This window comes from Prunus mume, linkage group LG5 (genome assembly GCF_029339155.1).
Source record: "Prunus mume cultivar Tortuosa linkage group LG5, ASM2933915v1, whole genome shotgun sequence".
Lineage (NCBI taxonomy): Eukaryota > Viridiplantae > Streptophyta > Magnoliopsida > Rosales > Rosaceae > Prunus > Prunus mume.
Genome location: NC_142702.1, coordinates 12,087,909 through 12,147,684, shown reverse-complemented (window position 1 = coordinate 12,147,684; position 59,776 = coordinate 12,087,909). Strand labels below are relative to the sequence as shown.

At 36.1% G+C, this 59,776-nt stretch overlaps 2 protein-coding genes and 1 pseudogene across 2 annotated transcripts; all 3 read left to right on the top strand.

Annotated features, from left to right (window-relative positions):
* Positions 1-6,335: 6,335 nt before the first annotated feature.
* LOC148916950 (26S proteasome non-ATPase regulatory subunit 11 homolog pseudogene) lies at positions 6,336-6,933 on the top strand (annotated as a pseudogene).
* Positions 6,934-20,668: 13,735 nt separating this feature from the next.
* On the top strand, positions 20,669-22,708 carry LOC103343292 (uncharacterized). The gene is made up of 3 exons (XM_089052334.1): positions 20,669-20,963; positions 21,989-22,474; positions 22,560-22,708. The coding sequence occupies exons 1-3, from the start codon at positions 20,669-20,671 to the stop codon at positions 22,706-22,708; spliced, it is 930 nt and encodes a 309-aa protein (XP_088908460.1).
* A 7,171-nt stretch (positions 22,709-29,879) lies between these two features.
* LOC103343050 (uncharacterized) lies at positions 29,880-31,897 on the top strand. The gene is made up of 3 exons (XM_089052051.1): positions 29,880-29,924; positions 30,034-30,455; positions 31,105-31,897. The coding sequence occupies exons 2-3, from the start codon at positions 30,096-30,098 to the stop codon at positions 31,711-31,713; spliced, it is 969 nt and encodes a 322-aa protein (XP_088908177.1). The 5' UTR covers positions 29,880-29,924; positions 30,034-30,095; the 3' UTR covers positions 31,714-31,897.
* Positions 31,898-59,776: the final 27,879 nt, after the last annotated feature.

Sequence of the window (59,776 nt, the reverse complement as noted above, 5' to 3'; positions counted from 1 at the left end):
GGAATACACAAGTGGATATGAGAGCTATGTAATGAGATTACATATATGGAGACTTATCATCATCCCTAAATCCCGAATATGTTTCTGGTCATAGGAATATTGATTGGGTGTTAATATTCCGTAAAGACTAGTACACATAGTATCATCTCTACATATAGGGAATAGCAAGGTCTCAAGTCATTAAGTGCGAATACACATCGATATGTGTGTAGGTGCTTGTAGAAGAACAAGTACACTGAACGTGATCCAACACATAAGTTACAGCATGGAAGTCTTTACTCACATGTCAAGCTAGAACTCATAAATTACAATGGTGCAAACTAATCCTTAGACCTGAGGCATAATAGATGTTTTGTGGCTATGTTGTTAATCTTTGAGGACACTATACAGTCATGCTGAACTAGGCATAGCTTAAAGGTGTTCATCAAGACTCTCAATAGAGTCATGGAAGCAAATGAATATACAATAAGGAATCTCTACTCTCAGTGAAGGAGAGAGAATACTCCAAGATATTATCGGTCAAATCTTTGCGGAGAGTAGTGGATAAGATTTGAAAGAAAAAGTCATCAAATCTTACAAAGATAATCATATAAAAGGAATGATTCACATTAGGATATTGACAATCGGATTTCATGATCTAATAATGTGAATAAGGAGTATAGACGTAATAGAAGGATTCAATTGCATAGTCATTCCAAATTGAATAGGTTCTTTCACAATGTCTCATTTATCTCGGATAACTGTGACTTGCTGCTAGGCGACAACTATGGTTTGTGGATGTCCTAAAACGTTTCAATTAACCTTTATTAATAGGAAGAATTAAATTGGGGAATTTAAATCGTATATCATTTCTGAGAAGTTGAGTCAATCTACTACCTTGCTAAAGGGTACCTACGAATCTGCACACCTAAAGAATGTGATTAGAGGTACAAATGACAAATGAGGAGAAATGTCAAAGTCAATGGTTGATAATTAAATGTCAAAGTCAACGGTCAAAAGTCAACATGTTGACTGGAGCAATTTACCAAAGTCAAATAGTTTGACCGGGTCAATTAAGTAAGATTATAATTATAATTTAATAGGAAATGGACAAAATATCCCAAAAGGCTATTGGGCCCAAGGATAAGTGGCATAAGATGACATGACCCATGGACCAAATGGAGCCTCAAAGACCCACCCAGTTGTCTTTTATGTTGTTTAATATAGGCTAAGTGTTGGAGAAAACCTAGCTAGGTTTTTCGGTTTCCTACTTTGCTTGATGAGTAATCATCTTTCATATCTCATCTTCCATAAACCAAAAATTAGTCCAATCAAGAAGTAAACTAGCATCCATACTTCTTGATTGTCTTCTCTTCATTTCTAGGCGCATTTGGTGTGGTGAGGTAGAGCACTCCAATCTTGGAGCCTTACGGTGAAGGAGTCAAAATCAAGAGAAAGAAAAGGTTTTTCCAACCAGGGCGTTCATTCTTGAGAAATCAAGAAAATGTCATCAATAGTAAAGATCTATTCCCTTTTTGCTTTTTCTATTTGTGTTGAAAGAGACTAGGCTAAGATACTTGGTTTAAAATAAAAAAGATTTAGCTCAACTAGTATAAACAAAATGAATTCGCCGTTTAGAATATTTTGTTGTATAGGTTGTGGATAAAGTTCATTTCCTAAGTATTAGATGTATATTTCCTTTATTTACAATTGCTTGTGAATCAGACTCAATCAGTATAGAAGAAAAGCCATCATCCCGAGCAAATTTCATCCCGAATTGAAGTGCCATGATCTCCGCATATTTAGGAGAGGTGGCGGTGACAAGAGGAAAGGCCATAGCTATGTTTCGGGAATATAAGCAGCATCTGCATTCAGTTTATATTTACCAGCAAGAGGACACTATTACAAAAAGTGATAAAGACGACTAGAAAAAAACGATAGTCTAAGGGAAAACCGTCGTTGTTTTTTAAAAGACAACGGTTCTATAAAACCGCCGTGTAATAACACCTTAAACACCTAAAAAATGGAAATTCCAATGGTTGTTTCTAAAAAACGACACACCTAATTAAAAAACCGACGTCTTATTGAAATAGGATTTCCGCAGAGTAAAATCTAAGCCAACAAAGAACGGCAGAAGGTATGAATAGACCGACGTAAAAAGTAAAGACGACGATGTCAAAAAAAGCCGCTGTTTTTACTCAGAAATTAACACGACCAAGTTTTCGTATAAGGCGCCGTATAATTACAAATAAATCCACGGCGGTATAATACAAAATACCGCCATATTAAATTAATGTACAACTACGACAAAGATAAATATATCGATGTCTTTCTAGTATAGTTCTACGACGGTATCTTTAACTCTCACCACGCTGGGGTTTTTCATTTAACGACGTATTTTAAAATTTCTGTCGTATTAATTCACTTTATATGACAGGACCCGACCCAAATTCCGCTTTGGAATCCGAGCGAACCCTGTTTGTGATCGACACCCGGTGGTTGCCGAACACAATTGACTTGGTTGCCCTTTTTGATTAAAATTTAATTCCCTTAAATCCGACTTCTACCGAAAATTCGGCAGTCTCCGTAAATTGAACGTTCCCAAAGTTTACACTGTCAACAAGTACCTAAATATATACACCAACTGCCAGTATACAAAAGTAAGTAAGTTCCAACAGTTAAAGATGTTCCAGGGCAATTTTCAGAGCATCTATACAGGTTTAATTACAAAGGAGGTAACCGTGGTGAACCAAGGAACCCTACGTCAAAAATGGGGAAGAACGGGAAGCGGGAATGCCCTGTGGTGGCTCTCGGATGCACGTCTACACTGGGGGCGCAAAACATTATAAAGGTGAGTGGACCCCAAAAACAAAGTTAAAAAAATAAGTAAGAACATACTAACCCCACAGTAAAAATACAATTATACAAAACTAACTCATTTTCTTTATCATACACATACTGAAATCAATGTATTCATGCATTATATACCAAACACAATCATGGTTAACATTAATCTTGTAAAGCATTAAAATCCATTTAAAACTACCACTTAGGTGTACCCCTCTATTTCCGTCAATTCTGGTTTGCCATCAATTCCGATATCCGTCAATTCCTGGCGGTCTCGGTGACACAGAGTCAACCCGAGCCGCAAAGCGAGGATTCGGGACCGTAGTCAACCCTGATCCGCATTCACGGCTCCGCACGAGTCCGGGTACCAAGGAACTCGTGGGGCAATCAAGCATGCCTTGACTAAATAGAAGGCAACGATAAAATCCAAAGGCAACCTGGATGTCCGTAGACATCATCATATCCGAAGGCAACATCTGTATATCTGGGTACCTAAGGTGGCTTAGAAAATAATAATAATAGTAGTAAGCAAAGTTTGTTGAAAAATTTGATAAATAACTGAATTTCTGTTAAGGCTGGACTCTGCTGCCATTTATCTGATGTTTAGCTAAAATTCTCTTTTTCTATATCTCTAAAGGATATTCCACTCGGCAGCATGCAAATCATAATATTTAAAAACATGTCTCACTTATAAAACACTTTTCTTTGAATAAAAATTATTCAAGATTAAATACTGAAAGTAAATTGCATAAATTCATTTATGAAAACAAAAAGTCCACTCACGGTTGGTCCGAGCTCGCTGGACCTTTGGAAGGTCCCTCTTGCGGGTCAACTGGTGCCCGAATGCCGATTCAAATACTGAATAAAATATATTAATAAAACTGCTCGGTATAAATGTTTAAATAAAACCCGACCCCCGCTTCTAGAAGTGCGTGCATCAATTAAAAGTTATTCCTGTGCCCACAATACGTTCCTTTAATCCTAGGACATTCGTCCCGTTAATCTAGTTTCGATCGGACGGTTAGATTCGTCACGATCACACGATCGACGATTCTAAAACCTTAACCCTAGAGTTCGCGATTCCGGAGTATCCGGGACTCCGATTCATGATCCGTCGAATCCAACACAATCCTGGCAAGGTCTAGATTAACATATCTTAAAGTGGTCACGATCCAATGGTTCGAAACTATTGAACCGGATAACGCATACTATGTAAAAGTCCGCTTAACACTCAAACGACGTCCGAATTGAGATCCGCGAATTTCTACACACTCGTGAGAACACTAGGATCATTCTGGAACTGAGGATTCTCCCCACCAGACTGCCCACGCGCCGCCACACGCGCCGGCAGTTTGGGTGGCTTGAGAAATTTCCGGCGGCCGGAAAAACTCCAAACCGCCTGCCCAAACTCCTGACTTAGATAAAGCACCCAATTTGGAACCACTTTTGTTCTTGGACCTACCCAAAAAAGTGGCCGGAAGTGGCCGGAATCTTACCCTCAAAACCGGCTGAAACTTAAGTTGTAAAACGAACGCTCTACACTTAAAATTTCTGAAATCTAACCCAACCAGCAGCTAACTTACGAAAAATGGCTGGAAAATCATACCTCACTCGTCCAATTTGGTGAAGAATCGAGGGAGAACGTAAGCTTGGAAAATTCTGTCAAAACCGGCAACTTCCTTCGAGTTTTCCGGTGGATTCGCTGCGGTTGGCGTCGGAGCTGAGCTGGGTTACGTAGAGGACAACGACACGAAACTTTTGCAACAAATTTCACTCAAAACGGACCTCGGATGGCGATGAAATCGTTGCTTGAAGGTGACTATGTGCGGAGAGAGAGAGAGAACCAGAAAATCTGGTCTCTCTCGCGAGGAAGAAGGAGAAATAGAACCGGGGTACTGTAGCAATACTGTAGCACCGACAATTTTAAAATTCCCATTACGTCCTTTTGGTTTATAGACCTTTCCTCCTTCGTTACATCTCGGAATCGAGCGTGCCGCATGTCTACGAACTCGTTTCGTCGTGCTCTACGTAACGGTGCAAACAAAATTTCCAAAATCCTCTCCGGTCAAAAAGTCAACTTCTCAATTACTAAAATAGTCTAAGGGCAAAAGTGTCATTTTTCCTTAATAAAGTAATAGCTAAATATTAATTAAAGTTTGGGTTATTACATTATACGTCATACCTTATATTTAAACCGTCGTCTTAATAAGAATTTTTTTTAACAATTTATTTCTTGAATTTTGTTATCCTACGTCGGTAGATCAACTTAATGACAAGAATTGAAATAACCACGACGGTTTATATAGAAAACCACAGACATAATCAAATTTTTCTGAGATCCCAAGGGTTACGAAATCTTACCAGATGGAACTCTGTTCCTCATCATTATCTTACCAGAAAGATAATATTTTAGAGGTTAATGATGTATGTGTATTTGTGTCTTTGAGATACACAAACGCACATACACATTAACATCCAAAAAATTGCCTATGAAATTTGACGACGGCTGCCTCAGATTTGCAATCAGAGAGACAATTTTTTGGAAGTTGATGATGTGTGTGCGTTTGTGTATCTACACAAACGCACACACACATCAACATCCAAACAATTGCCTCCTAAAATTTCACGACAACAGCCACAGATTTGCAATCAGAGAGAAATTTTTTTGAAAATTGGTGATGTGTGTATGTTTGTGAATCAGATAGACAAACATACACACGCACCAACATCCAAACAATTGCCTCCTAAGAGGTGAGGTGAGACAGAGAAAAGGACAAGAAGAAGTTGAAACCCTAATTGAAAACTAAAACTGAAAGAACTCGTGAAAAAAAACTCTACTTATAATTAAAAAATCAAATCCACGTCGGTTATATTACACCTAACGACGTTTAACAAAAAGAATCCACGTCGTGAAACAAAATGCGTCGTCTTAGTCTCAGAGCAAAAGACCAACGACAGAATGAATTAAGTAACTGACGTAGAAATTAAAGACGTCGAAAATTATAAACCTACCGCCATCTTACTTTAATATACTACGATGACATTTAAGACGACCAAAAAACACGACGGTAGAACAAAAAACCGTCGTTGTTTTTATATTCATATTTGATTTAAATCAGTCACCCAAACAAGAAACTTTACAAATTCTATAGCATTAATTTCCGTCATTTTAAATTCCGTCATTTATGAAATCCTTTGCACTTTTAAATTTCATCGGGAAAAAAAACTCTATTTATAACGCACTGTAATTGAAAACTAAAACTGAAAGAATTTGGGAAAAAAACTCTATTTATAATTAAAAAATAAAATTCACGTCGGTTATATTACACTTAACGACGTTTAACAACAATAATCTACGTCGGTAATTATAAACCTACCACCATCTTACTTTAATATACTACGACGACAAAAAAGATGACAAAAAAAAGACGACGGTAGAACAAAAAACCGTCGTTGTTTCAATTTTATTTGATTTTAATAGTTTGGTCTGTTCTATTTCTGCAGGACTTGGATAGTTCAAAGCATTGACAATGTCTTCATCATATCTCCCAGCAAGTACTGATTCGATTGCTCAGGCTTTAGAGACCATCTAAAGCCATTTCTATTCTTTATCGCATTCTTGAAAACCCATCTTCTTCTTCTGAAGCTCCACGGATAAAGGAACGAGCTATCACAAATCTGACGGATCTTCTTAGACAAGAAAATCGAGCAAAGGATCTTCGTAACCTTCTCACCCAGTTGAGGCCTTTCTTTAACTTGATTCCCAAGGCGAAAACTGCAAAAATTGTACGTAGTATTATTGATGCATAGCTAAAGTACAGCACATCCGATCTTGATTTCCCTTTGCAAAGAAATGGTGCAGTGGACCCGTCTGAGAAGCGAACTTTCCTTCGACAGCGAGTGGAGGCCAGGCTTGCATCTCTGTTGATGGAAAGCAAGGAGTATTCAGAACCACTAAGTCTCCTATCAAGCTTGATCACGGAAGTGAGAAGGCTAGATGACAAGCTTCTTCTTGTGGACATAGATTTGTTGGAGAGTAAGCTCCATTTCTCTTTGAGAAAGACATCCAAATTATTGTCTTTGAGATGTGAGAGAGAGTGTCTATGAGAGAGGAAGATGAGCCTCCAGAAGAACTTGGAACCCTAAATGAAAACCAAAACTGAAAGAAAGCGTCAAATTTATACAATAAATCTTTAAAACCCACGGCGGTCCTCACACACAAACTGCCGTTTAATTGTAAACATCAACGTCGGTTATTATTTAATATATGTCGTATATTATAACATAATCCACGTCGGTATATTACAAAAAAAACGACGTGTTAAATCCTTGTACCATGACGTGAGAGATTAATTTATCGACTTTTATTTTGGAGTTTACTACGACGGTACCTACAACACTACTATCGTATTTATTTACCACGTCCTAAGTTAAAATTACCGTCATAATTTTTTTATTTATACGTCGTCTTTCTCTGTAAACCGCCGTCTTATTTTTATGAAACGGTTTGTCTATATATTCAACTTTTCGTCTACCTGACTTACACTTGCACTGTTTCCAAACCCGAGAAAAAATTTCAATCTCCGAGAGAAAACTTTTCATCTTTTTTCCTTGTCAGTGTATCTCATCGTCTTCCTCTCGTCTTCGTCGTCGTCTCTGAACTTAAACACCAAACTCCGAGAGAAAGCTTTCATTGCACGCAAAAGGTAAGCATTTCTCAGTATTTTTGTTGCTGTTTTACATGCTCATACGGTTTTTGTTTTGAAAATATGTTTACCTTTTTTCTGGTCAAAATAATTTTAATTCTTTCCAAGTTTGATAAAATATACAGACAAAGAGGGAAAGTTTCCCAATTTGAACACAACTACTTCAACTAAATAAGACGACGGTAGCTTCTTATTTACGTGGTTAAATTTATAGACCACGACGGTTCGTCAGTCATCCTAGCGTCGTCTGAAAGTTGTTCTAAGTTGTTTTTAAAATGACCGTCATTTTTTTATTTGCTTGTTTGATTGCAGGTTTGATTTCTCTGAACCATGGTTTTTGTTTTTCCTAATTTGATAAAATACAAAGATAAAGAAAGAAGGGTTTGGAATCTTATATAGACGACGGTATCTTATTATTCACGTCGTGTGAATGTTAATACCACGACGTTATATCAAGATACCGTCGTCTATATAAGATTCCATACCCTTCTTTCTTTGTCTGTGAATGTTTGATTGCAGGTTTGATTTCTCTGAACCATGGTTTTTGTTTTTCCTAATTTGTTAAAATACAAAGACAAAGAAAGAAGGGTTTGGAATCTTATATAGACGACGGTATCTTATTATTCACGTCGTGTGAATGTTAATACCACGATGTTATATTAATATTAACGTCGTTTGAGTTTAAATATCACGACGGAATGTAAATATCGCCGTAATAAGTTCTTATTACGCCTTCTGTTATATTGTTTCGTCGTTGTTTAAGTACCATCATTTTAAACATTTATTACGTCTGATGTTATGTTATTGCGTCATGTAAAATCTTATCATACGTCATGTTTTATAAATAACCGTTGTTTGTGTTCTTAATTTTTTCTTGAAATATTTTCACTTGCAGGTTTGATTTGTCTGTAACCATGGTTTCTCAAGACCAAAGTAAGGACTCTGGCTCGAAAAAAAATGGAGGTAAGGTGTTGGTAATTTTTAACAACAATATTTAAAACCTTACAAGTGCACAAATCAAATGATAGTATAGTAAGCAAGCAAGGGTCATTCCCACAGAGATTGTAATCTAGAGAGATGTTTATCAATGTCATGCAACGAAAACACAAGGACTTCCACACACACGCCAACACCAAGGGGGGTTTTGATTTGATTTTGTGAATAAAACAAAATAAGGAAAACAAAACAAAACATAATTTAAATTAGAGTTTAAGAGAAATTGGTTTATAATCAATCAAGAACAATAGCTAGGACTCACTATCCACCTCTAACCAATCAATCAATTCATAAACAACAATAGATAATAAATTTCTAGTAAGCATATGATGACGACACTCACAACAAGATCATGGCATTTGACTCGAGTTGCATGATTCTCTCTTAAGTGCATGTAAAGTGTATGGCATTTACATGAATACGTGTATTCTTAATTGAAATCTAGTATGGCATTTACTCAAATTAACAATCAAGAATCTATTAAGATCAAAGAGAATATGAGTGTCACAAAAACCCTAAAACATTGCATTTGTTATTAGGAATTCAAGAATCGATTTCTCATAACTAGTTCTTAACCCAATTATTCGTTGCAAACAAGAACACATTCAATATGGCAATTGACCTATGTTCTACAACAATTTAATTCCAATACATGCTTCAAAGTTAGCTACTCAAAGAAACAAAATATCAGAATTCACATAACATAGAGAAACCGAAATCATCACACTTGTAGAAACTGAAAATCCATTCAAACTTGTTTATAGAATTGAAATCATGTTTAGGGCTTCAAGATTAAGCCCTAACTAACAAGAAATTAGTTACTCATGTCTTGGATGAACTCAAAAATAAATACATAAGAACTGAAACTTAAAAGGAGAAAGGAAAAGAAAGAACTCGTTGGCAGCTTTCTCCTCTTGCGCGGTTGATCCCTTTTGGACGTGAATCCTCTGTATCAGGGCCTTGGCTGGCCTTTTATATCACTTATATCAAAGTTATAAACCCTAAAATTGACTGAGAGTCGTCCAAGAAGTCTTGGTAAACAAGGAATCCAAATAGAAAAGTAAAAATCACAATTCCTAACTCCACAGGGAAATACAGCTCAGCCCAATTGTCACACGATTTAGGGATCTTCGGCCTTGTAGAAAAATCATTAAAAATATATTTTAGAAAGATAAATGTCTTATCTTTCCAACCATATATAACACGTAACTTGTAAAATTTGGGAAGGCTCCCGTTCTTCACATTCACGTAACATGTACGAAACTGTCTTGTCTGCACGTGGGCTAGCTTTACTTGTAATACTATACCAATTGGCTCGGTAGAATATTCTAGAAAAATCACAGATTGAACTTCAAGATGTTAGCTTTCATCTCCAATTGGCCTTGCGCTAAAATTCCTCCAAAAAGTTGATTTTTCCTTAAAAACCTTCTAAGAGCGCAGAAAAGCTGAAAATCAGAAAAGTAAAGTAATAAGCCCTTTTTAAATCTAATTCTCCTACAAAACCTAAGTAAAAAGAGTACATAAATGAGTATATTTATGGACTTATCATAAGGAGCTTGTAATGGTGACTCCTCAAGACAAGTCCTTGAAGAAGATGAAGTTTGTTTCATCTGCTGAGACAGAACCAGCCAGCACGACAACGATTTCTGAGGATTCAAAGTCAGGTCCATTGACATGGCTTTTGTGGTAGGTCAAGGGGGCAAGAACCTGGTGTTATCTTTTGCTGCCAAGAAATGGAAGGATTTCAAGTCTACACTAACGAGGCATTATATCCTTCCATTCATCAAGGAGAAGGAGAAATTAAGCCAACCCCCTGATCTATATAAATTCGTAGAGAAAGCAGAATAGGATGCCTTTGTAGCTTCAAGGTTATCCCAAGAATTTGTGTCTGTGCATTCTCAACATTCACAGATTAGGGAGAAACTTGAGTACAATCATCGATTGTCTCGAAAAGGATATGTTGGTTTGGAGGATCAATTGGAGGAAACCATGCCCGGGGTGGAAATTGATCGATCTACCTAATGGAAGAAAGCTAGACAAGACAAACATGGTAACATCCCGGATCCAAAGATGGCAGAGAAAGCAAAATTAATTGTACGCCTACTCACTCTGTTTTAAATTTTTATTAAAGTGTGTATTGCCCTGATAATTCTTATTACGTCTTATGTTATATTTTGCGTCGTGTGAATGATATTACTACGTCAGGATGTTTTAAAAAACGTCGTTACAGGTCTGAATTTGGAATCGCTACTCTGTTTTTTGTAATTATAGCATAAGACGTCGGTGGTTTATTTATTGCGTCGTTTGAAACGACTAACCACGTCGTTAGTTAAGTACCGTCGTGATAAATTTATGATAATGTCGATTTCTGTGTTATTGCGTCGTGTGAAATTATATAATACGTCGCTTGTTTATAAATAACCGTCGTGTGTTTTCTTGTTCTGACTTTTTTTATATCTTTGTTTTAGGATGAATTGCAAAAACAAGTCTCTGAAGGCAGTCTCAGTGTATCTGGCAGTAATGATGTGTTGACCATGACTTTGGGTCCCGAGCATCCAGGGAGAGTAAGAGGGGTAGGTGCTGGGATTTCCCCTAGGCAATACTTCAATTTACCTAGACAACAGAGGGTAAAGTTTGCCGATCAATTAAAGGAAAGTGTAAGAATTGTCCTTCAAGAAGAGACTAAGAAGATGGAAGCTAGATCAAGGGAAGAGACTTTAAGGATGGAGGCTAGAACCAAGCAATTGGTAGAGGCTGAGAGGGAACATTTACTGAGTCAGCTTTCCCAACTCATCCCCAATTTTGATCCAAGCATGCTTAAACCAAAAACTAGCCCTTGTCAAAACCAAGGTCTAGAGCAAAGTCCCAAAAAACCAATGTCTGACAAAGCAAGCTGCTCTGGAACTGATGGGAGATCCCTACATTTTGAGGATGATACTGCCAAAAATGGGGAAAAGCAGGAAGAAATGGTAACATATCTGAACTTTGAATTCTCTGTTTTTTTAAAAAGCTATTAGACGTCGTTATTATGAATCAAACCGTCGTTTGAAATACATACCACGACGATTTTATTAATAAACCGTCGTTTGGATTTCAATACCATGTCGTATTTAGTTTACTTGTTTTACACGCCAATAGACGTCGTTATTTTTGAAAACTTTTGTGGTGATTTAGACGCCGGTTTTAGTCCTTACCGACGTAATAGATAAATCCCCATGATGTTTATTATTTACCATCGTTTAATAATTTTAAGACGTCCATAATTCTTACATACTGTCTTATGTTATGCCTTACCACGATGTTTTGATTTAATTTTTTTTACTTTCTGTACAATCTGTCTTATATATATATATATATATTTCTTTATTACTGAAAACAAAAATCTAGGGATTTATAAAATCAAGATGAAGAGAAGAAAGAAGAAAAACAAGATGAAGAAAAGCAAGACGAAGAAAAGCATGATGAAAAGGTATATTCTCATAACTTTGCCTTTTTTTATTTGTTTTTCAAATTTCAGACGTCGATATTTTCTTTAAACCGTCGTTTGTTTTAAATTTCCACGGCAGTTTTGTTTTTAATTGAATTTTCACATTGTTGTACAAGCTTTCTTATATATCTCTATTTATTTATTAAAACAGAAAAGGAAATTGTGGTAAATTCATTATCTATGAATTTTTCATTTTAATTAGACGTCAGAATTTGTTTTCTATGACGTAATAAATTATTCACCATGACGGTGTTTTGTTACCGTCGTTTAAATTATTATCAGACGACGCTGTTTTCTTTAAATCGTCGTGTTTATTGAATTACCACGTTATTTTATTTTGCTTTATTTCTTTAAACAACGTATTGAAGTAGTTGATTATTCAAAGGTGGAGGTGCCATCTTCCTTACAATCCCTTTGTCATTATGTGGAAACGACACTAACACCTTAGGAGAAGATCATGACCTTTACAATTGAGAAGGAGGTGTTTGGTGCAGATAGCAGGCATGGAAGAAATTGGGGCTACTGTGCTTGCAGTATATATGAGGTTTGTCCTTATCAAATATTTATTTCACACACAAATTTGTGTTGAAAAAAAAAATCATTATAGCATAAGACGTCGGTGGTTTATTTATTGCGTCATTTGAAACTACTAACCACGTCATTAGTTAAGTACCGTCATGATAAATTTATGATAACGTCGATTGCTATGTCATTGCGTCGTGTGAAATTATATAATACTTCGTTTGTTTATAAATAACCATCGTGTGTTTTCTTGTGCTGACTTTTTTTATATATATCTTTGTTTTATATATTTAGGTGCTTATTTGATCATTTGAAAGCTGCAAATATGTTCAACATGGTTGGCTTTATCGACCCTGCACAAGTAAGTGCCAACGCTGGGTCATTAACTGAGAGATCACGATTGGTAGCCAATCGACTTCAGAAGATAGATAGTGAACAGATTTTCATGATGCCTTACAATCCAGGGTTAGTCTCCTTAATAGGATTTTGTTTGTATGATGCACTGCGTATAAACCTGTTTAACTAATTTTGTGCCGTTTGAAACTTCTAACCACTTCGGTGGTTTATTTATAGCGTCGTTTGAAATTTCTAACCACGTCGTTAGTTAATTACCGTCGTGATAAATTTATAATGACCTCGATTGCTATGTTATTTCGTCATGTGAAACTATATAATACGTCGTGTTTTTTTTATAAATAACCGTCGTGTGTTTTCTTGTGCTGACTTTTTTATATATCTTTGTTTTATATTAATTTTGTGTAGCCGTCATTGGGTTTTGCTCATTGTGAGAGCAAAGAAAGGAACCGTCTATTTTCTGGATCCTCTGCCCGGAAATCGAGTGGTTGATGAGGAGGCCAAAAACATGTTGAATAGTGCTATAAAAATGTATAATTCCCACATAGGCAGACAAGGCCGTAAAGCAACCATTTGGAAAACTCTGCCAGGCACACCAAAGCAACCAAGCAGTGTTGAATTCGGCTATTATGTCATGCGCTTCATGAGAGACATCATCATGGATCCTTACCTGGAGTTTGAGAAGACGGTAAGAAGAAAATTTTCAGGTACATTTTATGTGGTTTTTTGTATTATCAACGACGGTCCTTTAAAATTACCGTCGTTGAATCGATATACTACATCGGTTATGAAAAATAGCGTCGTCTGTGATTGAATTTCTGTTTATTTATAAAGCTTAATAATCATTGTTTATGGATTGCAATTTGCGAAGGGAAAAGATCAAGGGCCATACCCCCAAGCAGCCATTGACAAAGTCAGGAAAGAATGGGCAGAGTTTGTTTGCCTTCATATGGAGTAGAGGATTTTTAGAACACATGATATTTTTATATATAATGTACAAATTTTGTCTATAATATATAATGTACAAATTTTGTCTATAATATACATCCTTTTTTTCCCTAAAAAGTTGTTGAGGTTTTCTTAATTTAAAAAAAAAAAATTGCGTAACCGACGTGTAATAACTTTCCAACGACATAATTATGTCAAAAACCGTCGTCTTATTGGGTTGGAAACAACGTCATCGTTTGAAACAAATCCGACGTAAAAGGATATTTAGATGACAGAGATGACGTGGTAATTAAATTATACGGCGACACCTTTTTAGTTTAAGTCGTGATATACTGTTTGTACGTCGATGCGACGTCGTTTGAGTGAAAATTTCGCCATGGTTTCGCTTTTAAACGACGTCCTTTTTTCAAGTAAGTCGTTTGTTAAATTTACAATGTCGTTACTTTCTTAAAGTCGACGTGGTTTGTTGTGTTTGTAGGAATATTTTATTCTATTCCATTCAAAATATTCATAACAAATTTAAAATAGATAAAAAAAATGCAACGTCAACTCCTCTGAAGTCATTGATATATTTTCTTCCTCCTAAAGCTTAAAAAAAATTCATTTTGAGTAATACAAATTTAAAATGACCACCCAAAAAAAAATTATTTCGATGAGTCATAACATCACTTATAGTTTGACGTTTAGGGTTTAGGGTTGTTATTTATTAAGGTTTAGGGTTAAAGGATAATTTATTAAGGTTTATGGTTAAAGGATAATTATGTACATGCCCCCTGTGCTTTCCAACTTATCTCAGATTACCACCTGTGGTGGAAAACGTCTCAAAGTACCCCCAACGTGCAAAAACTCTCACGTTACCCTTTCCGTTTTTTGAAGTGCGTTCGAATATTCTGTTCATCTCCCCAAAATTCCGGAAGAGTAGCCCCTCCCCATTGTTACTGTTCATCACTTATTTACCCTCCAAAACTCAGAAATTTCTCCTAACCAACACAACTAGCAGCAAGAACAACTCGAGAGGTTGAAAAATCATACCTGGATCGAAGAAAATGGTGCTCGGAATCGCCCGAACGAGCAATGGAGATTTTGGGTAAAAACCGGCCAATTTCTTGCTTTTTTCGGTGATCCGACGACGGTTGGCAGCGGCTGAGATGTGAGGGTGGTAGAGGACAACGTGCTGGTTCTTTTGATTTCCATGTCGTTGCTTGGGGTGGCCGGAGGAGGCGATGGCAGCCCAAAAACTGGTGCGATGAACAGTAACAAATGGGAGGAGCTGCTGTTCGGAATTTTGGGAGATGAGCGATAACGTTCAGAACGGAACTTCAAAAAACTGACGGAAAGGGTAACGTGAGACCGTTTTTGCGTTGGGGTTACTGAGACGTTTTCCACCACAGTGGTAATCTGAGATAAGTTGGAAAGCACAGGGCATGTACATAATTAAGCCAAACCATAAACCCTTTTATAAAATTATATTTTAAAAATATATAATTTAGGGTTTAGGGTTTAGGGTGTTACTTTTTAACGACGGTGTTTAAGTCGTGGAATATTGAGTTTACGTCGGATGGTGAAACATCCGCCATGGTTTCTGTTTTAAACGACGTCCTTTTTACAAGTGAGTCGTTTATTACGATTTACAACGTCTTTAATTTCTTAATGCCGACGTGGTTTGTTGTTGTTTATAAAAATATTTTATTATTTTTAATTCAAAATAAATTCAAAATAAATCCAAAAAATGCAACGTCAACTCCTATGAAGTCATTGATATATTTTCTTCCCCCTAAAGCTTAAAAAAATGCAGTTTGAGTAATACAAATTTAAAATGACCACCCAAAACAAAATTGTTTTGATGAGTCATAACATCACTTATAGTTTGATGGTTTAGGGTTTAGGATAATTTTTGGGGTTTACGGTTTATGTTTGTTATATATTAGGTTGTAAAATCATAAACCCTTTTACAAAATAATATTTTAGAAATATATAATATAGGGTTTAGGGTATTATTTTTTAACGACGGTATTTATGTTTTTAGTCGATGTTTATTTTTTTGACGACGGTGTTTATGTTCCTTTAAAATGACATTGTACACGAATAACAACGTCATCGATTTAAAAAAAAACATAAAAGGTTATTCAAATGACGCTATTGGTTCAACAGACTACGTGGTTTCTTTAAAATAAATGGCGTTAAGTTCAGTGTTTGAGTCGTGGAATAATGAAATTACGTCGGTTTTGGTAAAACTTTTGCCATGGTTTCTCTTAGTTTTCACAATGGATGTTTGATTTTGCGTCATACATAGTTTTACCATGACGTCTTTAATGTAATAAGCGTCATGTTTAAAGTGAAATTTTAATGACGGTTTTTTTTTTCCATCGATGTTTTAAAGAGCGCGCTTTCTAAAAATATTCGCGCGACCTAAAATTTTCAGATTTCGCTCTAAGTCTTATACTTGTAACCCGGAACCCTAAAATTTTCAGATTTCGCGCAACATAACATTTCACTCTCTCACTTCAACTCTAATTCAAAGTTGGGCTCTCTAGGCTCCGTCGAATCCAAGTAGGCCATAATCTATGAGCTCTGCCTACCTGTAAGTACAAACCCTTATGTTCCCCTTGTAAATTCATTGAATGATATTAGGTTGTTTTGTTAAAGGGTTTTAGATATATGTTTTGCGATCTTTTAATAATGTTGTTGGAGGTATGGGTTCATGGATGTTCTGTTTAATGTTTTCATGATCACTCTTTGTTATGTTGAATCGGGAATGGATTTAATTTTGTCGGATCTTTTAATCACTCTCTGTTATGTTGAATCGAGAATGGATTTATTGTTTTCATGCTTAGTATATGTTGGTTTCATGCTTAGTATACGTGTTCTTAATACCCAACATAAAAATTAATGTATATGTTGTGTTCTTAATAGGGTTTTGGGTTCTTGAAAATAAACTGGGATCTTGATGCGTTTTTAGGCATACGACGACGGCGTCGTCTGTATTACTTATACATGACGGTGTTCTTTAACTACCGTCGTGGTTAGAATTAGACGACGTTTGTTGAAAATCCGTCGTCTATAAATGTCCAATACGTCTGTTTTTGTTTACAAATCGTCGTATGTATAGTATATTACTTGCTATTAAAACTTTATATAATCTGCTATAGTGATGGTCATTGCTTGTCTTTTCACTTTATTATAGATAATAGGGTATAGTGTCGGAGATGGATAAGTCATGAATGCACTCGGATAGAAGATCGAAGGCATATGAGTTAGGGGTGGAAGCATTTTTGAACTTTTCTGTAGAAAATCTTCTAACTACAACACATATCCGTTGTCCATGTGTTAAATGTGTGAATTTGAAATTGTTTGGGGTTGGAATTATAAGGGATCACTTATACTTTAATGGAGTTGACCAAAGCTATAAGAATTGGACATTTCACGGAGAACCTTGGGAAGCAACTACTAATGCTAGTAGAAATGTTGAAGAAGATGATGACCATAGTAGGTATAGTTGTGTGTCCGAAGAAATAGAGATGGATGATAATGATTTTGGTGATTTTGGATCCGATCCTTATGAGTTTGCCAATGTGATTGGGGATGGAGATCAACCATTGTACCTTGGTTGTAGAAAGTACACGAAGTTATCGGCATTAGTGAAGTGGTATAATTTGAAGGCAGAACATGGGATGAGTGATGTCTGTTTTACAGAATTATTGATACTTCAAGGCGATTTGCTTCCAGAAGGAAATACAATACCGGCCTCTATGTATGAGGCAAAAAAGACTTTGTGTACATTGGGGTTGAGTTATGAGAAAATGCACGCATGCCCCAATGATTGCATCTTGTATAGGAAGGAGTATGAAGATTCAACTAATTGTCCTACTTGTGGTATCTCAAGGTGGAAGGAAGGCAAAGATTCAATCTTGAAAAAGGGTGTGTCAGCGAAGGTGGTGTGGTATTTTCCTCCAATTCCAAGGTTTAAAAGGATGTTTCAATCACATGAGACAGCTAAGAGTTTGACTTGGCATGTTGCTAGAAAATCAATTGACGGTCAGATGTCTCATCCGGCGGATTCCCCGTCTTGGAAACTTCTTGATGATAAATGGCCCGAGTTTGGTAATGAGTCGAGAAACTTGAGATTGACTCTTTCATCTGATGGATTCAATCCACACAGTTCTCTAAGTAGCATATATAGTTGCTGGCCAGTTATCTTAGTTACATATAATCTCCCTCCATGGCTGTGCATGAAAAGAAAGTTCATGATGTTGACCTTATTGATTTCCGGTCCTAAACAACCTGGAAATGATATAGACGTCTACTTGGAGCTTTTGATTGATGATTTAAAATCTTTGTGGGATGGGATTAGAGGACTGTATGATGCACATAATGAAGAATACTTTACACTAAGAGCTGCATTAATGTGGACAATTAATGATTTCCCCGTCTATGGAAACTTATCTGGTTGTGTTGTTAAAGGATATAAAACTTGTCCAATATGCGGCGATGATACACCTAGTCACATGTTGAAAAATGGTCACAAAATTTGTTACATTGGGCATAGAAAATGGTTACCAATTAATCATCCATATAGGAGGCAATGTGCAGCTTTTAATGGGAAACCTGAATATGGCACGCCTCCCGAGCAATTACCCGGAGAAGAAGTGCTGCATATGGTTGAAGATGGTGATAAAGTTTGTTGGAAGAAGAAATCAATATTCTTTGATCTCGAGTATTGGAAATACCTTCCTGTGAGGCATGTCCTAGATGTTATTCACATTGAGAAGAATGTTTGCGATAGTATCATTGGTACATTGCTGGAGATTCTTGGAAAAAATAAAGATGGGATTGTTGTTCAATTAGATTTATTGAACATGGGGGTCAAAACTGATTTGCAACCCGAATATGGAGAAAGACGTACTCGTTTGCCTCCCGGACCTTGGAATTTTTCAAGAGCAGAGAAGAGAGAGGTTTGCAATTCTTTCTATGGTATGAAGGTCCCTGAAGGTTATTCTTCAAATATAAAAAATCTTGTATCTTTACAAGATTCAAGACTTCTTGGCCTTAAATCACATGATTGTCATACCTTAATGCAACAATTGCTCCCTGTGGCAATTCATTTCTTTAGAGGTTGACCCCTAAAAGGAAATTTCCTGGATCCGCCACTGATTCAATGGATGCAAATCCCCACCTCATAAGAAACTTATCTAATTGAAAGACAATGTTTTGTTTTTTATTTTCTCATTTCTTGGTATACTTCAACCACTTGATCGTTTTCTATGATTTTTGTCTTGTAAACGTGATATAGTTAACAGTCCACCCACGTTGCTGATCATATTCATTCATGCAGGGGATTTGGATTCCAAATTCTCTGGAAACTCCGTTTTTCTTAATGCATGTCCATGTCCTCTTTAGACATGAATATAGATATGTAGTCTGGAATTTATAAGCACAACTTTAGTTACTAACACATGATAATATCAGAGGTTTAGGGAGCAATAATCATTAGTCCTCCAAGTTTTCATGATTTCTTTCGTTATGCCGATTCCTTCGGACTTTTTTCGTTTTCTCTTTTAATTTCTTTGGGTATACGTAAGAGATGCAATATTAGTATACTCGTGATACTCTCCAGATATATAAAGAAGGAATGTAATAAGTGTACTTAAAGAAAGGTTGAAAAGAAAAAGGCTGATTCTTAATTCACCAATGCACTCCAACCACACTACTTTACGATGAAATCCTTTACTCTTATAACTGAGTTGTAAACATTTATCTGGTTATGAATAGCAGTAAGAATGGTTGAAAAGAAGAAGTTCGAGCTCTTTGAAGAAGCACAGGAAAAAAAAAATCAAATTTTAATTTAACAGTGAAGCACGTGCTTAAAATGTGACTTTTTCAATAGAGATTTGGATGAAAATTGTCAAAAACTAACGTACGGTGGGGAGTAAATTGGCAAGAAAATTTAGTATGAGGGGTAAATTGGTAGGAAAACAAGTTTAGGGTGGAGATTTCAACAAGCGTGATAGTTCATAGTGTTTTTCGGCATATAACCTTTTTTTTAGTACAAGCGATTGTCGAAACTTAAATGAGAATAAGATTTTTCACACACACACTACCAAAGATGTCAGGGGATTTTGAACTGCAGATTATTAGTCAACAAATTAAAATCATTTTCCACTAGGATAAGGTTTTTTTTTTTTTTTTTTTTTTTGGCAACTCACTTGGCTTGACCCGTTTGGCAATAATGTGTAAGAATTGAGATGGTATTCAACCGTATTCTAATACCAATGGTATATTACTATTTGCATAAGAGTGTTTTGGCTGTTCATGGAGTGTTGAAACCTTGAAAAGGTGTTTGTGTAATTATCATGATCTGAAGGAGTTATAAAAACCCTAAAAACGTCAAGGGTAAATTACTCTTTGTTGAATTTCTTTAATTACGTCAACGAATGGAAATGGTAAATTACATAATTCCTCACCCTTCGAGGACCCCATTGCTTAATAAGTGATTACTCAATTGGGTATGGTTAAATAATAATAATAATAATAATAATAATAAAAGAAAAAAAAAGAAAAAGAAAAAGAGGACACATGTCAAAGAGACGGAAAGAAGAGATAAAGAAAAAAAGAGAGAGAGGAAGTGTCCTATTAAGTGGAGTTAGCTTCAGAGGGGCTAAAGTGAAATTCTCCGTTTCTATTATCTTCAACAATAGAAAATAACATATTTCTCACCCTTCGCGGACCCCCATTGCTTTAACAAGTGATTGTTCACTCAATTGGGTATAGCAAATAAAACAGAAATCGCAAAGCATCTCCTAAGTAAGCCCTTGGTCAGATCCATCTAAGAATGGCCGTCTCCGCAGATGCAGCTGTTGTGGAACTTCTTGATAGCCGTAACTATGTGGATTGGAGTGTATTGGTTAAAAATTACTTGTTGGCCCAAGACCTTTGGGATGTAGTGGAAGAAGACGAAGAAGAAGAAAAAGCTGATGATAAGCTCAAAGCTTGGAGGAAGAAGAATGCCACGGCTTTACATAAAATCCAAATTTCGTGCGGGCGGGAAGCTTTTTCCCTCATTAGAAACGCCACTTCAGCCAAATGCGCTTGGGATACTTTGGCAGAAAAGTTCAAGCCAAAACCAAGTAAGTCCCCAGTTCAAATCTTGAACCTCAACAAATCTGTGAGAACTAAATATTCGACTTAAACCAGAAATATATATATATATACATATTATATATAACCAAATTATACTCTCAACATTTAATTGATTAACCACAAGACCACTATTTCTGTTTCTTATTATACTAGCACGGATGTAAGAACTGATCAGTTTACTTTTTGTTCTTTTACATTTTGGTCTCCCTGGACTTACTGTATCCGAAAAGAAATATACATCCTTATACAAATTACATGTGTAACAATATGGAAATTAAATTTAACGGTGTTAATTTATCCCTTTAGCTTTATTTATTTATTTATTTTAAAATAGTTAATTTCCCCATAAATGACGAAACTACTCAATTTATTTAGAGATATTTAGTGATATACCCATTCTTAGCACTAATATTATAAATAAACCCTATATCATTAAATTTCTATAAACAAACCCAAAAAAAACTCAAAAAATGACAGATGACCTTATTGAATTTAATATTAATTATTAAATTACTTTGATGCCCTATTGAGTGTTTTGGGTATTTTTATGAGATTTTGGGGTTGGACTTGTTTTAAGAAATTGATGGTAGTTTTGTAATTTATAAGAAGTTAAAAACCTATTTCTTATGTTGTAAATGGATTTTGGGTGTGTTTTTAAAGTCCATTTCATATAGGGTATTTTTATAATTTGGACCTCTATATTGGATATAATAGTGAATCTCCCATTTATTTATACCCCATGCTCATATTCCAAGCAATTCCATTCAAGATGTCAGGCAAAACAAATGCTCATCTCACACCATATTCTTTACAAAAAATGTTGCGAATGATAGCGAAAATGTTGGGAATGATAGCGAAAAATAAAAACTAATAAATAATTTGGCACTAGATATGATTTGTTTACACTTCTATTATATGCATGGGTACAATTCATTCAATTATTAACACGAAAAAATAAATGGATTATGTTATCTGAAATCATTAATAAATTAATTAACCAAATTTTGCGCAGTATATTACAATGACTACAATCAGTATAAGCCGTTGTTCGATGCTGTGTGGAGTGGGGATTGGAATGAAGCAAAGGAATTTCTTACCCTACATCCCAACGCAATAAGAGCAAGAATTCCATCTACGAACAGGACAGCTCTTCACATAGCAACACAACAAGAGCACGAGCATATTGTGGAAGAGTTGGTGCAGTTGATGTCAGAGGAAGACTTGGAAATAACAGATAATAATGGTTGGACAGCTCTTGCTTTTGCTGCACACAGAGGAAATATAAAAATGGTTGAATGCATGGTAAGAAAGAGCAAGAGAATAGTTAGTATTCCCACTGGGACGTACAATATGACTCCAATTCTCTTCGCTTCTACCATTCAACAATGGGATGTCGTTGATTATCTTTACTCCTTCACTCCCCTCCAAGATCTAATGCCAGAGAAAGGACCATACGGCGCTGGACTTCTTCGCAACTTTATTATTGGCATGAAATTTGGTAAGAGTTTTAATCTGTTAACAATGAAATTGATTACTCCCTTTTTTCCTTAATTATAAAACTTGTTTTTCTCTACTTCCATTAGGCATTGCTCGGGAATTAATTCAGCGTTGCCCACAATTGCTCTTTACTAAAGACCAATATGGGGCATTCCCAATGCAAGGATTTATGCCTTCTGCATTCCCGAGTGGAACACACCTCAAATTCTGGCAACGATGGATCTATAATTGTTAGTATATATCCACATTCTCTTGCCTCTCTTTTTTTTCGGTTGGAATCAAGTTTCATTAATAGAAAATCAATGCCAATTACATGATATTGCAATTCATAAAAATGGGTCCAAACAAATGCAACAGTAAAAGCCCACTAGAAATCAACCTAAACATGCATAAATTCTACAACTGGCATAAAGTCAGAGCCCGAAACTAACATAAAGTTGGAGTCCAAAACTTGCATAAAGCCAGAGCCAACCAAAAGTAAAAACACCACCAAATGCCAAAGTATCGCTGACATTGCTTCCATGAAGACTGAGACATCACCACCATGACTAATGATAAGTGCAAGAACTGCAAACACACCAAAACACATAAAACAAATACAAAAACTACAAATCTGAAAATCCTTCACAATACATAAACTGAACATCAAAGACTCATTAACTCATTGAAAAACGAAACCCCCAAAATCCCAAGAAGGAAACATCAGTCAATCCAAGAACAAACTCGGGAAAACACTTCCCAAAGCCAAAGAAACCAACGTCCTAATTAAGCAAGGAAGGAGGTGGTAACAACCTAAGAATGGAAGGAGGTAGTGCAAGCACCTGAGCAAGAGCTCTAAACATCTTCTCATCTCAAAGAATTGGAAGGGGTTGAGCGGTGGGTCTGTTGGCTGCGAGGTTTCGGAAGACAAAGGAAGAAGATGAAGGATCAGAACTGTTCTTTTCTTTTTAATATTCTATTTTTAATTAAGAGTTAAGTATTTTCACTCTGCTATCTAACATAGTAACATGAGGGGACATGGAAAAGGTTTAAAACACAAAACATATATATGACAAGAGATATCCATAATTGTAATAGAAATAGAAATTCAAAATATATTGATTGAGGTTAATTACTGTCATTTTTTGAAAGGTATACACATAGAGCATGCCATCAGTGATATTCGTGTACGTGTTCAAAATGAAGGAAATGAAAAATGTAATCGGACGAAGATCACTTGGTCAGGTATGTTGCGATTATGGTTTTATCTCGTAAAATTTAAATAATTTCTTCTTATGTTATTGAACTCTTCGCATTTGGTAATACTACGTCCAATTTGTTTGTTTGTTTTTGCATTAAGAATAGTGAAGAATAACTAATGTTCATGAGCAAATAAGAATCTATCATTGCATAGTTGTGAAGACAATGGAAGGAAACCAATTTGTACTAATATGTGTCGAGACTAGAGTTATGATATTTAGATATATGGTATCCAGCTCTCTACCAGATTCTCTTCAATGTTAGAGCAAGCTCAATGGACCCATAAACCATTATCTTTCTTCACCGGTTTCCATCAAGTTATTGCAAGGAGATCTTGAATAACATGCTCCGTATTTGTCAACTAACAAGATGCACTTTCATTCTCCTATCAGTTCATTCCCAAATAAAGTTCTTATTTAACCTATCCAACTTCCTACAAATTGTCATAGGCAGATTAACTGTTCGCATAGTATGGATAGTAGAAGTAACAGATTGAACCAAAGCTTCTCTGCCAGCCATGGAAAGGGATTTAGTCTTCTATGTCGCTAGTGTTCTTGGACCTTATCAACAGCACCCGAATAAGTATCCTTGTTGACTCTTCCATGAATTAGTGGAACACCCAAGTATCTTCTCAAGTCTAGAAAACAGAAAATAGGGAGTTTAGCGGAAGCGAAAACAACAGAAAATAGAAAATCAAACAAAAAGGACAGGTCTAAAATCACTCCAGGGGTTTTGGCTTCACACCAAGAAGTCTCCAATCTCTGGAAAATAAACTTTTCTCAATATCTCAATGAATTAGATGAGAGGGGTATTTATAGCAAACTAAAACCTAGAGACAATAAGATAAAAAAATCCTTGCTAAAAAAGAAATTCTAACCTAAATAAAATCTCAAACTTCTAACTTAGAAACCCTACTGAAACTTGAAAAACTTAAAAATCTTACTCAAATCTAGAAAGCTTAGAGAACAAGTTAGAAACTAATCACAGAAATAAAAAATTTCTAGATTTAAAGACCAAATTAAATGACTTCTTCTTCCATCTCTAACAGGACCTGCCCTGAATTCCTTGAAACCCGAGACTAATCCTGTGAAAGTTTCCGACATCACACTGATGCCGGGCCCACTTACTAAAGAACGAGACTTTCTGCCAAAATTTCCGCAGTCTCCCCTGAAAAATGAACATTTCCCAAATTTCTCAACCTGTTAGAACACAAATAATATATCCCAACAGGTAGCATACACAAGATAATCACATGCAATTTACGTGATGGGCCTCCAACCTTCATATAATTCAAAACAAAACCACCAGCAATACTCTTAAGTCAAAATAATACACTAAACAATGCAAATAATGAACTCAAGAAAATTTATGAATGCCCATTGTATTTAACATAAAATAACTTCCCAATTTTCATCATGCGATGTTTAACATCCAAACACAATCGCAAGTAGTTTAAGGCCTCAGCCCAAATCGTACAACAATCCAAAACGGGTTTCATACCTGTCTTGACCATAAACAAATTTTAACAACCCTCCCTTAGTCAAGCTCAAAAATGCACAATCACTTAATCATGCCTCGGTTTCAACCGAGCTTCAGGACCAATGACAAAGTCAAAACCAAACTCATTAAAAACAACAAAAGTAAGATTATTAAAACCAAATGACCAAATTAAAGTTCTAGAAATAAAATTTAGTCTGCGGCTGCACCTAGGTAAGACCCTAAGCTACCTACGTACCCTTTGGTGAGGGATCAAGCCACACATAGTTCTTTCCAAAAAAAAAAAAAAATCACATTTCCTTAAATATAATAAAATGTTGAAACAATCTTACGTTTGTAAACCGACTCTTAAATTCTTTAATTTAATATTACAACACAAACCACATCTAAAATTCATAACTCTCAAATCGAATCTTCTACCTAAAACCATACTTGTAACCATCTGTATAGTGCATATCCTGCTATCACCCACCAAGGTATATGGAACACATAGTTTTATCCGAAGGCAAACTTTATATTTTCCGAAGGCAACAATATAATCTTCTCTGAAGGCAACTGGGGAATGGGGAAACTAGCCAACCACCTGTGTAGACAAATCGGGCAGGTGGCAGAAGAAAATCTGGCGGACACCTGCAAAGTAATCTCAATGTAGGTATAGGAAAATCACTGGTCGGACACCTACAGAGTAATCTCCATGTAGGTACAGGCAATACACTGGCCGGACACCTGCAGAGTAATCTCTATGTAGGTACAGGCAATATCCACTGGCCGGACACCCACATAAGCGGGTACAGGCAATATCCACTGGCCAGACACCTACAGAGTAATCTCCATGTAGGTACAAGCAATTCAAATCATGTGCACACACTCTGCCAAAGGCAATCTACGCAGTTCCCAAATCCTTTGTCAAAATTGTCATAAAAATTTCACCATTTCCCTAAAACTATGTTCGCAATCCTTTCTTGACTTCCCAAAGATCCGCTTATTAGCAAATGAACAAATCCCTTTGTAAACCGAGACCAATACGTTAAAAAATTTCATAACCTCAATAATATTTATACGTACCGATCTCAACTCTCAAAAACATAAATTCCATATCCAGGCAGGTACATAAGGTAGTGTTAATAGCACTCAAACTAACATAAACCACAAACCAATCCACATTTCAGAAACCCTTTCCAACAACCCCATGTACATCAACACATATCCAAGTATAAATAACTATACTCAAAATAAGCTCAAATTCATTCGAAATAATCACATCCCGCAAACATACAAAAATAATTCCAATACTCTCATAATCATTTTATATTTCCACTTCAAAACATATAATAACTCAAAATCAAAGGACTCAATATGCATAATTTTCTATCCTTGAAAATAATGAATATTATTTGAAAATAAAGTCCACTCACTTCCTAATAATCATAACTGAGCCCAAGGCTCACTTTAATAACCCATCAGTCCAGTATCTCATACTCAACCATTCCATAACTTCAATTATCCAACTAATAATCCGAGATTTTCATACAATAATATAAAATAAATCTCAAAATCCAAAAAAAAAAAAATCAACTTAACTCAAATAACAGTCGAGACTCGTTAATAAGGTCGTTCTAGTACTCCTCAAAGGGTGTAACTACCTCAGAAGACTCACGGTCAACCGAGGGGTTAAACTACCCAAACTTGGTCAATCGGGCCCACGGGACCCACTACCTCCGTTTTATGATCCGGAAGTTCCTACGGGTTTAACAAGGTTTACTAAACATGTCCTGCAAGTTTGGTCCGAATCGAACGGTCGGATCGCTCACGATCGTACGATTATCATTTAACACAAACTTTAAGTTATTGAATCGGAACATATATTAAATTGGAGTCGATCCAAAGGTCCAAATATATCGAACCCGGATAATGCCTAATATGCGATATCTAATCGACAATCCAACGCTAACCAATTTCATATCCGAGCATACTGATGTGCTCGGGACAACATGAGGATCATTTTAGGACTCAATGACAGGCCACCAAGTGGCCCACGAGCCGCCCCACCCTCTGGCAGCGAGTGGGTGTCCATAGCAAATTCCAGCAATCTGGACAACTCCAAACCACCGGTCAAGGCCTATACCTACATGATCAGCACATTGAGTGGAGCAACTTTTGTTCTTGGAGCAACCTCAAAAAGTCGACAGAAGTGGCCGGAATCGGAGGCGAAACCGGGGTTTCAAGATTGTAACCAAAGTTGTTCTGACATACTACTGAATTTCTGGATTGGGTCGCCAAGAGGATGTAGGCAGAAGGCCAAACCTCTATAAATCTCTGTGTCCTTGTGTGTTTGTTTTACTCTCTTCAATATCTGTGTGTTTTATTCTCAAAGGGGTTTGTGTATATAGTGTCGCATAATCCATTAACGACAAGGTCTTGAAGGTTTAGAAGATTGGTGGGGAAATTAATCTACCTTACAATTACTAGACCAGAGATTACTTATGCAGTCAATATTCTGAGCTAGTTTATGCATCAACCGAGGAAACCCCATTTGGATGCAGCTTTACGTGTTCTTCATTATCTGAAAGGTAGTCCAGGCCAATGATTATTTTTCTCTTCAAAAAGTGAGTTGCACTTGATAGGTTATTGTTATTCTAATTGGACAAATTGCCCCATGACGAGAAGGTCAACTTCAGGCTATTGTGTTTTTCTTTGGAATTTACTCATATTCTAGAAGATGAAGAAACAAAAAAAGGTATCTCGTTCATCCGTTGAAGCAGAATATCATTCTATGGCTGTCGCTACTTGTGAGTTTACTTGGTTGCAATCCCTTTTAAAAGATTTACGAATTACCAATCTAGGTCCTGCAAAGTTGTTTTACGACAACCAAGCAGCCCTTCATATCGCCGCTAATCTCATTTACCACGAACGAGCGAAACACATTGAGATTGATTGTCACGTGGTTCGGGAGAAGATTCAAGTTGGCGGGATTGCTGCCTCATTTGTTCCACCTACGTCACATGTGGCACATTTGTTCACAAAAGCCCTTGGAAGTAATGCTTTTCATAATCTTGTTTGCAAGTTGGGCATTCTTGATATTCATGCTCTAACTTGAGGGGGAGTGTTGGAAATTAGAATATTATTTATTTCTTTTTCTATATGAGTGCTACTAAACGAACACTAAAATTAACTGAGAACACCAAACTACCAAAGTATTTATTGAATTACTAATTTACCCTAATATAAAATGACCCAAAATGATATATTAAATTATGAAACAAATATAATTTTAATAAGTACACGCTACTCACCATATTCAATCCTAATCAAACATAAAGAAGTTTTCGTATTGCTTAGAACCCACAGGCAATGAGCACTGGTAGAGGTGCAAGGAAAGGGATCTTAATGCGCTCTGTTACTTCCCTGTCTATGAAATCAAACCACTTTAATTTTTTTTTTTCTCTTTATGAGTGAGTATTGCTATAGAAAATAATTTGCAAATCTTCCTAGTCGATTGATTTTCCATGTTAATTTGCACCATAGGTTGCATGACTTGTGAATATGAACACTCTGGCATGAATTGTAAATTTTGTTAATAATCTGAACTTAGGCAGTTCTTGATCTGTAAAAGAAGTGTGGAACATTTTCATTTTACCGAGAAAAAAGAAAAGGAACCCCATAAAACTTTCATAAGATGGTAGAACATATTTGGAGGGCAACAAGTTCAATCCAAAAATAAGAAATAAATAAAGAAAATCACAAGGATTTACAAAAATCAAGCTTTGAATTGAAGGAGATAGCAAATCTACTCCCACATCAGCTTACGAAATTAAAGATTTTGATGCAAACATAAAATCTGAAGGGGGCACGAATTCATGTAAAAAGAGAAACCTGGTTTAGGATTGGTATTACGGTGTTATGTAATAGAGTGTATTAGGGAGTACCATGGGTAATTTTGGTACTTAAATAGGGTGTACTTAGTTAATTTTACATTTTGATTAAAATATTATGGTGTACTTAGATCATAGAGTGTACTCAATTAATTTTAGGGTTTGTTTAACAGCACTCTTTCTATATTGATTGTATTTGATTGTAATTGATTTAGGAGTAGCCTCCAAGTAACCTAGTATTTCTTGTAGGGTTTGTAAATATTTGTATAAATACTTAGTCTTTTGGCTCTATCTATACACGGAGAAATATGCTTCTCAAGCACAATACCAATTTGACACGGAGAAACGGGGAGAGTTGACAGGGATGAGGAAGAAGAAAAAAAGTTATGTTATAATAACTCTTTTTCTGTAAAATATTATATAACTTAAAAACTTTTTGTTATGAAAAATTGAAAAACTAGTCTCAGTCCAGCTCCCAATCCAACATTATACTGAACACAAGACAAGTTTTATTCACCTTGAAATTAAAGGGTATTTTAGGAATAATGGTGGGTGGGAAGATAGGATTATGTTATTTCAAATTTACAAGATTGGTAGGAAGACCAGGTACGTGGGGAAATAGGATAGGGGGGTGGATCCATTTTCGCATCCATATATGTATCTAAATATTCCTTGCACCCATTTTATGGAACTTTTCAAGTGAGCTAATACTTCTTCCCCTTTGCACATTTTGTCATGTCCATCATATAATCAGCTTTCACCATCTTATATTTAGATTTTGAATTTCCATTGCAGTGGTAGGTTTCTTGCAAGGTTCGAAATTAAATCTCCTTGAACTTTTGGGTATGCTACATTTTTTTTTTCATCTTTCCTTTGTTCTCCATTAATTGTTTTAGCAATAAATTTTTTCATCACTTAGTGGTATGACATGTTTTTTTCAATGCCAACCTAGGAATCAACCACATACGCCAAATAAAACAGGCCCACATTCAATCACTTGAACTCCTACATCACATGTGTGAAGTGATAAAACATTCAGGTAGCCAAGATTATGTACTTCCATCAATTTTTCGAGCTATTGAGCGAGGGATGTTTGAGTTTACTGACCATGTATTGCAAGCAAGACCAGATCTTGTGTGGAGCTCTAATCATATGGGAAGGAACCCCTTTCAGTTTGCCATTGAATGTCGCCAAGAAAAAATTTATAGCCTTATTTATAGACTTGATAAAAGAAAAAGAACATCGATTGGAACTCTTGCAGATATGTCTAACAATTGCGTGCCACATGTGGCCGGGATGCTATCCCCATTGGCAAAGCTCAATATTATCTCAGGTGCAGCTTTGCAAATGCAGAGAGAACTGCAATGGTTCAAGGTCAGAACATATTCTATATAATTCTAGAGTTTTTTTTTTCTCTCTCTCATGAATTAGCTTTCCTATATATATGCCCTTCTAAAGACCCTTTTTTGTTTGTTAATTGTGGGAATCGCACTCTATAGTAATTTATTAATCGGCATGGTCTGCTTTCAATCACAGCTCAAAGGTCATTCTGCTACAAACTAGCTAAAATAATAAATCACTAAGGCATCTAACATTACATGTCATATGTATATATACTGTGAACATTTTGTTTTTCTTTTCCATACTGAATATGACTTTTCATACATTATTTGTTGTAAAACAAATAGACCGATACTGTGTATTTGCATTACATTGCATCTGCAGATAGACGGATACTGTCTTAAAAAAATTAAAGAAAATCGGAGTTATTTTATGCTTTTTCAACTTGTACACATTGTAACATAGATGAAAATAAATTGTTTGGGCTGAAATGAGTCATTTCATGTATTGAGTGCAAGTTTTCGTTACAAAAAGGTGGTTATTCATTCCAATATTAAAAACTAATGCATCAAACGCAACGCATTTTCTAATAGAAAACTACAGCAAAATAACACGAGTAAAACAAAAATATAGAGTAATAATCTTTTACTCATATGAATCTTTTTGTTCAACAAAAATGTAGGAGGTCGAGACTATTGTATTACCCCGGATTAATGAATCTTATAATAACAACAATATGACGCCACGTGAGCTGTTTACAAGGAGCCACAAGGAATTGGTGAAGGAGGGAGAAAGATGGATGAAAGAAACTGCAACTTCTTGTACAGTTGTAGGTGCTCTCATTATTACCATCATGTTTGCTGCAGCATTCACAGTTCCTGGTGGAAACAACGGAGAAACAGGCTTCCCAATATTCTTGCATAAAAATTTATTTATGACTTTTATAGTTTCAGATGCTATATCTCTCTTTTCATCTACAACTTCGGTGTTGATGTTTTTGGGAATCCTTACATCACGTTATGCGGAAGATGATTTCCTCAAATCCTTACCAACAAAGATGATAATAGGCCTTTCCACCTTATTCATCTCTATTGCCAATATGATGGTTGCCTTTTCTTCCGCCCTTTTCATTATGATCCATGAACAGTCGTGGATTGTTATTCCAATGATTTTCCTTGCTAGTGTTCCAGTCACCTTATTTATTGGGATGCAATTTCCTCTTCTAGTTGAGATGTTCATTTCTACTTATGGACGAGGAATATTTGACAGGAAAGTGAAATCAAGGGCATAAATTCTTCTACTTGGGAGTGGAATATTTGATAGGAAAGTGAAATCATGGACTCAACTTCTTGATGGTACGTGTAAGTGGTAATGTATAACTTTCGTAATGTTGTAACTTCTAAGAAGCTTGTATGCATTGTCCATGCCATGTATGTGTTTGGCAACCTCTAATAAAACTGAAAGTTCAATATCTATTTTATTTGTTCTTGTGAAGATATAATTGTTGGATAAGATTTTGCTTCCCTCCCCATATCCCTCCCCATATCCCTGATAATATGTTGTGATTCTCGGTGAAGATAAGCGTGTGAGAAAAGAATTTGGGATAAGTCTTGAAGTTGTTTGACTTTGTTTTGGGCTCTGCCCGTTACATACAAAGATCGAGCAACGAACAGGTCAAGTCAAAGGCGCCACCATGGTAAAACCTCTGTACCGTAGCAATAGTAAAATATGTTTGACTGGATCTCAGAACTAGAAGATTATCTTAACTCAGGAATGCATGTGCTGGACTTAGTCTTGGTCTTGCAAAATGAGGCTCCGGAGATGGGGAATCTTTAATAATTGTGCAAGTTGCAACATGATCTTTCCATTCACATTCCCCACGTTTCCAGGAGGAACTGTGCCAAGCAAAGAGACTGTGGAGCGTGTATGGAACTTGCACAAATATATAAGTTGTAACCCCCGGTTGTCACCAATTTTCTAAATACCTTTTAAGTGAAGACGTGACTGACTGCACCACAGAAGAACTCAGCCATAACGAGCCAGCTGTAGCCAGTAAACTACTCTTTGTTGAATTGTGCGTGCACATGGCCAACTTCATTATAAATTGAATTATAATTACGATGGTTTGGTTTAATTTGTTAATTGCAATGCAAGTTAATGGTGATACAAGACAGAAGCAAGTGTGAATGATTTGAAACAAGACAGAAACGAACCAGCTGTAACTTCTCCAGTAATGACTCTTCTGATACCAAAAAAAAAAGACTCAGTAATGAGCGGGTGTATATATATAATCCTCACCACCCGTCCCGGACTCTTCACTGACTCTTCTGATAAATGCATTGGGATGTAGTGGAAGAAGAAGAAGAAGAAGCTGATGATAAGTTCAAAGCTTGGGGGAAGAAGAATGCCACGGCTTTACATAAAATCCAAATTTCGTGCCGGCGGGAAGCTTTTTCCCTCATTAGAAACGCCACTTCAGCCAAACGCGCAGCATTTCTTCCAAGTAAGTCCCCAGTTCAAATCTTGAACCTCAACAAACAACCCCCGGGTATACTTGGTTCTCTTTCTGTGAGAAGTAAATACTTGACCACAACCACAAATTAACAACATTCACTTAGTCCAACGGAATAATAAATATTTATTCAATCAAGCCTCGTTTTCGATCGAGCCTTAAAATCACCGACAAGGTCGACACCAAACTCATCCAAAGACCAAAATAACTTTAGTTCGCGACTGCACTCGGGTGGGACCCCAGGCAACCTACGTACCCTTACTGGGGGATCAAGCCACACGTAGTTCTTCCTACAAAAATTCCGGTTTCAATAACATACAATCCATTACAACAATATAAAATAATAAATTCTAGAATTATTTCTTTCCCTTTTAATTGAAATCACAGCACACCAAACACAATTCTTTTTAAGCATCACTCTTTCTCCGATATAGTAAAATAATCCCTTTTTCCCCTCTCTGTTACTTTACCATACGCTGGATAATCCCACGCCACGCGTAGTAAATGTAACGGTAACCCAAGTATACGGATCCTCTATAACACGCCGGATAATCCAACGTCATGTGTGATGAGCTAATAACATAATCATAATGTCTCACATGTCGGAATATTCCAACGCCATGTGTGAGATCCAATAATCGCATTTTCTTCCCATACGCCGGAAAACTTCCAATGCCAAGTATGGGAAGTGTCTCACACGCCGGAATATTCCAACGTCACGTGTGAGACCAAATAATCATATATTCTTCCCATGCGCCAGAAAATTTCCAACGCCACATATGAGAAGTGTCTTACACGCCGGAAAATTTCCAACGCCACGTATGAGAAATGTCTCACATGCTGGAATATTCCAACGCCACGTGTGAGACAAGATAATCACATATTCTTCCCATACGCCGGAAAATTTCCAACGCCACGTATGGGAAGTGTCTCACATGCCGGAATATTCTAACGCCACGTGTGAGACCAAATAATCACATATTCTTCCCATACGCCGAAAAATTTCCAACGCCACGTATGAGAAGTGTCTCACACGCTAGAATATTCCAACGCCACGTGTGAGACCAAATAATCATATATTCTTCCCATACGCCAGAAAATTTCCAGCACCACGTATAGGAAGTGTCTCACACGCCGGAATATTCCAACGCCATGTGTATGACAAGATAATCACATATTCTTCCCATACGCTGGAAAATTCCAACGCAATGTATGAGAAGTGTCTCACATGCCGTAATATTCCAACGCCACGTGTGAGACCAAATAATCACGTATTCTTCCCACGCGCTGAAAAATTTCCAACGCCACGTGTGAGAAGTCCAATAACTGAGGGATGGTACTTAATATAGTGTAATTATGTAGCTTCCCAAAATAATCCACATTATTATTTAATCCCAATCCACCAAATAATTTGACATAACACATAAATTCATTTCCAAAATAATTCAAACATTCAAATCTCAAATCAAACAATTTCCCAATTAAATATCGCTACTATAACTATATACGAATTTCTCAATCTTTTTCCAAGCTATATTTCATGCATAATCCTTTAATCATTTAAAATAGTGCATACTTACAATACATGTCCACTCACTTCTTATTAATCATATATTCTAAACTTCCAATATTGCATAAACTTCAAATAACAATATAACATCCGATAATCCCCCAGTTTGAAATAATAAATTAATCTCATAATCCCACATAATCAACATAACTCAAATAACGGTCAAGACTTGTCAATAAGGTCATTTTAATACTCCTAGATAGGTGAAACTACCTCGGAAGACTCACGGTCAACTAAGGGTCAAACTACCCAAACTTGGTCAACCGGGCCCACGTGGCCCCAACCTTCGTTTTACGATTTGAAAGTTCCTATGGGTTCCACAAGGTTTGGGATTCACGTCCTGCAAGTTTGGTCCGGATCGGACAGTCGGATCGCTCGTGATCGCACGTTCGGACGGTTATTGTAAAACGCAAACTTTAAGTTATTAAATCGAAACATCCGGGGCTCTGATCCACTATCCGTGACTTCCTACACAATCCTAGGAATGCCTAGATCAACATATGTTAAATTGGAGTCGATCCAAAGGCCCAAACATATCAAACCCGAATGACGCCGAATATGCAATATCTGATCGACAATGAAACGATGTCCAAATTCATATCCGAGCATACCTACGCGCTAGTGACAACACGATGATCACATCAAAATAAAATGTGGCCTCACCACCTTACCCACGCGCCGCCACACGTGCTGGCATTGTGTGGGTGTGTAGAGTAATTTCAGGAGACAGAAAAACTCCACTCCGCCACTCACCCTTCCTACCCTAGCTACTACTCGAGGCAGTGATCATTTTATTCTACTGTGAGGAGGTCCAATTTGGAAGGCAACCGGCCGGAATTTCAAATTGAAATCCGACCAAAACCTAGATTTCAAAATCGGATTCCTAGATGAAAAATTGATCCAATCCTATGCAACAGATAGCTAAAGCTCGAAAAATGGGTGAGGAACCATACCGATCTGCCGTGAATGGGCAGCGATCGAGCGGTGAGATGGCGGGAAAGTTTCTGTTGAACCGATCGAAACCGTGGCGAGTTCGGGGTCTCCGGTAGTGATTTTGGGTGCGGCGTGGCCGAGCGTCAAGCCGGTTCGAATGTGACCGGTCTCACGTCCTGCCGTGGCTGGGACGGTGTGAATCGAAGAGAGAGTGGGGCGGTATCGGGAGAGAAAGGGAGAGAGAGAGAGAGTGCTGAGTGTGCGCATGGAGAGAGAGAGAGAGAGATTTTCCTTAATTTTCTAAAACCAACTTCGAGTTATTTACGGTTATGCCACTGAGACATTTTTTTATCTTAACTTCTTTGTTACGACTCTAATTTAAGCCCGCTACGTGTCCATGGACTCATCTCGACGTGCTCTACGTAACAGTCCAATTAAAGTTTTCAAATTCCTTCCCGATCAAAAAGTCAACTAATAAAATATTCTTAGGGCAAAATAGTCTTTTTCCATATTAAATATTAATTTAGTATCGGGTTGTTACAATAGACATATAGTAATTCGAAATATATTGATTGAGGTTAATTACTATAATTTTTTTGAAAGGTATACACATAGAATGTGCCATCAGTGATATTCGTTGAAGTGTTCAAAATGAAGGAAATGAAGAATGTAATCAAACGAAGACCGCTTGGTTAGGTATGTTACGACTTAAATGTAAGACTCGGCTTTTATTTGGCAAAATTGAAATCATTTTTTCATATGTTATCAAACTCTTCTTAGTTTCTAATACTACCCAATTTGTTTGTTTGCTTGTTTTTTTTTCTTCTTGCATTATAAGTGTAGTGAAGAATAAGTAATGTTCATGAGCAAATAAGAATTTATCATTGCATAGGTTTGAAGACAATCGAAGGAAACCAATCTACACTAATATGGTTTGAATTTACATGAACTGTGTGAAAAAACATGACAAAAGAGACCATCCAGAAGGCCAATATTTAGTTTCTACGGGCCCTGCACCTCAACCAACTCCCAGGAAAATCCAACTCCGACCCACAAACTCATTTTGGGTGGTTCCGGATTTAATACTAGTGGGTTAGGGTTTATACATAGAGTTTGTCTATAGTGAGTGGAAAGTTATAAGGGGTGTTTTTGAGGGGTATGTAAGAGTCGTCGGATGAAATCCAACGGTGAGTTTTTAAAAGAGGGTGCATGTAGAACCGGGTTGAAATTTGACCCGTTGGAAACCCAACTTCAGTCGAAGATTTTTCCCTCTCTGTGAAAAACTCAAGAACACAATCCTCTCTTTTTGAATGTAATGCAAACCCACAATTAGAAAGATCCAAAGCTCCCAAACCCTATAGTCGCTCCATTGTCATTAGCTCATTGGGAGGCCTGCGATCTATGGTATCCTCGGTATGACGATTAATGGCTCTTACCTAACTATGGCCCTGTTTTGATTCTATGGCTCAAGTGAAAACCCCTTCTCTTTTTCGTTCAGTAGATGAGATTCTAGATTAAAGCAAAGTAGCATATCTCTTTCTGTAGCTAGACGCCGTAGCAACAGTTGTTCCGCGATTTTGGTAGAGATGGAGTCTCCACTACCAAAGAGTCTTCTCTGATGTCCACCACATTCTCTCAAGCTGACTGACTTCGGAGCTCCCGATTGACTTTGAGAGGTAAGTTCACTCTTGCTGGATTGATTTTATTGGGTTTGGTTTGTTTTTTGTGAGGGTGGAAAATTCGTCATTTGTGGCATCAATAATGCGTCATTTGTGGAATCAATAATGCGTCATTTCTGCCATCAATAATGCATCATTTCCTTATGAATATTCAATATACTTAGTTGATTGTTTTTGGTAGGGGTGGGAAATTATGAAATGTAGGTAAAAGATCCTAAACTTAAGCTTAATGGCATTAGGAGTAAGCATTTGGAGATGATATTGGGTGAAGTTCTGTAATTGCTGGTTTGAATTACATTTGTGTTCTTAGTTGAACATGTTGGTTCTAATGTTATTTTTTCCAGATTATTTCACAAGAGATGACGTAACTATTATTAAATTTTGCTTCCGTTTTGTGTAATTGGAATCCAACAAGCTAGGCTATGCGTGTCTTGTGTCATTTGGGCAATGTTTTGTGTAAGTGGAATGCATTGATATGTTATAATGTAGTAATGATTGATTAATGAATTAATATTTGCTATGCAGTAATATAGAAGTAATTCAATAATATACGTGGGTAAAATGTCTGGGGGCTCAGAGAGTGATGTATGTAACACTAATGGGAGGGTTTACATTCCTGAAGTAAGAAATGAGGAAACACCAGTAGTTGGGATGAAGTTCGACTTGCTTGACCTCGTTTATAATTTCTATAATAGATATGAATTCTTGGCTGGCTTTGGTATTCAACTTCATTCTAGCTTTTGGGGGAAAATAAGAAAGAGATTTTGAGGAAAGAATTTGTATGTTGCAAACAAGGTGCACACAGGAAAGATGAAACTCGGGAGAGAAAAAGACAGTGGGGAATAAGTAGATGCAATTTCAAAGCTAAGATTGTGGTTGTGAAGACAAATGGGAGCAAGAAATATATCATCTCTCTTTTTGCAGAGGGACACAATCATACGATGACACCCTCAGAAAGAGTGCATTTATTGAGATCACACCGTCGTATTTCAAATTCTACAAAAGTACTCACAAAATAGTTGGGTTCGGTTAATATTCCCATTCATCAGAAAGTAAATATTTTCGAGGTGCAATCCAGAGGAATAAATAAAATCGGTTTTATCAAAAAGGATATTTACAATCTTGAATGTAGTGTGAATGGGAAGCTGAGGAACCACGATGTTGAACTAGTGACCGAGTATTTTATGGCTAAACAGAAAAAAAATGAGGCTTTTTATTTCAAGATTGAGGGAGATGGCGATGACAGGTTTAGTCGATGTTTTTGGGCAGATGCAACTTCTAGACGAGCATACAGGTTTTATGGAGATGTTTTTGTATTCGATACCACATTCAACACGAATCGATACGACTTGACATTTGCACCAATGTTGGGAGTTAATAACCATGGTTAGGCAATTGTCTTAGCATGCACATTTTTGAGCAAGGAAACGACTGAGTCGTTTATTTGGATGTTTGAGGAGTTTAAGAAAGCCATGCCAGGTGGCGAACCTAAAACGATCGTTACAGATCAAGATGCTGCAATAACCAGAGCGATTTCAATAGCCTTCCAAACTACATTTCATCGACTTTGCATATGGCAAATCATATCAAAGTTCTTTGTTAAGTTACCACATTCTGCTTATAAGGAGTATTGGCGTGAATTTCAGAAAGCCATATGGGATACTAACAATAAGGATAAGTTTGATGCAAAGTGGAATATTATGGTTATAAAGGTTGGTTTGACTGACCATCCATGGCTAAGTTCAATGTTTGATTTAAGTGAATCTTGGGTTCCAGCTTACGCATGACACTTTTTTGCCGCTGGAATGTCAAGTAACCAAAGAGTGGAAGGTTCTCATGCTTTCTTCAAACAATACATATCAAGGAAAAATTCGTTGATGGATTTCATAAGACGATTTGAGAGGGCACTTTTTCATCAACGTCAAAAAGAGTTAGTTGCTGATCACGTAGATGCATTTGAAGTGGCTCAATGTATTCTACCGATGCCAATGAACAAACAAATGGCTACCTTGTACTAGGGGTGGGCATATAAACCGGAAAACCGGAAAACCGAATCGAACCGGACAAAAAAAAATGGAAAAAACTGAGTTGACTAAAAAGTCAACAAAATCGGACCGGACCGGTTCAAACTAGGGGTAGGCACGGTTCAATTTGGACCTATTTTTGCCTCAAATTAAAACCGATCCAGTACTATTCATTCAGTTTGGTTTGGTTCGGTTCGGTTTAGTTTCCATAAAAAAATTTCAAAAACTGTTCGGTTCGGTTTGAATGGGTTCCGGTGCAATTTCGGTTCCGGTTTGGTTTTGAACCGGATTATAAAAATTATTTTTTTAAATTATTTTTTAATACAATTCTCAACTGAAATATTATTTTTTTTACTTGAAAATTAACAAATTATTCAATTTCATATAAAAATAAATATTAAAGTTAGAAAAGAGAGATATTTTGAAATTGAACTTGGACAAGTATTAGTTTTTTTTTCAGTGAAATTAAAAATATAGCATTAAATATAAATATATATTGAAATTATATATTTTTTTAATTTGACCGGTTTGGTTCGGCCCGGTCCGATTTTTGAAGATATGTAATCGGATCCAAAACCGGTCCAAACCGGTCCGATTCGATTTTTGACCGGTTGTTGACTTTTTGGTCAACTTCGGTTTTTCGATTTGGTTCGGTGCGGTTCACTCGAATTTCATGGTCGCCGGTTTGAGTACCCACCCGTAGTTCAAACCGGTTCTAGTTCCGATTTTACACAAGAGTGGCAGAAGTCGTATATGTTAAAGATTCTGACCACGCATCGTGTAGCTGCAAAAGATTTGAATTTGTTGGAATTATTTGCAAGCACATCCTAGCATTGTTCAGAAGGGACCAGATTGAATATATGTCCACTAAATATATTTTGAAGAGGTGGAAGAAAACTGCGAAATCTGGATTGGTGTCAGATGGAAATGGCAACGAAATTAAAGATTGTGCAGATCCTGGTCTTTTAATAAAGTGGAGTACAATGTCCCGACTTGCTTCAGATGTGGTTGAGGATGCATTAATTATATAGAAGGATGTGAGCTACTGTCAAAGACTCTAAAAAGTTTGCGGGTTAAGTTGAAGTTATTGAAGGATGGACCAAGTAATAATGAAGTTGGAGAGTCTAGCTTTTAAACACAATATATGAAAGACCCTAAGAGAGTAAGGTGCAAAGGAAGGTCGAAACGAGTAATGGGAGCAAAGGAAAAGGCAATGAAGTGAGGGATTAGACACTGTCGGGAGTGTGGACACATTAGTCATGATAGAAGACAATGCCCACGAAATTTGAATACACCGTAAGATGTTAAAACTATTTATAATAACACCTAAAAAATTTGAATAGGTAAATTTTTTATGTGCTTGTGTTTGATGTTTATGTAGGACATCACCTTCGAACAATGACGAATCAACTCCAATAGATCTTAGTGACTAATTATTCCACGAATTTGATAGGATGCACGGACCAACTGAATTATTTATGTTTCTATTATACAAAGCCCGGTGGTTATGAAGACTAATGATCAGGTGAAGTTTTCTAGATGCAGTTTTATTATTATTATTTTTTTGTTCATGTGCACCGATGAGGTCTTACTATGTCCACTGATAATTGAAATGAAAATTTGCTTGGTTTCATTCTTGCATGAAATTTGGACACACGTTAATTTTACGTCTTCTCCCTATTTAGAAATTTTCATAGACATTTGATAAAGTATCAAATTTTGAGTTATGTGAAGAAGCAATGACTTTTACCATGTAAAATGGGTAGTTTATGGTGAATTATGTTTTAACAGAGATTCATTGATTATATCACAGGCTAATGCAGCATTTCTAGCAACCAGCTGTTGTTTCCATTACTAGTAATGATTTCCAGCAGCACTCATCATTTCTAGCAACACCCACTTTTTCCGAATGTTATGTTCTAGTGTTTTACTGGTTATTAAGATCTGAGCTCGACTGGTTATTAGGTGAACAATTTTGTAAACATTCGTAACTGAAGGATACTAGAAGCACTTTGTTGGAATAGAATGATTAGAAAGCAGCATGTAAAAAAGTACATTGCAGCTAATCACATTTTGAACAATTGGAGAATATTAAAGGGTACACTAATATTTGAACTACTCATAATTCCACACACAAAAGAAAATTTGATTGCAAAGCATTTTATGTGCTCCCTCTTAGCAATACCACGATCTCCCCAACCAACTGAATAACAGTAGCCTTAATCACTCAGTCGTATTGGTTAGTTTCTTCTTAGCAGGTCTCACATGCTTATGGTCACTCATGTCCCCAGTGATATAGACGAAATAAATATTCAGCAATATTTGGAATTTTATTATATATAAATAAACCATAAACCATTCACTAAACAATGTATAGCACATGGTATGTTACTTATGACTCACGTGTCAGTTTTTTGAGAAAAAGTACGCCAGCTCATTAATGTAAACGGACATGAAAATGGGGCTTTACTGATTCCTAATGTGCTATGATATTGACTGCTTATTGAATAATATTTTGGTATTTGCAAAATATAATGTTAGACAGAAGGAACACATGATGACTTGCAATACATAGTCCCAATAATTATATATGAAGCAAATGAAACTGATATTTGTGTTATTTTAAATTAGATAATGGCATTAAGGGAATATACTTCTAATTTGTGCAATACCACGATCACCCTTAACCAACTGAATAGCGGTAGCCGCAATCACTTAGTCGTATCGGTCGGCTTCTTTTGAGCAGCTTTGACGTTCTTATACTCACTCATGTCACCACCATCGTCTAGTATCTCTCTCATAGCATCAGGGGACACATAGTCCCAATTATAACTTGTATGCGTAGTTGCCGCAAATGCTCGGAATTTTTCGAATCCTTCATTGAATGCCAACTCCAGTTCACTGTGGTGCTCTTCGCATCGCATATGGTTCATCAAACAACCTTTAATTTCAACATTCATTAATGTATCCAACTCCTCAGCTTCAAGTACTTGTTCTTTTGGGAGAATGCTTTGTTCACTCTAATGTTAAGATTAGCTAAAATGGCCTCGTCTTCAACACATTTCTCGTTCCATGAATTGATCAGTCTGGAAGTATAATCTAGCTTGCTACTGACTGCATGTATTGCCTCTAATGGATCACCGGAGTCCCCCTCACTCCCAAATGATGTTGAAAATGGAAGGGGTCGGCGAGTACAACGTGGAAATGGAACCTACGACTCCAATTTGTTATCTTCGACTGTGTTGTTGGCGCCTAAAGAGGTTGACATGCTTGAATAATCCTAATTGCATATGCAATTTCGTTTGAGAAAAGGGACATAGCTTTATAGACCAACATACCAAAGCTTGAGTGTACTCAACATATGTACTTTATTTCAATTTTTAAAGAAGAGGTGTCAGGTTTTGCTTTTCTAGCATGTCAACCTCACACTCTTCTTACACCACTGTTAGTGGTTGAAAGAAACTCAATGGAAGTGACATCTAGTTAGTGAACCCAACCAAACTAACCTAACTAGTTAGGATTAAACTTAGATTGTATCAAACCAAAAATTAATTTATACATTGTCAACCAAATATTTTTTGGCGAGAGCCCTTTTATTGGTATTACTATCACCCCTTCATAGAAACTCTCCCTCCACAAAAAACTCACTCCTCCACCGAATCTGTCTCCATATACTGAAACTCTCTCCCCCCATAGAATGGATTTACTAACCTAGTTTGATGTGAGCATAATAAATACCCCTCCAAACAAAGACTGCCTTTGAAACGCAAGTGAGTCACCAAACAAGCAGTGTCACATTCCTAGGCAGAATGACCATTTTGTTGGAAGTTTTGAGCCTGAAAGAGTTCTTGCTTTCTGGAAGGAGAGGCATCTTCAACTTGGTGATGAAATCCAAAAGGCAAGGGCACGTTTGGAATTCGTTGAAGGCCAAATTGAAGATGACAAAAGGCAGGCCAATCTGGATAGGGCGAAGTTGTAGCGCATGAAGCGTAGACACAAACGACTTCAGAGTGTAGCTGTTCAAAAATACAAGAACTCATCTAATACAGTGGAGTCAAAGAAGCGTGTGATGCAAGCTAGATTCGACTACTTCCGGTCCTATGGAAAACTCGTCGTACTCGGGTTTGATTGGTCATCTATTACTGTTTCCGACGTTAACAAATATACTCAGCAAGGGAAGTAACCATTTTGGTTCTCGTGTTTGAGGAGAGGCAAATCAGTGGAATTGGAATTTTCGTTAAACTTTGCTTCAAACCTATTTTGATGCTTACTACTATGGAAGATTTCAACCTTAATATTTTGATGTCTTTAATTACGATAACACGAGATGCAAAGTGCCCATCTACTTCAGTCATATGTTGCTGCCATGTCCTTTTTTATTTATCACGTATCAGATTTGGACATGGTTGCATCATATGCAATGTTGCTTTATTTATTATATGTTAGGGCAAGGTTTATGGAAAAGCATTTGTGAGTGCGTTTGTGACAAGGTTATGACACTATTTTGTACCAGTTATATATTATTTTTTGTACTGGTTCATCTCCTACTATTGCTTTATGTCTTTATATTATATGTTTGTGGAATCCCTCAAAATTAACATATACTGTGAAAAAAATGCAAAGTGAATATATAATCACTCATATAGACTAGGACAAATATTCACTAATATTTTAAAATTGCTTGACTGGTGTGAGGTTTTTCAAAAAAAGTATGGCATTATTTTATGTGATTGGACATGATAGAAATATATTACTAATTCCCAATGCGGCGTCATATGGACAACTTATTGAATACCTCTGACGTGTTCAAAGCTCTAGGCGCAGTTGCAATGATGGCTTCAAAGCAGTGTGCAATTATTATATATGTACATTATTATAACAAAACAGATAATTTTACATCCTTATATATGAAAGGAAACTAATTCTTGTATTATTACAAATTATACAACGAATATTAAGAAAATATACTTGTTAAAGTGAACAAACATATATACTTAGGGTTAAGAGGAAAGTGAGTTATGTAAAACAATTTGGATTTTTTCATTGCAAAACGGATGATTTATAGGTTTCCCTAGTTTTACAACATCACAAGGAGGCCGGAGTAATTTTCGGTGTATTTTTAGGATTTTCCTACTATTTATTACCTTCTTTCAAAGATTTTGGCACTAAAAAAGCCAAAATAATTGCAAGAGGACCCTGGCGTGATCTCAACCCGTCACATTTCACCACTTGCACAAGTGTACGTCAGTCAACATGGCCACATCCTTGCCTTTTACCATAAATTATTATTTTATTACTTTTTCTTAGAAAATTCATAACTAAATACACAAAAATTAGAAAAATGATCCGAAAATTGCTACGAACTCATTGAGACTCCATCTCCCTTGCTGAATTCCCCGATTCATGATTACTCATTTTAAAAAATAATTCCGAACATTAACGGGAGATGCTTGTTGAAGTAGGTTATTGAAGTTAAAGTTAACAAATATATATACTTAGAGTTAAGAGGAAAGTGAGTTATCTAAAACAATTTGGAATTTTTCATTGCTAAAACGGATGATTTATAGGTTCCCCTAGTTTTATAACGTCACAAGGAGGCCGGAGTAATTTTCGGGGTAGTTTTAGGATTTTCCTACTATTTATTACCTTTTTTCAAAGATTTTTGTACTAAAAAAGCCAAAATGATTGCAAGAGGACACCTAGCATGATCTCAGCCCGTCACCACATGGCCACATCCTTGCCTTTTACCATAAATTATTATTTTATTACTTTTTCTTAGAAAATTCATAACTAAATACACAAAAATTAGAAAAATGATCCGAAAATTGCTACGAACTCATTGAGACTCCATCTCCCTTGCTTCATTCATGGTTACGCATTTTACAAAATAATTCGAAACATTAACGGGAGATGCTTGTTGAAGTAGGTTATTGAAGTTAAAGTTAACAAATATATATACTTAGGGTTAAGAGGAAATGAGTTATCTAAAACAATTCGGATTTTTCATTGCGAAACGGATGATTTATAGGTTCCCCTAGTTTCATAACGTCACAAGAAGGTCGGAGTAATTTTCGAGGCATTTTTAGGATTTTTCTACTATTTATTACCTTTTTTCAAAGATTTTTGTACTAAAAAAAACCAAAATAATTGCAAGCAGACACCTGACGTGATCTCAGCCTATCACCTTTCACCACTTGCACAAGTGTACGTCAGTTAACATGGCCACATCCTTGCCTTTTACCATAAATTATTATTTTATTACATTTTCTTAGAAAATTCATAACTAAATACACAAAAATCACAATAACGTTCCGAAAATTGCTACGAACTCATTGAGACTTCATCTTCCTACTGAATTCCCTATTTCATGGTTACACTACATTAGTATTTTATTATTATTTACCCTAAATTATTATTATTATGTTACTTTTTAGCCTGTACATTTGTTAATTATATTTACTCAGAAATTTTATTTTTATTTTTATTTTGCGTGCGAATAGACCATTTCTGGTACTAATCAGTTTCTCTCTTCTTCAATTTGTTATTTATTTATTTCTTTTTAGGGTTAAAAGGGATGTTTTTTCTACAACATTAGGAAAAAATTATTCAAAGTCATTCACTGTTCAAGTTTTGCTTAAGAAACATGTAACCAAATCGTTTGGGATGTGATAAGTGGGAAAATGTCATTCCGAAGCACCGATGAAAAGACACCTACCCACTCCATGCATGCCTTTTCGTTTACCAAATATTAAGATTGCAGTTGTGCAAAATGTCTGTGTCAGTAAAATGTCATTCGTACGCGTCTATGATGTCAGTAATCATTCCACTATATAATATATCTATTATACATTTATATATAAAACGGTTTATGACAAGACAAACACTAAACAAAATAGATTAAAACCCAACATTTAAACAACATTTGTACAACGTAGCCAGCCAACCTAGAATTGAAGAGAAGCAAGTCCACAATGCATAAAAATCGTAAAAACATACTACAACTAATTATAAGGGTATGGATTCCCTGGCACAACATACACAAGCATCACCTTGAACCAAAAAACACTCTCAAGGTGCCATTTGCATCGATTGCAACAAGTCCAGAAGGCAGGATTTATCTTTGCTTGATAGGCCAGCCTTGAATAACAAAACACCATTCATTGTTGTTACAAGCGCTGCAGTGATTGAACTTAATCTTCCCATAGTAAAACATATCTACGATATGTCTTGCAACAGAGAAAACTCGGTTTAATCTTCGTCTCAAAGCATCCCTGGTTCCTTTCATAGGCATCCTCTTTTGACTGACCAAATCCGGACATGTCAAGTGGTCCAACTAGATATGTAGCTTCCATATTGCCTGCCGTGGCTGCAATGCGCATCCCATACAACACTTCCACGTTACCCTGCATGAAAAATACTTCAAACGCTTCTCTAAATAACAACTCAGGGTTCTCGTAAGCCCTGCATTGTTGCAAGAAAAGCTGGATCGCAGGATTGCCATGGTACCAACTAGGATGGCCATTGAAATGGTGTTCCACAGTTGTGGAGTGTTTGCCAACGTATGGAATAATGGGCACACAGATGCCATATGGAAGAGATCTTCTGATGATTGGGTTGCCACGTATAACATCACTTTAAACCAAGCTAACTCTGGGATGAAGGCTTGGGGCATATCCAAATGGATATGCTTCCTTCTCTTTCCTCTGAGTGTAGTGAAATGTTTTGAATTCATTGAAATATTTTTGGAATGGAACGATTTGAGGAATGGAAGAGGGGAGAAATGAGAATATATGGGGTTTTGGTTTTGTTTTAGCCTCTGTTTGTAGTGTTTTGAAAAGGTGTTTCCACTTTAGGTTTTTCCAAGTTGACCATTTTCAAAGAAATTGAACCCAACACCTTAAAACTCAAGATAAGTGAAGGGAAAACGTCATCGAAATGCAAAGAGAGTCAAACAGTCAAAAAGTCAATTAATAACCTATTTGCATAGCCATTTTTAGGATTTTCCCGCCATCACCACTACTACAAAAAAGGAAAAGCAAGACGGGAATTCACCGTCGTGTATTCTGTTTTCAAATGGTCGTGGAATCCACCGACATCTTTTCATAACAAAACCACGACGGTGAATAACCGTCATTGTTAAAACAAAAAACGTCATCAAAAAATAAAAACCGACGTCTTTGTGCTGCAAAAAGACATAAAAAAACAATCGAGGATGAGAATAGACGACCAACTCCAACAAAAAAACGTCGTTAAAAAGGAAACATATGACATATATTAACAGAACAAGGCCGTGACAAATATAAATATGACGTCTTTACAATCATAATAGACGACGTTATTGACACCTACTACGTCACAACATTTCCAACAACCGTCGTAAAATAAATTTTCCACTTCGATTTTTCTATGAATTATGACGTGGAAATAGATGTCAGGGTCATTACTTACGACACATGTATTTACAGAGACGACGTTGAAATGAATAAACAACGTTGGTTCCAAATAAATGGGAGTCGTATTACAGAATTTATACGTCATATTTTGAAAATAAACGACGTGGAAAAAATGATGGGGTCATTAATTACGACACAATAATATATAAGGACGACGTTGTCGTCTATATACAACGTCGGTACCATGAAAAATATCGTCGTCTTTAATAATTTATACGTCTTCATTAATAAAACTGACGTCGTCTAATTCATATATCTTAACGTCGACAAATTTAATGAACTTCAAATACCGTCGTAAAATAAATTTTCCACTTCGATTTTTCTAGGAATTCTGACGTGGAAATAGATGTCAGGGTCATTACTTACGACACATGTATTTACAGAGACGACGTTGAAATGAGTAAACAACGTCGGTTCCAAATAAATGAGAGCTGTATTACAGAATTTATACGTCATATTTTGAAAATAAACGACGTGGAAAAAATGATGGGGTCATTAATTACGACACTGTAATTTATAAGGACGACGTTGTCGTCTATATACAACGTCGTTACCATAAAAAGACCGTCGTGTTTAATAATTTATACGTCTTCATTAAAAAAATTAACGTCGTTTAATTCATATATCTTAACGTCGACAAATTTAATGGACTTCAAATACCGTCGTGAATTCATCCTTTTCCACTTCGTTTATGAAAGAACATACGACGTGGTAAATTCATGACGACGTCGTCTTTTGTAACGTTCAGGTTAAAATTATCGTCTTTTAGACGTCGGTATTATGGGATTGGAGTTGTGTTATTTTGAATTACATGGCGGTTCTTTATGCTTGTCCGACGTGTTATCCTGAATAACTGTTTCACAATAGCGTCGTGGTTCTTCATTGTTATGTTGCTTTATGTTGCTTTAAGACGTCGGTAAATATATTGCGGTCGTTGAATGCTCCAAAACATCGTTATTTATTAGAACAAACGTTTGTTTTTCCCATTTTTATCAAAACCGTCGTGTTTGTAATCTACAACCAGTAATTTTTGTACTGATTGTTTTGTGGCCAAAATCACATTACAATATATTACAAAATTAATGTCATACACTGCCAATTACATAAAACATCATTCAACCCATATATCTTCACACCCATCTCGAATATTTTGACTCCCTAACTCAACCACCACTTCATTAAATGTGTCAACATTTGGCATCCCTCTAGTAAATGGCTCACACTCAATTCTCACATCACCTAAGACATCATCACCAATAACATCATTATATTCTCTATTAGGCATTGATAACACTACCGACCAACCACGATGCATCGGGTCGTCAACAAAAAATACTTGTTTGACTTGAGAAGCCAAAACAAATTGGTCATTCCTATGTCCAATTTTACTCAAATCTACAAGGGTAAATCTAAGTTCGTCCACTACAAGACCAGAAGTATTATCAATCCAATCACACCTAAAGACTGGGATTGTAAACTTTTGGTAGTCAAGGTCCCAAATTTCTTGAATGACACCATAGAAACCCATATTTGAGAGAATTGGGTTTTTATCCTTGGCACTAGCAACTTGCATAGTATGTGCAAGTAAATAAACTCCACTATTTTGAGTTGTCCGCACATCATCTTGTGCCTTGATGTTAAATTTAATACCTTTAATGAGATAGCTCCTATATAATGGCACTACCATGTTTGGACCAGCTGCTAGCCACCTTAAATTTTCTGATACACCATGATTGTCTTCCTCATTAAGTTCACTTTGAACCTTCAAATTAATCATAACTTAATTCAATCTAACATAGAAAGAAGAAAATTAAAAGTCCAATATGTTATGCAATAACATATACCTTGAAGCGTAGCCATTGAATGAAAGTGCTATTGTGCTTATCCTGCAGCCACTTTGTTCTCTTTCTAAATTTTGGATAAGCGGTCTTAATGTGGATCATATGTTGCATACATGACACACAAAATTCAAGTATTTCGGTCCCAAACATATAAGATAAACATAAGAAATAATTTAAAATGGAAACTTAAAGAATAACTCATATGTACTCGATATAAGGTAGGACTTCCTCCGTATTCTCCAAGACATATAGATATGCTTGGTTCAACAGGTCCCGATCAACTACGCTCACTGTGCGACCTGATAATGGCTTTGAAACTCCCATCGTTTGGCTTGAAGGCACTCCAACTGTACTAACATCAGATAAATGCTCGGTACAAAACTCTACAGCTTCTTCACTATATACCGCTCAGCAATGCAACATTCGGGACGAGTACGATTCTGAACATCCCCTTTAGCACTTTCATATATCTTTCAAACAGATACATCCATCTAAAATATACTGGCCCACATAGACGAACTTCTCTGACAAGATGTACTACTAGATGAACCATGATATCAAAGAATAAAGGGGGAAAGTACTTCTCAAGCAAACACAAAGTAACTACTACATATTCTTCCAACTTATCTAGCATGGAAACATCAACAGTCTTTGCACATATAGCATTGAAGAAGAAGCACAAACGAGTTATTGCATACCTTGTAGGCTTCTCCAAAACAGAATGAATTGCCACAGGGAGCAATTGTTGCATTAAGGTATGACAATCATGTGATTTAAGGCCAAGAAGTCTTGAATCTTGTAAAGATACAAGATTTTTTATATTTGAAGAATAACCTTCAGGGACCTTCATACCATAGAAAGAATTGCAAACCTCTCTCTTCTCTGCTTTTGACAAATTGCAAGGCCCGGGAGGCAAACGAGTACGTCTTTCTCCATACTCGGGTTGCAAATCAGTTTTGACCCCATATTCAATAAATCTAATCGAGCAGCAATCCCATCTTTATTTTTTCCAGGGATCTCCAGCAATGTACCAATGATACTATCGCAAACATTCTTCTCAATGTGCATAACATCTAGGACATGCCTCACAGGAAGGTATTTCCAATACTCGAGATCAAAGAATATTGATTTCTTCTTCCAACAAACTCTGTCACCATCTTCAACCATATGCAGCACTTCTTCTCCGGTTAATGGCTCAGGGAGGCGTGCCATATTCAGGTTTCCTATTAAAAGCTGCACGTTGCCTCCTATATGGATGATTGATTGGTAACCATTTTCTATGCCCAATGTAACAAATTTTATGGCCATTTTTCAACCTGTGACTAGGTGTATCATCGCCGCATATTGGACAAGCTTTATATCATTTAACAACACAACCAGATAAGTTTCCATAGGCGGGGAAATCATTAATTGTCCACATTAATGCAGCTCTAAGTGTAAAGTATTCTCCATTATGTGCATCATACACTCCTCCAATCCCATCCCACAAAGATGTTAAATCATCAATCAAAGGCTCCAAGTAGACATCTATATCATTTCCGGGCTGTTTAGGACCGGAAATCAATAAGGTCAACATCATGAACTTTCGTTTCATGCACAGCCATGGAGGGAGATTATATGTAACTAAGATAACGGCCAGCAACTATATCTGCTACTTAGAGAACTGTGGGGATTGAATCCATCAGATGAAAGAGCCAATCTCAAGTTTCTCGGCTCATTACCAAACTCGGGCCATTTATCATCAAGAAGTTTCCAAGAGGGAATTCGCGGATGAGACATATAACCGTCAATTGATTTTCTAGCAGCATGCCAAGTCAAACTCTTAGCGGTCTCATGTGATCGAAACATCCTTTTAAACCTTGGAATTGGAGGAAAATACCACACCACCTTCAGCACACCCTCTTTCAAGATTGAATCTTTGCCTTCCTTCCACCTTGAGATACCACAAGTAGGACAATGAGTTAAATCCTCATACTCCTTCCTATACAAGATGCAATCATTGGGGCATGCGTGCATTTTCTCATAACTCAGCCCCAATGCACACAAAGTCTTTTTTGCCTCATACATAGAGGCCGGTATTGTATTTCCTTCTGAAAGCAAATCGCCTTGAAGTATCAATAATTCTGTAAAACAGACATCACTCATCCCATGTTTTGCCTTCAAATTATACAACTTCACTAATGCCGATAACTTCGTGTACTTTCTACAACCAGGGTACAATGGTTGATCTCTATCCCCAATCACATTGGCAAACTCATAAGGATCAGATCCAAAATCACCAAAATCATTATCATCCATCTCTATTTCTTCGGACACAAAACTGTACCTACTATGGTCATCATCTTCTTCAATTCTACTAGCATTAGTAGTTGCTTCCCAAGGTTCTCCGTGAAATGTCAAATTCTTATAGCTTTGGTCAACTCCATTAAAGTATAAGTGATCCCTTATAATTCCAATCCCAAACAATTTCAAATTAACACATTTAACACATGGACAACGGATATGTGTTGTAGTTAGAAGATTTTCTATAGAAAAGTTCAAAAATGCTTCCACCCCTAACTCATATGCCTTCGATCTTCTATCCGAGTGCATCCATGACTTATCCATCTTCGACACTATACCCTATTATATATAATAAAGTGAAAAGACAATCAATGACCATCACTATAGCAGACGTATTTGACATATATAGACGACGGATTTTCAAAAAACGTCGTCTAATTATAGCCACGACGGTAGTTAAATAACACCATCGTGTATAAGTAATAACAACGACGGTTTAAAGTAAAAACCGTCGTCGTATGCCTGAAAACGCGTCGATATCCAGTTTATTTTCAAGATCTCAAAACCCTATTAAGAACACAACATATACATGAAACCAAGTATGAAACCAACATATACATGAAACCAACATATACTAAGCATGAAAAGAATAAATCCATTCCCAATTCAACATAACAGAGAGTGATTAGAAGATCCGACAAAATGAAATCCATTCCCTATTCAACATAACAGAGAGTGATCAAGAAAACATTAAACAGAAAATTCATGAACCCATACCTCCAACAACATTATTAACAGATCGCAAAACATATACATAAAACCCCTTAACAAAACAACGTAATATCATTCAATGAATTTACAAGGGGAAGAGAGGGTTTGTACTTACAGGTTGGCAGAGCTCATAGATTATGACCAAATTGGATTTGACACAGCCTGGAGGGCCCAACTTTGAGTTAGAGATGAAGTGAGAGAGCGAAATGTTATGTTGCGCGAAATCTGAAAATTTTAGGGTTCAGGGTTAGAAGTATAAAACTAAGAGCCAAATCTGAAAATTTTAGGTCCCGCGAATATTTTAAGAAAGCGTGCTCTTTAAAACATCGACCGAAAAAACAAACGTCGTTAAAATTTCACATTAAACATGACGCTTATTACATTAAGGACGTCGTGGTAAAACAATAAACGACACACGTGTAAACAGAACGTCGTTCAAAAGAGAAACCATGGTGGATTTTTCACCATACGACGTAAAGTCAATATTCCACGACTCAATCACCGTCGTTAAAAGTAATACCCTAAACTTTAAAACCATAAATTATATATTTGTAAAATTTAATTTTATAAAATTGTTTATGGTTTTACAGCCTAATATATAACAAACATAAACCCTAAACCCCAAAAATTATACTTTAACCCCAAACCCTAATAAATAACAACCCTAAACCCCAAACCCTAAACCCTAAACCATCAAACTATATAAGTGATGTTATGACTCATCAAAACTATTTTATTTTGGTTGGTCATTTTAAACTTTTATTACTCAAACTGCATTTTTTTGGGGTTTAGGGGAAAGAAAATATATCAATGACTTCATAGGAGTTGAAGTTGAATTTTTTGGATTTATTTTAAATTTATTTTTAAAATTTTGAATTAAAAATAATAAAATATTCTTATATCAACAACAAACCACGGCGGGGTTAAGTAACTAATGACGTTGTAAACGATAATAAACGACTCACGTGTAAAAAAACGTCATTTAAAAGAGAAACCATGTCGGATTTTTCACTATCGACGTAAACTCAATATTCCACGACTCAATCACCGTCGTTAAAAGTAATACCCTAAACTTTAAAACCATAAATTATATATTTGTAAAATCTAATTTTATAAAATTATTTATGGTTTTACAGCCTAATATATATAAAACATAAACCCTAAACCCCAAAAATTATACTTTAACCCTAAACCCTAATAAATAACAACCCTAAATCCCAAATCCTAAACCCTAAACCATCAAACTATATAAGTGATGTTATGACTCATCAAAACTATTTTATTTTGGTTGGTCATTTTAAACTTTTATTACTCAAACTGCATTTTTTTGGGGTTTAGGGGAAAGAAAATATATCAATGACTTCATAGGAGTTGATGTTGAATTTTTTGGATTTATTTTAAATTTATTTTTAAAATTTTGAATTAAAAATAATAAAATATTCTTATATCAACAACAAACCACGGCGAGGTTAAGTAACTAACGATGTTGTAAACGATAATAAACGACTCACGTGTAAAAAAACGTCGTTTAAAAGAGAAACCATGTCGGATTTTTCACTAGACGTAAACTCAATATTCCACAACTCAATCACCGTCGTTAAAAGTAATACCCTAAACTTTAAAACCATAAATTATATATTTGTAAAATTTAATTTTATAAAATTATTTATGGTTTTACAACCTAATATATAACAAACATAAACCCTAAACCCCAAAAATTATGCTTTAACCCTAAACCCTAATAAATAACAACCCTAAACCCCAAACCCTAAACCCTAAACCATCAAACTATATAAGTGATGTTATGACTCATCAAAACTATTTTATTTTGGTTGGTCATTTTAAACTTTTATTACTCAAACTGCATTTTTTTGGGGTTTAGGGGAAAGAAAATATATCAATGACTTCATAGGAGTTGAAGTTGAATTTTTTGGATTTATTTTAAATTTATTTTTAAAATTTTGAATTAAAAATAATAAAATATTCTTATATCAACAACAAACCACGGCGGGTGTTTCACTATCCAACGTAAAATACATATTCCACGACTGAATCACCGTCGTTAAAAAGTATTAACCTAAACCCTAAACTCTAAATTATATAATAAACGACTTACTTGTTCAAAGGACGTCGTTTAAAAGCGAAACCATGGCGAAATTTTCACTAAAACGACGTCCCATGTACTTACAAACGGTATAACACGTCTAAATATCATTTTACGTCGGTTTTTTACATAATTATGTCGTTGGAAAGTTATTACACGTCGGTTACACAAGTTGATTTTTCTTTTATATTATGAAAACCTCAACAAATTTTCAGGGAAAAAAGGATGTATATTATAGACAAAATTTGTACATTATATATTATAGACAAAATTAGTACATATAAAAATATCATGTGTTCCAAAAATCCTCTATTCCATATGAAGGCAAACAAACTCTGCTCATTCTTTCCTGACTTCATCAATGGCTGCTTGGGGGTATGGCGCTTGATCTTTTCCCTTGGCAAACTGCAATCCATAAACAATGAGTATTAAGCTTTAAAAATAAAAAGAAATTCAGTCACAGACGACGCTTTTTTTCATAACCGACGTAGTCTATCGATTCAACGACGGTAATTTTAAAGGACCGTCGTTGATAATACAAAAAACCACATAAAATGTTTCTGAAACTTTTCTTCTTACCTTCTTCTCAAACTCCAATGAAGGATCCATGATGATGTCCCTCATGAAGCGCATCACATAATACCCGCATTCGACACTGCTGGGTTGCTTTGGTGTGTGGCGAGTTTTTCAAATTGGTGCTTTACGGCCGGGTCTGCCTATGTGGGAATTATAAATTTTTAAAGCACTATTCACGATGTTTTTGCCCTCCTCATCAACCACACGATTTCCAGGCAGAGTATCCAGAAAATAGACGGTTTCCCTCTTTGCTCTCACAATCAGCAAGACCCAATGACGGCTGCACAAAATTAAAATAAAAAACGACGGTTAATATAAAAAGTCAGCACAAGAAAATAAACGACGGTTATTTATAAAAACCGACGTATTATATAGTTTCACACGACGTAATAACGTAATCATCGACGTCATTATAAATTTATCACGACGGTAATTAACTACCGACGTGGTTAGTTGTTTCAAACGACTCAATAAATAAATAACCGACGTGGTTAGATGTTTCAAACGACACAAAATTAGTTAAACAGTTTTATAAGTGATCAGTTAGTGAAAATCATACAAACAAAATCCTTTTAAGGAGACTAACCCTGGATTGTAAGGCATCATGAAAATTTGTTCACCATCTGTTTTCTGAAGTCTCGGCTACAATTCGTGATCCGCCGATTAGTGACCCAGCGTTGGCACTAACTTGAGTAAGGTCGATAAAGCCAACCATGCTGCACATATTTGCTTCTCTCAAACGATCATATAAGCCCCTGAATATATAAAACAAACGACGGTTATTTATAAACAAACGACGTATTATACAATTTCACACGACGAACTGAAATAGAAACAGACGTTATAACTAATTTATCACGACGGTAAAAAAAGAACGACATGGTTAGTGGTTTAAAACGACGCAATAATTAAACCACCGACGTCTTATGCTATAATGTTTGATATTTGATAAGGACAAACCTCATATATACTGCAACCACAGTAGCCCTAATTTCTTCCATGCCTGCAAACTGTGTAATATCTTCATGCAAGACAAAGGTACTGCGCTCTGCACCAAACACCTCCTTCTCAATTGTGAAGGTCATGATCTTCTCCTGAGGCTTTAGTGTCGTTTCCACATAACGACAAAAGGACTGTAAGGAAGATGGCACCTCCACATTTGAATAATCAACTACTTCATTACCCTGTTTAAAGAAATAAAGCAAAATAAAATGACGTGGTAATTCAATAAAAACGACGGTTTAAATTAAAAAACGTCGTCTGATAATAATTTAAACGACGGTAATAAAAAACCGTCGTTTTAAATAATTTATTACGTCATAGGAAATAAATTCCGACGTCTAATTTGAAAACAAACGATGGTTTAAAGAAAAATATCAACGTCTGAAATGTGAAAAACAAATAAAAAAGGGAAAGTTATGAGAATATACCTCTTCGTCATGCTTTTCTTCATCTTGTTTTTCTTCTTTCTTCTCTTCATCATTTTTGTCTTCCTTTTTGCCTTCATCTTTTTTCTCTCTTTTTTTCTTCCTTCTTCCCTTCATCTTTTTCTTCTCCCTTCTTCTCTTCATCTTTTTTTTCTTCTTTCTTCTCTTCATCTTGATTTTCTAAAGCCCCAGATTTCTGTTTTAAGTAATAAAGAAATATATATATATATAAGACAGATTGTACAGAAAGTAAAAAAATTAAATCAAAACGTCGTGGTAAGGCATAACATAAGACGGTATGTAAGAATTATGGACGTCTTAAAATTATTAAACGATGGTAAATAATAAACGTCGTGGTAATTGTCTATTACGTCGGTAAGGACTAAAACCGTCGTCTAAAAACCACAAAGTACGACGTCTAATGGTGTGTAAAACAAGTAAACTAATTACGACGTGGTATTTAAATAAAAACGACAGTTTATTTATAAAATCGTCGTGGTATGATTTTAAAACGACGGGTTTCTTCATAATAACGACGTCTAATGTTTTAAAAAAACAGAGAATTCAAAGTTCAGATATGTTACCGTTTCTTCCTGATGTTCCCCATTTTTGGCAGTATCATCCTCTAAATGTAGGGATCTCACATCAGCCCCAGAACAGCTTGCTTTATCAGACATTGGATTTTTGGGACTTTGCTCTAGACCTTGGTTTTGACAGGGGCTAGTTTTCGGTTTAAGCATGCTTGGATCAAAATTGGGGATGAGTTGGGAAAGCTGACTTAGTATATGTTCCCTCTCAGCCTCTACCAATTGTTTGGTTCTAGCCTCCATCCTTAAAGCCTCTTCCCTTGATCTAGCTTCCATCTTCTTAGTCTCTTCTTGAAGGACAATTCTTATACTTTCCTTCAATTGATCGGCAAACTTTACCCTCTGTTATCTAGGTAAATTGAAGAATTGCCTAGGGGAAATCCCAGCACCTACCCCTCTTACTCTCCCTGGATGCTAGGGACCCAAAGCCAAGGTCAACACATCATTACTGCCAGTTACACTAAGACTGCCTTCAGCCACTTGTTTTTGCAATTCATCCTAAAACAAAGACATATAAAACAAGTCAGCACAAGAAAACACACGACGGTTATTTATAAACAAATGACGCATTATATAATTTCACACGACGCAACAACATAGAAATCAACGTTATAATACATTTATAACGACCTTACTTAAATAACGGACGTGGTTAGTTGTTTCAAACGACGAAATAAATAAACCACCGACGTCTTATGCTATAATTACAGAAAACAGAGTTGTGATTCCAGATTTAGATCTTTCACAGCGTTTTTGAAAACATTTCGGCGTAGTAATATCAATCACACGACGAAAAAATTAACCACCGACGTCTTATGCTATAATTACAGAAAACGAGTTGTGATTCCAGATTTAGATCTTTCACGCGTTTTTTAAAACATTTCGCGTAGTAAAATCATTCACACGGCGGAAAAATATAACATAAGACGTAATAAGAATTATACACAGTTTAATAAAAATTTAAAGCAGAGTGTGTAGGTTTACAATTAATTTTGCTTTCTCTGCCACCTTTGGATCCGGGATGTTTGACCTGTCTAGCTTTCTTCCATAAGGTAGATCGATCAATTTCTACCCCAGGCATGGTTTCCTCCAATTGATCCTCTAAACCAGCATATCCTTTTCGAGACAATCGATGATTGTACTCAAGTTTCTCCCTAATCTGTGAATGTTGAGAATGCACAGATTCAAATTCTTTGGATAACCTTGAAGCTACAAAGGCATCCCATTCTCGCTTTCTCTATGAATTTATATACTTGGTTGGCTTAATTTCTCCCTCTCCTTGATGTATGGAAGGATATAATGCCTCGTCAGTGTAGACTTGAAATCCTTCCATTTCTTGGCAGCAGAAGATAACACCGAGGTCTTGCCCCCTTGACCTACCACAAAAGCCATGTCAACGGCTTCCCAAATCTGCTACTTTATATCCTTGGGGATTTCAGCCCATTTCTTGTCCACAAGTGGGACTCTGGAGCGTGCCAACACACCAATGTAGGACTGCATCTCAGTATGTGCAGGGCCACATCCTTTCCCCCTTTTATTGTACTCAACAACTGGCTTGATTTTCTGCAATTTTCTCTTCACAACACGAGGCATTGTGCTCATACCTCGACCTAACTTTGAATCCTCAGAAATTGTTGTCGTGCTGGTTGGTTCTGTCTCAGCAGATGAAACAAACTTCATCTTCTTCAAGGGCTTGTCTTGAGGAGTTACCATTCCAAGCTCCTTACCTCCATTTTTTTTGGAGCCAGAGTCCTTACTTTGGTCTTGAGAAACCATGGTTACAGAAAAAACAAACACTGCAAGTGAAAATATTTCAGGAAAAAAATTAGAACACAAATGACGGTTATTTATAAAATACGACGTATGATAAGATTTTACACGACATAATAACATAACATCAGACGTAATAAATGTTTAAAACGAGAGTATTCAAACAACGACGAAACAATATTAAAGAAGACGTAATAAGAACTTATTACGGTGATATTTACATGACGTCGTGATATTCAAATTCACACGACGTAAATATTAATATAACGTCGTTTTATGGATATTCACACGACGTAAATAATAAGCTACCGTCGTATTTATAAGAAACCAAAAACATTTTTCTTTCTCTGTGAATGTTTGATTGCAGGTTTAATTTTTCTGAAACATGGTTTTTGTTTTTCCTAATTTGATAAAATACAAAGAAAAAGAATGGCATCTTTTATAGACGACGGTATCTTAGTATAACGTCGTGGTATGAACATTCACACGGCGTCAATAATAAGATACCGTCGTCTATATAAGATACCAAACCCTATTTTCTTTGTCTTTGTATTTTATCAAATTAGAAAAAACGAAAACCATGGTTCAGAGAAATCAAACCTGCAATTAAACAAGCAAATAAAAAATTGACCGTCATTTTAAAAACAACTTAGATCAATTTTAAGACGACGCTAGGACGACTGACAAACCGTCGTGGTCTACATATTTAACCACGTAAATAAGAAGCTACCGTCGTCTTATTTAGTTGAATTAGTTGTGTTCAAAGTTGGAAACTTTCCTCTTCTCTGTCTGTTTATTTTATCAAACTTGGAAAGAATAAAAAT

What these genes read in the sequence shown, in the direction of transcription:
- LOC103343292 (XM_089052334.1), top strand. Translation starts at nt 20,669, where the DNA reads ATGGCCGTCTCCGCAGATGCAGCTGTTGTGGAACTTCTTGATAGCCGT. An exon ending in AAAGTTCAAGCCAAAACCAA is followed by an intron (nt 20,964 to 21,988) that starts GTAAGTCCCCAG and finishes AATTTTGCGCAG; the next exon opens with TATATTACAATGACTACAAT. An exon ending in TATTATTGGCATGAAATTTG is followed by an intron (nt 22,475 to 22,559) that starts GTAAGAGTTTTA and finishes TACTTCCATTAG; the next exon opens with GCATTGCTCGGGAATTAATT.
- LOC103343050 (XM_089052051.1), top strand. Translation starts at nt 30,096, where the DNA reads ATGTGTGAAGTGATAAAACATTCAGGTAGCCAAGATTATGTACTTCCA. An exon ending in GAGAACTGCAATGGTTCAAG is followed by an intron (nt 30,456 to 31,104) that starts GTCAGAACATAT and finishes ACAAAAATGTAG; the next exon opens with GAGGTCGAGACTATTGTATT.